This window comes from Salvia hispanica, chromosome 2, assembly GCF_023119035.1.
Source record: "Salvia hispanica cultivar TCC Black 2014 chromosome 2, UniMelb_Shisp_WGS_1.0, whole genome shotgun sequence".
Lineage (NCBI taxonomy): Eukaryota > Viridiplantae > Streptophyta > Magnoliopsida > Lamiales > Lamiaceae > Salvia > Salvia hispanica.
In genome coordinates, this window is record NC_062966.1 from 31,853,319 (window position 1) to 31,923,127 (window position 69,809).

Here is a 69,809-nt window from a genome sequence, read left to right on the forward strand (position 1 = left end):
GTGCGTTGAAGGGCAGTAGTGGAGCTGCTGGTGAGGCGGAGGAGGAGGAGCCGCCGGAGTTTCAACTTCAACTGACAGAAGAGAGAGAGCAGGATCACACGCATACTTATACCCATCATCTGTTTGATGAAATGCCGATGAGTTCATTCTCTCACTCTCACCACCACTATAGTAGTAGTTGTTGTGATTCTGCAAAATCTGACTGCTTGAATTACTATTATTGTAGAGCATGTTCTCCTGGTGATGATGATGATGGAGCCCAAGCCCAAGCCCCGCCCACGACGAATGAGGCGTGGTGAACGAAACAAGCGTCCCTCCTCCTTGTAGCAACGCGGATGAGTGATGATCCGGTGGCGGCTGAGGCTTCCTCCGCCTCCTGTTGTGCCCATCCAGCCGCTTCCTGCAGCTCCTTTTCCCCTCGTCGAACTCCACCAGCGAGTGGAACCTATCATAAGTTCAGTACATAGTTACAAAATCTGCACAACATCTTAACTCGGTTATATCAAGTCCAGCAAACCAAACGAGCCATACCTGCTGCATTGCTGGCAGAAGCGTTGCTCCCGGCCAGCAATGGTGACCTTAGGGGTTTTCGAGTGAGCCTCGCACACTTTGTGGCGGCGGTGATAGTCTCTACATAGCCTTAAATCAGCATCACAGCCATCTACTAAGCATTGAGCTGCTGCCACTGTCTGGGGGGCCTTTGCTCTTTTACATGATGATGCTGATGAGGATGAGGATTCCATTTCCATATTTCACTCAATTCATGCACCTGCACTTACACATTCTTCATCTCTTTATCTATCCATATACTATATCAAATTAACACCCATTCCTATCATATAGTACTAGCAAAACATGATAAAAACACCTATTTTAAACCATTAAATTTAGGTCAGATAACTCCAGGATAAGAGAGTAATAATCTACCCTAACAAACAGACCTTAAACAGCAAGATCTACATGAGCCACTAATTGTGAAGCATAAATATCAGAAAATTGGAGTGTTCATGGTCAAGTCAAGTCAACTATTACTTCAGCTAGCAACCACAAAAATTAAGATCCACTAAAAATTGCTTACCTACTACCAAAGAAAAAGGAAGCAGAAATAGGAAAAATGAGATTTTTATTCCATCACTACTAAAAATAGACACTCATTCTTAATTTATCCTCCTCAAGATACAAACAAGTCTTGAAAAGCAATTTAGCAGCAGTGTACAAAATTAGTAGAAGAGAGAGAGAGATGTACCTCAAAAAGAAGGAGAAGCCAAGTAGAAAGTGAAAATAGGAAGATGAATAATGCAGATAAATGGAGATCTTGAAAAAAATAATCAAAAGAGTTTCAAAGAAGCTTGGAAGTAGTAAACTGGGATTCACTTCTCAGCCATTCATTCTCTGACAACAACTCCATTATGGCTGGAACTGGCAACTGGCAAAAGCTTAGCTAGATTGAATACAACTTGTATGTGTGTGCAAATATGAGAGAGAGAGAGAGAGAGAGAGAGAGAGAGAGAGGAGTTGCAGCAGTGGCAATTGAGTGTAGGTAGGTGGATGGGTTGTAAATTGCAATAAAGGATTTGAATTATTGAAAGCAGCAGTTTCTTTGAATAAGCTTTGATAGTAATTTATATACCAATATCATACTCCAATTCCAATAAGGAAAGGTGGTATTTTTGGTTTTATATTGCTCAACAAAATTACCTTCCTTTTCAGGCTAATAAGCATTTAAAAAATGATTATAAAAACTGGGATATTCTTTGGGAAGAGGAGATGCCCTTATTTTAAATGAGTGGCATAGAAAGGGACAGAGTGTGTATAGCTTTCCGCCATGTTTATTTATTTTATTAATTTAGGAATCACAAAGTACATTAAAAGAGTTCAATACTTCTTGTGACTCACTTGTCACTTTCTTTGCCTATTATTCTGCTGCTACATCATTTTGTTCCTTGACCCCTCTCAAAAAAAAAATTTCCTCTCAACTTAACTATTTCCACTACTTCATTAGTGAGAAAGTAAATTATTTAAATGTAGTATAGTATTACTCAAGTTCCAAGTAAAAGCAAGAGTTGAGATTTAAAAAAAGAAGTGAGAAATGGCTTTTCAAGTTCCGAGCGCATAACCAAAGAGAGACAGAATTATAATTCATCTCACAAAATTAGACAGTGGATTCTTATTGGAACAACCAAAACATTGGGGTTTGTCCTTTTTTTAGTTGCTATTTTCACAAGTTCAAAAATAGCATAACAACAAATTAATTGTAGAATATTTCATTTTAAAACGTGTTGAACCTGCTGCAATACCACCAATCACGTGTGCCCTGCCCTGCTGCATCCCACATCTGTTAATTTATGTAAATAAATCAATTTTTATCCTTAAATATACTTACTTCCATCCTCGACGACCAGAATCAAATATCGATTGCTGAGAGATTGAGACTGTGGATACCAAATTTTAATAGTATTAAAAGTTATTTTGAGGGTAACACTTCCACAGATGATTATTTTAAAAATTACTTTCATGGCTTTGTAAAAGGTGTAAAATAGTAACTGCAAAATGCAAATAGATCTTGTCCCTGACTCCCTTCTGCCCCTCCTGTGTTTTCTTGCTATGTTTTTGCCATATTCCTTTTTTATTTATTTAATCTCTATTTAGGACTTTTCTTTCCAAACCGTCTCTTTGTGGACTCAATCGCTAAATACTACTCCTAGTAGTATTTCTGACATTATTATTTTGCAGTTTTGGAATATTTTAAAAATATTTAGTGTTTATTTTTTATAACCAAACTCCTATATTCTTGAAGAAATTGCATGCATGTGGACTCAGTTTAAGGTTACTGTCGGCACACCTTTGCAGACTGTTTAAAATGAAATGGCTACTAATTAGTAATTTATACTACTTGTTTTGCTTCCAATGTTTAAGGCCGCCAACGGTATACAAGGTTTGCAGTTTTGTTCTATATTGTAAATAATCACAATTTAGATTTGAAAGTGACAAGTGAAAAAATCTAAAACCATGGGAAATGCTACGCAATGGATGACATCAATACACTTAAGTCATAATTCAATTCAAATACTCCATATCACAATATGTTGAAAAGTCTCCACATTGAAAATTATTATAGGACCACTTCAGGGACCACCTTCGATATAGTCTAGGAATAAAAATTTGAACATTTAACATTATCCATCTTAATCTAAGATTAATTTTCCAATTATTAATTCATTCAAATATATAATTAGTAGGTCGGGACCGCTCTCTGAAGTTTATGAAATTCAAGCACCACAAAGCTGTTGTAATCTCTAACCGCCACCGTTAATTAATCTAGTTATTACTATAAATAGAAATCGGCTATGATATCAGATTCAGGATATGGAATCTTATCACAAATCATGTGTAGTGGAAGTGTTAACAACAAACAAACAAACAAAATAGATTTATTTTTGGTCTATGATTAAACAGACAGTTAATTAACTGGTGATCTATTCTCTTACAGCCCACGAACCAAGATTACAGTTTAGGCCCATGTTAAATAATTCGGCCCAGATTTCACTATTTTTTTAATGTAAAAATGAGAGATGAGAAGATAAATGAGAAACATAAAGCTGATAATCTTGGGCATTGCTAAAAAATGAAAGATGTTCAAATTCTGATTCGTCTCGCATTTTTCAAATTTTGAAAAATAAATCTTTCAATAAGTCATGACATATGAATATTTTACACTATCCCATCCTTTCATTTTCCGACAAATTAAACGCATATTTAGCACCCAATCTAAAATACATTAGACAAAACGTCATTTTAATTCAGATGTTGTCGTTTAATGTAGAAATGAAAAATGGGAAGATAAAGGAGAAACACAAAGCTAATTTGCACAAATCTCGGTTATTACAAATGATTAACATTAGTATATAACTTTGCTTATCATAAAAAAAAAATAAAAAACATATAGTCTATGTATAATAAATTAAAATAGTAGTGGAGAGTTAGAAGGAAGTGTAGATTTGCATCTGAGCTAGAATGTTGTCGAAATTGTCGGTGGATTTTTGAATGGGGTGAGAGTGCATCCCTTCATAGGTTGTGACAACCACCCCTTCATCTTTACACAGCCTCTGAATTTGCTTTTTTACATTGCAACCTTCATGCGTGCACCGGTAGTAACTTCTGCAACAATTTAATTTATTTTCTCTTAATTTACTTCACAAACACACAGTAATTAATCAATAATGAGCGCCCTATATATCATGTAACATTCAACTAGGATTAATTACTACTACGAAACAAGATATAAATAAGAGTATATACACACAAAGACACGTTAAAGTCATATCACCCTTAAATACAGAATGTAGAACCAAAAAATGGATCATTATAAAAAAACAGATAAGGTCATTTTTAGATCGTTCAGTTCATCAGTCTATCCAAAATTTCGATAATAAACTAAATGAAGTAAAAATGACCTTAAGAGTTCTCTTATAACAATTTACTAGGAGTAGTATTATTTTGGTTTGGCGTTCTGCGTTTAAAATTGGTTATGTATTGATTATTTAGCTGTATATATGTTATACATGTATGAATTGAGCAAGGTACCTTGGAAATGTGTTGTTCTTGACAGCCTTCTGACCATATTTCCTCCATCTATAACCATCATCTAGTATATCCACTTGACTTCTTGTCTGAAAAGCAAACCTAGGCTTCTTCGACTTCTTGTCTCCCTTATTGTTGTCCTTTTCCGGTACCAACCCCATCATCATGCCATCTTGATCTTCATGTTTCATCTTGCCTAAATCATGTGGAGGTGGAGCTAATAAGGGTGAAGACTCCAATACTACTCTTTGATACCTCCGAATCTGATCCAGCTCCATGTACAACAACCAGATTTAGATAGAAAATATGAGAGAGAGAGAGAGAGAGAGAGGAACAGAGAGAGATTTTGTAGTAGTAGAAGAAGAAGAATGTGTGATTGGTGTTTTTTGATAGAAATTAATTAAAGGGAGCCAAGATGAATTCAAGGCGAAAGGCGGCTATAATTTAATTCGTTCCCACAGTCGTAAACGACACGCAAAGTCTAAAAAAGAGATTAATTAATAAAAATGGTGGGTATTTTACCACTAATTTTTATCTAATCGGATTTTGTGTTTGGGCTACAATTGGATTATTTATATACCAACGGATATGTATGTATTTCATCATCAACTTTTCTTTTTCTCGTGTCATTTGTTAATTATTTTCCATACTCTAAATTGAAGATACTAGTAAGACTAAGACTAGTCGCCATGCATATTCTGTTAATAAGGTTATTCGATATCTTTTAGTCTTTGGACGACTGTGGCCTCTCTTTATTATTATTACTTGTTCCATCCGCTATTAAATTCAATACGGATTTTAAGAAATATAATAGAAAATTGATAGAAAATGATACTATCATTTTTATATAGTGTATTAATTTTATAATATAATATGAGTGATATATCATGAATTAGTGGAATATTATGGGATCTACTGATATACGAATCGAAATGAATTAGTGAATCGGAATTTCTAGTGATAGACGAACTGAAATGACAAATCTGGACTTCTAACTGCAAACGGAGAGAATATTACTAAATGTTAGAAATATTAACCCATGAAATTTACAAAAGTATAGAAGCATGCTTACATATATATTTTAGGGATATAAATACGTCCTTCTTTAAAAAAATCCAACTAATTAAAATGATATCGTTCATGATAACAGGTCTAGCCACATGTTTTGATATAAGTAGCTTGATGGTTGATTAACTGTAATTTTGATGACTTTCGATGATTTTTATTTTATCGCAATCTTTTGAAAGATTATGTTGTATTGCCTGTCGTAGTCATTTTGTTCTTTTACGAAAGGACATTTTTCCCTTTTAGAGTATCTCCAATGGCGGACGTCGCGCCGTAGTGGCGACGAAGGGCGGACACGCCCATCCCATATGCCCGTCGGATGGGCTCGGACGTCCGACCCACGGGCGGACGGACGTCCGCCACTGTGGCGACAGTCGCACGTCCCGCTCGGACGTCCGAGTTTTAAATTTTGTTAAAAAAAAAAACTCTATAAATAGGGCTCGTCGAATTTTTAATTCCGTAAATTTTAATTTCAATTGTGAATTTAATTTTATTGCGGGAAGTCCTAATGGGAAGTTCTAGTGATGTAGCGGTGGAATGGGAAGTTCTAGTGATGACGTGGCAGAAGGTTTTTATAAGAAATTCTAGTGGAAAGGGCGTCACCGGAGACGCTCTTACTTTTAATATATCGTCTATGAACTTAAACATATGTTAAGAAATTTCCATTGAACCTTCTTTCTTAGTACTATTATAAACGCACCACATATTCTTTTTGCTAAACATAATCTTCTTTAGATATTGGATGGTACTTTTACCTCTTATATATGCACACATGCATTGTTTGTGGAATAATATACTATAAGCTGGTCAAAGCACGTGTTTTAAAGGTTCAAATAAATTTAATTTATTGATCGTGGTTTGGTTGTTATAGAAATTAACAATGATAAAATGTGAATTTATAGAGCTTGGTTACGAATTTGTGATGATTGATTTGATGCATTGATATTTGATTTTTTGGTGGTGCAATTTGTTAAGATAATTGCAAAATTAAGATACCAACGTGAGTCACACGCCCCACGCACGTGTTCAGCGGCAAACATGATTTTCCTTTTATTTTTAATAGGATGAATTTCCCATTGATTTCTGCTTTGAAGTTTGAACCATGTTTCCTTTCAATTATTCCAAATATTGAATTTTTGATAAGTCAATTGCAAATTTGCAACTTATGTTGAATGTGGAATGGAAAATAGATAAGCGGTGTTAATTTGGCCGAGCTTATAAACAGTTTAATTGAGAGGTATTATACACTCTACAAAGTTGTTTTTGACTACACAATTTATAATTTTATGGTTTGCTGAAACATTTTATAAGCTTCAATATGTATGAAGAGATGAGCTAGCTATTATTATTTATACCATCCTATAAAAAGATGGGTGTGTAAATTTTAATTTTAAAATGGTCACAGATATATGGTAGAATAAGGCTCATCCTGAGTATATAAGTACGTATAGGTGGTGGACTGTGGACATACTACACTTAGGTCCATCCCCTGATTAATATTTAAATTCTACTATCACAGTAGTAGTATTAGTTGCTAGTTCGAAAATGATTTTTAATAATATTTCGCCCACAGTTTAGGCTGGCTTCGACTTAGCAATGAATACGACTATTATAACTCTATAATTAAGTTTAGTTATTGTGACCAGGTACTTAATTGATTGCATGCAATTGGATGGTCAAACGAAACCACCTGCTATAGTCTATCAAATACTACTAATATAATTATGGGATATTAACATCTAATATCATGAAATTTATAAAAAAAAAAATAGATTTTTCCACAAATTTTGAAAATGGCAAATAATACCATGAACTTTACCCTAAGTTTGTTATTTCCCATCAAAGAAAAAATTTCGGCAAATAATATCATGATACAGATTTTTTTTCGTAATTTCTCTGCAACAACTTCGCGAGCTTCAAGTTTTTCAATTTTTGAGTATAGTTTTTCTTGAATCACACCTTCCAAAATTGTTCTTCAATCTATTAATATAGCTGGAATTTTTTCATTGATGAGAAATAACAAACTCGGGTAAGAGCATCCACAATGGTAAATAGGTCAGTCATAGACTAGCCTATTTCTCCTCCTGCCACATCATCCAACACTAAAATTCCTCCTGCCACATCATCAGGACAAGCAACTGGACAAGCAATAGGCTAGCCACATCATCAAAACTATTAAAAAAAAACAACTAAATTTACGGAAGTAAACACAAAATGTGGAATTAAACATACGACACACATATGGGAAAATTCATTAATTTCATTAAAATAAAAAAAAATTTACATTAATAAAAAAAATACCATAATAAAAAAAATACATAAAACCAAAAAAAACTATCGCCGTGCAATCCTCCGAGCCCACAACTCTTCAATTAAATCCTTTTGGAGTTGTATATGTGCATCCACTTGGCGCATGTCGGCATGTGCCTGGAGGCGGTCGGCTTCATCGTGAGGTACCCCCCTTCGTACGTTGGGGGTGGCCACGCCGTGGCTTGGACCGGCTTCATCGTCATTGGCCCAATTAATCAGTTTTACACCTTCATCTTCGACTATCATGTTGTGCATGATAATACATGCGTACATTATAGAAGCAATGCAGCCGACATCCCACAAACGCGTTGGACCCTTAATTGCCGCCCATCGAGCCTGGAGCACACCAAATGCGCGCCCACGTCCTTGCGCGCCGACTCCTGTCGTTCCGCAAAGTAGGCCTTCCTGTCCTCATTTGCGCATCTGATCGTCTTCACAAAGACGGGCCACCTAGGGTATATCTTATCCGCCAAGTAGTAGCCCATATCATGCCGGTTGCCGTTGGCGACAAAGCTGATGGCCGGACCGACCCCTGGCACTGCTCGTTGAAAAGGGACGACGAGTTGAGGACGTTTAGGTCGTTGTTCGACCCGGCTACCACAAAATACGCATGCCAAATCCACAGCCGGTAATCAGCTACGGCCTCGAGGATCATCGTGGGATTCTTTCCCTTGTACCCGGTGGTGTAGAACCCCCCCCCCTTCCAGGCAGCGGGACAGTTCTTCCACTCCCAAAGCATACAATCTATGCTGCCTAACATCCCCGGGAACCCGTGCTTCTCCCCGTGCATCTGCAACAGATCCTGACAGTCTTAGGGGTTAGGGCTTCGAAGATACTCGTCCCCGAATATTTCAACGACGCCCTCACGGAAAGTCTTTAGACACTTCAAGGCACTCGTCTCACCTATGTGGAGGTACTCGTCCCACATGTCTGCCGCGCCTCCGTATGCCAACTGCCTGATTGCCGCAGTGCACTTTTGAATAGGGGTGTGGCCGGGTCTGCCAGCCGCATCGTGCCTGAAGTGAAAACACAGATATCGACGCTCCAAAGCGTCAACGATGCACATAAACAGCTCCCCGCGCATCCTAAAACGCCGCCCGAACATGTTGGCGTTAAACCGCGGCTGCTCTGCGAAGTAGTCGTCATATAGCCGCTGATGTGTAGCTACGTGATCCCGAGCAATCACTGCTCGGCGGTGGACGCCGACTGCATAGCCCTTTGTAGCAGCCGGTCTATCTTACCCTCCGTATAGGCCTCTAATGCTGCGTCCATTTGCCGTTCGTACTCCTCATCACTACTACCGCTACTACCACCCGCGTTACTCATTTCGCGTTGTTGCTCTTGTACAGAAATTAAGAGAGAGAGAAAACTCGTCAAAACAAGTGGTGCGAATGAAAATGACGTGAAAATCGCGTATATATAGTGTTTCGAAAATTTAATTAAAAAAATAAAAAAAATTGCGTTGGCCGATCGCCAGCCTACAATGGCGGCGAGCGCATCGGCCAGCGCCCGAGAATCGGCGAGCGCTCACCGAAATTCTCGCCGATTCCACGCTCGCCGGTTGCAATGGTTCGGCGAGCGGACCGGCTAGCCGGTCGCTCGCCTATTACTATGGATGCTCTAAAGTTTATGATATTATTTGTCAATTTCAAAGTTAGTGGAAAAAATCCAACATTTTGATAGTTCCGTGATATTAGGTGCCAATATATCCCTATAATTATATACCTATTGTATTGATTTAAATTGCTCTCACTAGAGAAACATTGATTTTTCATATTATTGATTTAAATTGTTCTATCTAGAAAAACACCAACGTGCATTAAACGATGCAATATTATATGCCAATCTGCAAATACTAAATATGTAGTGCAGAAATTCAATAGATGTGGATATATATAGTTGTTTTATAGTCCAGTTTAATTTCATGCATGGACTCCTTTCAATTTTTGATACCCATATAAAATCAAAACTAGTGTACTGAACTCATATTACTGTATTTGAAAAGTATTCATTATTTGAAATTTGGCGAGGAAAAAAAAAGAAACCACCTTGCATTTTATTGAATTAGAAAGATGTTTTCAAGAGTATGTTCTGACATTCTGTAAAATTATCTACCATAAGTTTTTGTTCAAACATGAGATTAAAACATGGTATATTCATGTTGTGTATGGGCCTCTGCTATTGGGCCAGTCTAATATTTTCTCATTTGTAAACAACTGTTGCACTGTCACACCGATGTAAAATTTTGTTGGGCTTTCAAACACCAAATTCTCAAAACATTTATCAAATTAAAAGACGAAATGTAATCTACATAAAAATTTGCCCCAGACCCTTCCTGTTGGGGAAATGAGGAGAAGTAAGAGTATCCATAATGACAATAGGCCAGTTATAGGCCAGTTATTCTCTCTCTCTCTGTCATGTCATCAGCACTAAAAATCCACCTGTCACATTATCATTTTAATCAAATAGGCCTGCCTAAGGCCAGCCACAAAGCCGCAATAAAAATAATTAAAAAACAACTACATTTACGGAACTAAATTTACGATAAATTACGGAATTAAATTTAAGAGACATATACGGGAAAATTCATTCATTTCATTTAAATAAAAAAAGGTACATAGATAAAAAAAAGTACATAATTTAAAAAAAAAACGGGGCTTCCACACACGAGCCCCGCCTCTCTCTACTCCTCATCACCGTCACCGCCGCCACCCGGGACCTCCACATCGGTGGCATCTGAGCCCCCCATTTGTGCCCTCGCGGCATCCAAATCGACCAGCATGCTCTCGAGCATCGAGTGAAGAAACCTCTTCTCCGTGGGGTCAGTGGCGGCCCTCCAATCTTGGAAGACCATGTACATTTGCTCCCGCGTTTTTTGACGCGAGAAGAAGGTGTACGCGGGTGGGGGGCGGGGGCTGCCGACTGGACCTCCTGGGGCGATAGGGGGGAGGATCCCCTAGCTGCCCGTTGCGCCCGCTTTTTGGCCAACCGGGCGAGTGCGGCGAGCAAACGATGGAGGGGATGGAAATTCCTCAGTATCCCGGGGGAGGTCGTGGGAACCGCCGCTGCTGCCGCTGTAATCGTCGGAATAGTCCAGCTTCTGCTTCTTCGGCCACCTAGCATCGACCCCCGCCCGGAACTTCTCGGAGTCCTTCAGGACCAGATAGCAGTTCCAAAAGGTGAACTCCCTATAAACCCCCGGCTTGGGGAACTGACTCTCTGCTATCATCCGACAGTCTTCCTCAGTCTGCCCACTACTCATCATGCGGAGGGCGTTGGCGTACAACCCCAAAAATCGGCCCACCGCGGCCCCGATGCGTTCCCATCCCTTCCGGCACTCCTCCCTGCTGTAGTCATTTCCGTGCAGGTAGTACCTCTTGTAGGCTGCTCTAATCTTAGCCCACATGTTGACGATCCGCTGGTTGTTCGCAACCATCGGATCGTCGCAAACCGACAACCATGCCTTGGACAAGGCGACGTACTCCTCTTCCGTCCACTTCCTCCGTGTCGGCGAGTCGTCAACAGCCGGCTGCGACGAGTCGCCGACCACCTTGCTCTTCCTCTTGCTCTTCTTCTTCGGTGCGGCCCGACGACCCCCCTCTACTCCCCCCGCTGGAACGGCAGTGTCCGCCTCCTCGATATCGATCCCCAGCTCATGTAATGAGAAACGATCATCCCCAGTGAACTGCGTCTCCACCGGGGTCGACGTGTGAGACGAAGCCGTCAAAAAATCAAGAGTGGGACGATAGACCGTGTCGCCCCCGGTGACCCCTGCATCACGGGCTGCATCCCTCCCTGCCATACCGATATCATCCCCATCATCTGTTGTAGCATTTGTTGCGGCATCCGGGGCATACCTCCCCACCCCGGCGTTGCCTGCCCCCCGCCTGACATCCCGCCATGCGCGCCCGCCATCAACCCCATCAAGGCCCAACCCGACCCAGGCCCATGTCTAGAACGGTCTGGGTCGGGCCTGGGTTTTGGTTTGCATAGATGAGCCCAGCCCAGCCCGAGCCCAGTTAATAAGTGGGCCGGGCCGGGCCGGGCCGGGGCCAACTTTCATATGTTAATTTGAATATTAGGTAGAGTTAAAAAGATGTGATTTATTGTCAAATCTACTCAAAATATATTGAAATAGTAGTAGTAGTATATATAGGCACATAAATACATTTCCCACAAATTTAGTATTCAACATAAGAACATACTACACGCATATATACACTCATAAAATATACTCCATATTAATGTCTTGATATGTATATTGATTTATATACAAGCAAAAATATCCACATAGTTTTATATAATCCCTCAAAATCTGGAATCAAAATCTACTAATCTAACACTTATAAAAATTTAACTATTTCATCACTATAATTATGGAATTATTTTTGATAGAAATAAATCAATTAACTACTAATATCTATGATTACGTAAATCACTACTTTTGACTTTAGAATCCACTATTTTGTAAAGAGAAATTAATTGACAATGAATCTCTATTGATATGGAAATAACGATTAATTTTATTCGAAGAATATGATCCACTATTATTATAGAGAAAAATTAGTTAACTAATCATTATGCTTATGGAAATAAATTGTGTTTATAATTTTGATTTAGGTTTTGTAATTGAATGCATCAATCTTGGATATTAAGATATACTAGTATTTAAACAATATATAATTTATATACGTATATATCTAAGGCATACGCTTAATATTCCATCACTATAATTATGGAAATATTTTTCATAAAGAAAAATTAAGTAACAATTAATCTCTACAATTATACAAATCAAATTTGTCATAACACAATTACACGATTAATTATAGGATATATTAGTGAACAAGTAATCCCTATAATTATGCAAATTATGATTTAATCTAAAAATAAGATCAATTAATCTTGAAAGTAAAAGAATAGTCAACTAATCATTATCCAAATCAATATATTAGTTCACATGATGTTAATTGAATTCATCAATTGTGCCAAATAACTCGGTGGTTTAAAAGTAACAATAAATTTATATTGTTTGATTGTATGCATTATTCTTTTAAAAGTTATTAAAAGTGAAACACTTGAAATATTGAAATGATATATGGAACAAATATTGAAATGATATATGGGCTGGGCCCGGGCCGGGCCTGGGTTGGGTCTGGGTCTGGGCCTGGGCCGGGCTTCAGGCGGTCCTGGGCCCGGGCCGGTCCTGGGTTTAGAAAACAACCCAATTGGGGCCTGATTAAACAACAAAGCCCAGCCCAGGCCCGCTCCATTTCACTAACGGGCCGGGCCTGGGTCGGCCCACACCGGGCTGGGCCGGGCTGGGCCGGGCCACTTGACATCTCTACCTGCAATGGCGGCCAGTGCTCGCAAATCGGCGTACGCTCGCCTATTTTCTCGCCGAAAAGGCACTGGCCGATTCCAATTGTTCGGCTAGCCGGTGCACTAGCCGTCTTGTGGATGCTCTAAATATTGGCCAGATTTGGGTAGGCATGGCCCACATAACCATGAGTTACGAGATTGAGTAAAAAACATTAAGTAATTATTTTGGATCGAATAAAGTAGAGAAATGACATACTATATCGAATAATTACGCTATTTTCTACTTAGATTAAGACAATAGATTCACTTAATTCAAAACATATTCCAGCACCATATGATAAAAAAGAGAAATAATACTGCAATTGACTTAAATCTAAATTCTGATGTTTGTATACCTTTCTGTATAAGTAATTAAAAAGAAAGAAAAATTAGTAATATCCGACAATAATTGTTATAGCATTAATTAATTAATTAAGTAATTAATTAATTATTAATCTGACAAGTAGGCAAAGTAGCCTTTGCTCATCGTCAAAGTGGCAAAACCCACCAAAAAAAAACTCAGCAGCCTTTCGGAGATCTCAAGGCCACCCTACAAACCTCTCGACAAATTCTATATTGCATCAAAAACCAGTCTTTCTCAATCTCCGTATCGAATTGAGAAGAATTTGGTTTGAGACTATGGCCGCAACACCCATCTCTCTGTCCACCCACTGCTGTTCTTCATCTTCCGCTTATTCCAATTCATCCTCTATTTGGTCTCACCAAAATCCCAATTTTCCGTTTCCTGCCGCTTCTCCTAAACCCAAATACGCTTCTCTGCAATTCAAGGGCAACGCTTTTCCTAATGTTGTTTTCATGCAAGATGGTATGTTTTCTAATTCACCAATTTCTCATCATTTTGTGAGCTGACGCCAATTTTTGAATTTTGTGTTTGTTTAATTTTTTTTTATTTTTTTTTCTATGGTTGATTAGCATAGTGCATTTCTGCTATCTCTTTCATGTTTTTGATGACTTTGTTGTTCGGATTTGGATCAATTTGCGGATTGTTTTTTAGACTCTTGTAAATTGAAGAAACCTAGAATTTATTTGTGAAGTTTGAGCATTTGGGATCTTTTTTTAAAGAAACCATAAACAGAAATCCATTTATCTGATTGAATAAATTGTATAGGTGCTTTGGCTGCAACAGTTGCTGGATTGGAAAATGAAGCTCCTTCGAAAAATTTGAAAGACGGGCTGACGTCGGTTGCAACGCCTAAGGAGAAGAATCAGATTGGTAATTTTGATGTTAATGATGATAAATCAACTGTCAGCATTACTGTTGTAGGCGCCTCTGGGGATCTTGCAAAGAAGAAGATATTTCCTGCTCTTTTTGCACTATACTATGAGGATTGCCTACCTGAGGTCTGTTTGGAATTTATCGTATTGGATTAACGTAGTACATTTGGGGGAAACATCTAATGAAACCTAAAACTTGAATAGCCTGCTAGAATTCCTCCTAATTGATGGTTATTTGTTGTTTTGTCTGTTGCAGCATTTCACTATCTTTGGTTATGCCCGTAGTAAGATGACAGATGCTGAATTAAGAGAGATGGTTAGCAGGACTCTTACTTGCAGAATTGACAAGAGGTAATTGTTGTTGTCTTCTAATAAGAGATTTTTGTTTTTGGCATTTGTTGCACTTAATTTTGATGGGGGAGTTAATTGAGTGTTGGTTTAAAAAGAATTTGATCTGTATTTAGGGAAAATTGTGGTGAAAAGATGGAGCAGTTCCTTCAAAGGTGTTTCTACCACTCTGGTCAATATGATTCTCAGGAGAATTTTGCTGAGCTTGATAAGATACTGAAGAAGCATGAGGTAAGCTTTTCATTTTTCTTATATTCTTATATGTACACTCGTTGGTGCTTATTAGTTGCAGACGACTTTAGATGTTTATACTTGGAAGTTGGAATAAATATTACTAGAGTTATTTGATTAGAGCTACTTGTCTGAGTCCATAGCTCTGCCTTCATTACCTCTCTTTAGTAATAGCGGTGCACAAGCACAGTTAACGCTGATGTCAAAACTGATGGCTAGGATGGATGGAAGTGCATTCATATGACTTAAACGCAAACAGTGCCTTGGGCATGCTTCTCATAGCCTGTTTGTTGAACATATATGGAATGCTATGCAGTGTCATCTACATATATGACTATCTTGTTGTTTGCAGTTGCATGTTTCCTGGCTATAAAACTCGTTGTATATACTGAAGATATGATGCTGATTGGCTTCTGTAGGCTGGTCGTGTATCAAATCGGCTATTTTACTTATCCATCCCACCAAACATTTTCGTAGATGCTGTGAAATGTGCTAGTCTCTCTGCCACTGCTTCTGCTGGCTGGACTAGGGTCATTGTTGAAAAACCATTTGGCCGGGATTCTGAATCCTCTGCTGCTTTGACTAAATCTTTAAAGCAATACCTGACCGAGGATCAGATTTTCAGGTACGTTAATTTTCCATCTCATGTAAATTGCATTTCCCTATTCACGATAGACTATGATGTATGGCTTCAGCTAAAATCTGATTGGCTATGTTTATTAATGATAATTCTCTCTTTACAGGATAGATCACTACCTAGGAAAGGAGCTTGTGGAGAATCTCTCTGTCCTTCGCTTTTCCAATCTTATTTTTGAACCCTTATGGTCGAGACAGTACATAAGGAATGTTCAATTGATATTTTCTGAAGACTTTGGCACTGAAGGAAGGGGAGGGTAAACTATCTGGTTAATTTGATACTAAACGAATTCTAATGAGTAAACTAGGATTTTTTTCTAATTAATCTCTTTGGTCTGCTCCAGCTACTTTGACCACTACGGAATCATGAGAGACATAATGCAAAACCATCTGCTCCAAATACTGGCCCTCTTTGCCATGGAAACACCTGTCAGTTTGGATGCCGAAGATATTAGAAACGAAAAGGTTTCTCTTTGTGTGTATTTTGTATTGGCATTTTTGGTTTCTGCTGAATAGAATGCTAATTCTTCACGGACTACAGGTTAAAGTTTTGCGTTCCATGAGGCCTATAAGAGCTGATGATGTTATCATAGGGCAGTATAAGTCTCACACGAAAGGAGGTGTCTCATACCCGGGATATACTGATGACAAAACTGTTCCCAAGGACAGTTTAACCCCAACTTTTGCTGCTGCTGCACTTTTCATAGATAATGCAAGATGGGATGGCGTGCCGTTTTTAATGAAAGCTGGAAAAGCTTTACATGATAAAAGGTATAACAAAGTCCAAATTCTATGATTTATACCTCACTAATCAGGGCTCTGACGCTTGAATGTATTTCTTTTCATAGGGCTGAAATAAGGGTGCAGTTCAGAAATGTTCCTGGTAATTTATACAACCGAAGCTCTGGGACTGATCTCGACCAAGCAACGAATGAGCTTGTGATCCGGGTTCAGCCTGACGAAGCTATTTATTTAAAGATTAATAACAAAGTCCCTGGACTAGGAATGAGATTAGACCAAAGCAATCTCAATCTTCTTTATAAAGCAAGGTATTAATGAGAATTCTCCAATTTCAACTTTTAGTTATAAATTTTCTTGTCTTTTGCACACTATGATCTACACAAATCCCTGAAAGTGATATAGTGTTTAGGGGCTGAAATGTTGGTTGTTATCTCGTGTTGTGTAGGTACTCAAAGGAGATACCTGATGCGTATGAGAGACTTCTACTGGATGCTGTTGAAGGCGAGAGGAGGCTCTTCATCAGGAGTGACGAATTAGATGCTGCGTGGGCTCTCTTCACCCCTGTGTTGAAGGATCTCGAAGAAAACAGAAAAGTCCCCGAGTATTATCCTTATGGAAGTCGAGGACCTGTAGGGGCCCATTACCTTGCAGCCAGATACAACGTTAAGTGGGGCGATCTTGGGGTTGATGAATAGCATCTTAGTCTATGACTGTAATATGTACTTCACTAGTCACAGCTTCACGCAGCTCTCATTTGCGCGATTTGTTTTTTCGCTACTTTACAAGATTCGATTTTTGATTTGGTTGAGGAGAAAGAAATGTAGATTGTATCTTGTTATCGACATGTATACCATTGGAAGGAATAAACTTGAATAAGCTAGGAATTCCAGAAAACCAGATGGTTAATGAAAAGTTTTCAGATTATCCATGTTATAGTCTATTTTAATCATGGATATTGTTCTTGCTAAATCACAATATTTGAATGGGAATGTTTCCCAGAACGAAGGCAGACTACAATACCTTAATCTCTCTCCCAATTCATCAATTTGAACTTTTCTCCAGAAAAATGCCACAACTGTCTGTTTCAATAATCTTGTTACAGAAGGAATATTAAATATTCATGATTAATTAGTACTAGAAGATTAAACAATAGGTATATTTATTACAACAACGTAGTTTCTCATCACAACAAGGTTCTATGGTGTAGTGGTTAGCACTCTGGACTTTGAATCCAGCGACCTGGGTTCGACTCCCGGTAGGACCTTTCCGTTTAATTTTTGTATTTCTATTTTAAAAATTTCTTAGTATAGTATTATAGTTATACAGGGTAAATGGTCGATTTTGTGTCACTGTTTAGGATATTTACCCGATAATTGAGAATTGAGAAGAGTGATTATTAGAAGAAGGTAATTGTTGTAGTGGGGGCATGGCATTGAGGCACAAGATATGAATTGTTGTTACACCTTTTCGTCGCCCCATTTCTCTTTTTTTGCATTGAATCGAAATACATTGCTCTTCTCCGAAATGAAACTAACTACCCACAAAAGACAACAAAATAAAGGAAAACAATTAGCACAAATAACCTTTTTCTGTTTTCTGTAATGCATATAGAAGCTACAATTTGAGAGATGGTTGCACTTTCAATAATTTGCACGCAACATAAGTAACTAGTTTAATTTCAGTTGAAAGAATATTAATTAATTCGTTTTGAAATTTGAACCTTCCGTTCAATGTATAGTGACAATTAGCATACACAAGTTGATGTGTACATACCATCCATTTGTGATGTGTGTATACATGACTCTTGAAGCCATACTTTAGAGATATAGCACAATTTAATACAAAATTAATAAAGTAAACAAGAGATAGAAGAAAAAGTGTTTGAATTGTCAGTAGATAACGTAATCCATCTTAAAGTGGAGAAAAATTAGATAAAAGTGATAAGAGTAAATGTCAATTTTAGTCCAAAATATTCACTTTTTGATAAACAGGTCCATAACAAATGAAATCCTTGTCAGAGTGGTCCTTTTTTTACGGTCCCGTCAAAAAACTAACGGTCGTGTCACTGTGCAATTAGCGTTGTCTGTTAGTTATTTGACGGAACCTTAGAAAAATGACTACTTTGGCAACATTTTCATTTATTATGGACCTACTTTTTAAAAAGTGAATATTTTTAGGCCAAATTCATATTTCGATCATATGTTTAGGACCTAAATTAACCCTTTTAAAAGTGGATGGCAGCCAAAATTGAGCTAGTGACATGGATGATGGATGTGAGTTGTCGTGGTTTATAAGATTATATGCAAAATAAAAATATATAATAATGTTAAAAGTGACATGCAACATAAATCGATTGAGTTCCCCTTCCAATTAGAATTGAAAAAATTGCGTAACTAAGCCTCTGTACGTAATCTACCAACTCCCACTCTGCTCCCTAATTTAATTTATTCTTTCCTTAGTTGTATATTTTTAAATTGCGTAATTATTTTAGCCACACAAAAAACATCTACTAATTTGATGCAAGAGCAATACTAATTTGGTGTTTATGAAAGAATATGTGTGGAATTGAAACAAGTAAATTTGGAAGTGAAATGCGATGGCGCCAAATGTAGGGAGAATTGAAGATATAAATTTTATTGGAACCAAATGATTGATATGATTTTACTCATAATCATGTATGTACATCACAACAATTATTTGCTAGACATTGACACACACATTAATCACTTGACCACTAATATAGTATTAATCATATACATAAGTAACGTGTGCCGTGAGATTTAGCCCAACACACCACATTTTCTATTCACTATGCGACCATGATTATTAAAATTATATATATAATCCAAGCATCAAGGCCTTCATTTTAATTATCACTTTTCACCCACAATCAACAACAAATACAACAAAATGGCATCCTTGATTCCAAAAAAATGTTGATAAGAGTTTTACTACAAAAATTTGTTGATAGGAGTTTTACTAAAAAAAAGGTTGATAGGAGTATTATTTAATATACAATTCTTATTTTGGGTAACTATATACATATATTATACAAAAAGTATACCAATAACATATTTGGTGCATGTTAAAATTAGAATTAGAATTAATTTAACTTAACAATTGGGTTTATGTAAGACCATTTTTTTTTACTTTGTTCTTGTACTTGTCATTCCTCATTTTGATATTCAAACTAATCTTTTGTAGCAATTTTTTTTTTCTAATTTCATCCTCTACCAGTCCTCCAATCTTTGACAATTAGTAGTGTTTATTTATATCTATTTAGTAAGGGCTAAATATAATATCCACAAAAATAACAATAGAAATAACACTACAATAAAAACAATTGTTAAGGTTAATTTTTAATGCAATTAAATATGCTAATTTGTGTTTCTAAATATACCACCAACACTTCAAATGAAAGCATTCTTAAAAAGTAAAAGATTAAATTAATTTATTTTTAATTTAAGAACGCTTTCTTCGTCGTGTTAAAATTATTATTATTATAAAAAACAACGCAAGTTGCTTCTATATCTTTGTAATGTAATAAGTAAAAAATTAGTGAGCATGTGGTATTGGGACTATGGGCCTAAGCCTTTTCAGGTTGTGTTCGACTATTATAATAATAATAATAATAATAATAATAATAATAATAATAATAATAATAATAATAATAATAATAATAATAATAATAATAATAATAAATATAAAATTAAGAGTGACGAGTTATATTGACGTGTCCATGCAAAATATGTGGGTCCACCTCGTATTCACATAACATAGGCATATTTCAATTCTTAATACGTAACCTCTTTAAAAGGGTTGAAATTTAAGGATATTATTCAATGGAGTGAGTAATTATATAAAGCCATTAATTACTTCTTCTGAATATCTACCAGATACACATAAATATGTTGTATTCATTGGTGGATATTTAAGTTATCTTGCTTGCATAAAGCAATTAAATTACTTATTTAACTCATATTAAACGAAATACCATTTTTTAACAGTAAGTTCCTTATAAATTATAATGCGTTTTGGATTTGGTATATTGTAGTGTAAGATTTATATTTTATTAGCTAGCCTTAATAAATTCAGTTTAATAAATTTTGCGTGCATTAATATTTTATACTTTTAATAAACACCATTGTTAATACTATTAAAGACCAAAGACGTTACAAATTACACCTACATCAAATTTGACATCTATTATATGCATATTTGTGATGATTAATTGTAACAATTTTTAAAACAAACTTATCCTTAAAAAAGAGAGATTGACATAGAGTTGGAATAAATATGTCGTTCACGTTCATTGCTTACTTCAATACGTCTTCAAAATTATGAACTTTAGTTTTTTTCTTTCATACAAGATTGTATCTAAAAGTAAAAAAGTAGACCCACTATTAGTAAATCCGTAAAAATAATGTAAAAATATCATATATATGAATATTTTCAGAATGATTTCTTATTATCATGTCAAGATTTTTAAAATGATATTACTATCAAAGGTTATTTACGATTTTTAGAATAATATCTTATTATCATGTCAAGATTTTTAGAATGATATATATTATCTAAGATATGGTTAATAGTCATTTAAATTATGAAGTTTTGTCAAATTATGGTCAATAAATTATGAAGTTTCAATTTTTCTCAATTGTCACATCCATCCACAAAATATCGTCTTTTAACAATGTTCAAAATGACAGTATTTCACTGAAACAAAAACTTGACAAAAAATAAAAAAAAATTTAAAATTCATATATTTGATAATATATGTTGTGTATGAAACAAATAATGGGATGATGATGATTTAAGGGGTGCTTAAATTAGTAGTGTCACGTGAATCTGTCATCATCTTTTCCTCAATTATTTATGCTAATAATATGCGACCACCAATTTGGGCATTTTGCGTGACAAATAACGCCAATCCTCCCTTCTCTACCTCATACTTATCACACCTTAACACCACTTTACCATTCCTAATCCTATCTCACACACTGTTTTCGTGTGATATTAATTAGTGATGATTAATTAAGGAGGTGGAGACACGTCGGATTGAGGTGTGGCATGCACGATATTGCAAAGGCACGTGAGGATGCAAGGTGAATGATATTCTCGTACGCCACCTACTATATTGTTTTCCACATGTCATGCAACAAAGATGACTCAAATCTCTACTCCTCTCTTCATGTGCCGGATTTAGAGGATTATTAGTAGGAAGTAGAAAAAAATATTGTAACGTGCGGTTTATTTTTATATAATAGCTTTATGAAATTAGAAATATTTAAAATGATATGGATTTTAATTTAAAAATAGTAAAATAAGTAGAAGGAAAAGTGTGTTATGGAAAAATGGGTCACACCTCATTAGAAATAAAGAAAATTTTTAAAAAGAAAAGTTTTTATTTTTAGAGGACAAGCCAAAATTTCTATTTTCAAGGGATTGAGGAAATAATAAAATGTGAGTGAAATGAAATTAGTGAAATATGGAACTTATTACTACTCTCTCCATTAAATATGGAACTTGTTTTATTTTCTGTACTTATGTTGAAAAAATAATACTCTCTTCTTCCCATAATAAAAGTCATATTTAGTATGAGCATGAGTGTTAAGACATGTAAAGAATAATGAGTTGGAAAAGTTAATGGAATATGAAGCGCACTCTTTTATACTCCCTTCGTTCAACATTAGTGAAGACATTTCTTTTCAACATGCACTTTAAGTAAAAATTGTGTTAAGTGAGTTAAGTAAAGAAAGAATAGGAAATGAAAAAGGTAGAGAGATGAAGAGAAAATAAAACAAGAGAGAGTAAAATAAGTGAGAAGAAATGTGTTGACTTTCACTAAAAAAAGAAATGATTACTATGAAACGTACCAAAATGACAAAATGACTCTAATACTATGGAACAAAGAGAGTATTGATTTTATAATAAAATATGAATAAAGTGAGTTAGTGTAATGAGACCTACTAACTATTTATGGTAAAAGTGAAATATGATTCTTATTGTTGGACGGATTAAAATGACAAAATATGATTTTTTTGTGAAATAGAAGGAGTAATAAATAATTAAAGTGTAAAAGAATAAATTAAAAGAGATAATAATACAAATAAGATTGAACTGCGACTCATATTAAGAACGAACTGAAAAAAAATAAAATGGGAATACTAATTGGCTACAGACGAAGAGTGCACTACATTTATTTCATTCCAGGAAAAGTGAATTTTTAGTTATTTTTTCATTTAATTAATACATTTTAATCTCATCCCATGCCTATTAAAGTGAACTTCTGTTTATTAATTCATTGTATTACAATTTATTTTGGGCTTAACAATATTTTTATTTTATTAATTTGTATTGTTACATCTTACCTCGTTATTTACTTTTCTTGCTTTTATCAATCCATATCACATATTTTTTCAAGCCTAGCAAATTTTTATTAAATCTTATTTCATGGTTACTGAAATCGATCATAAAAATACTATATGAGATTTTAAACTTGATTTTTAGAATTAAAATTTTATAGTAGGTCTAGTCACTTATAAAATATTTTTTAGTAGGTCTAGTCACTTATAAAATATAGTTTTGATAATAAATCATACAAATTTTAATGTAAAATTAATAAAATAAGAGAGAATTAATAAAAAAAAAATAGAGTATTGTTATGCCTTCCAAAATTTGAATCCGGCACTGCTGTCTCTCCCACACCTCTCTCCCTATATAAAAGCAAACGCAATCATCCCATTTTCTGCATGAACTAGCTAACTCTTGCATCAATAATTAGTGAGAGAAAAAGCAAGAGAAGCCGGTTTTTAATTGTGATTTAATTTTAAACACCTTTCAACCTCTAATTTACCTCTCATGGCTCTCTTCGACATTGATCATCCATTGGCCTTCACATTCGGCATCTCAGGTATAAATTACTCCCATCTCATATGTACATACATATATATGGAATCATAGATGTATATAGATATAGGTAGGTAGGGTGTTGGCCAATTTCAAACGCATGAAACTATTATATAAATCATGGAAAGGTTGTGATCTCTTCAACTATTGGTATGAATGAAATCCATTATTGCTATTTGTGATTGAATTAATGTTTTGTAATTTGTTTGTGCAGGGAATGTTGTTTCAATTTTGCTTTTCCTGGCTCCAGTGTAAGTTTATTCTAGAATTAATACTAAGAGTATATACTATGAAAGAAAAAAAATAGTACTAATGGAAAAAAAATGGTTGAATTGGCAGGCCAACATTCAGGAAAATTTACGAGGCGAAATCAACGATGGGATTCGATCCACTACCTTATGCAACGGCCCTGATGTCGTCGATGTTGTGGCTGTATTATGCAATGCTAACACCAGACGCTGTGCTTATCATCACCATCAATCTCTTTGGATCCATTCTTGAGACTGCCTACCTCATAGTCTTCAACATCTATGCTAACAAGAAAGCTAGGGTATGCATATAACATACTACTACTTCTCTTTCATTAATTAATCATTTTGGAATTGCATTTACACATATACATGATCATAAAATCAAATGATTTCAGGCTCAGGCCGCCAAGATTCTGGGGGCGATGATGGGGCTCCTTTTCTTGATATTTGCGGTCACATTCTTCGTGTTCGAGGGCCATACTCGAGCTAAGGTGGTTGGATGGGTTTGTGTCGCCCTTTCCATCTGTGTTTTTGCATCTCCCTTGATAATCATTGTAAGTAGTTTAATTACTACTCCAGTAGTACTACTATTTTTAGTTTTTGTTTTTATTATAGAATAACAATTGAGTGTTTAATTATGCAGGCTAAAGTTGTCAAGACGCGAAGCGTGGAGTACATGCCTTTTCTCTTGTCATTTTTCTTGACATTGAATGCAGTTATGTGGTTCGGATACGGTTTGTGCAAAAAGGATTATTATGTGGCGGTGAGTAATGATTAATTAACTAATAATTTGAAATAATTAATTAATTAAGTGATTAATGTTAATTATAATATTAAATGGTGCAGCTTCCGAATGTGGGGGGATTTTGCTTGAGTATGATACAAATGTTGGTGTATCTGATTTACCGGAACAAGACGCCTCTGAAAAAAGATATAGAAAAGAACATCAATGTAGTGAATATTAAGGTTGTCGGAACACCTGATGTCCAAGGCACCGCTGCTCCTGCCCAAATAACTGTCCAAGCGCCTCTCAATGCTGTTGTTTGACCAGCTTCTTAATTTTGTTCTTCTATCAACCAGTACTTCAATAATTCTTGTTTACAACATTTGCTGCAATTTATTCATTCTACAGGGAGTAATCTTTTACTAGTTTGCGCAAATTTAATTAATAATTGTATTAGTATATGATTGATGATGTGAGGTTTTGGTTGCTAAATTTAGAGACCCACAATCATTGTAGTGTTTTGTTAGAGGCGGCGCCGTCACCGCCGCAAAAGGCCAGCTAGAGGTCATAGTAACTAATAAGGTCTCAAATGAATAAATAGCCAGTTTGTTTTGGTTCGTTTATAAAATAAAATATAGTTATGTTGAATTTTTGATAAATTTTTTGGTTCTAATATTAATTTTTACTAAAAATATTTGAATTAAGTTTTTTTTTATCTCTTTTTCACTTTATTAATTTACACTAGTGAAACTATTGATATTAAATAAAAGTAGTACTCTCTTCGCCTATAATCAGTAGTTATATATGATGTTTTTCGTTTTGTTCTGTCGAATTAAAAAGAATCATACATTCATACTACATTTTAGTAACATGGTCCACAACTTTTTTGTCTTATCCCTATAGTATACATATTTTTTTTTTGTTTCGATTTCCAATTATTCAATTATTTATTTTTATTTTCTCTTTTATAAGTTTAGTTTTAGAACTCTTATCTGTGTATTAGTAGTGGATGAATATTAGTTGTGGAAGAATGAACTTGTAAGTATTTATTCATAGTATTAATTTCTTTCCTTTTAAATCTCCGAATGAAAGATGTTTTACTGGGCCTGAAGTGGTGAACAAATGGGCCGAGAAGAAGGCCCAAATAGCTGCATCTCTTATCTGGATATCTACCTGAAGAGATTAGATTCAATAATTTGGTTGCGAAAATGGAAGATTCTATATAAATAGTTTGGTGTGAAGATGCTCCAAAATTAGGGAAAAATCATTTTTTTTAATAAAAAAGGAAAGAGAGGAGGATATATCTTATCCAGGATTGGTTTGTTTCATAATTAATTAATTACTACTTGAATTTTCACAATTAAATGAGCTCTAATACTAGATCGATAATCTAGTATGTGTTTTAGTTTAGAAATGTGAATAGCTAAGTTTCGTATAGAATCTTTTAAATCCTTTATAAATCTCCGAATGAAAGATGTTTTACTGGGCCTGAAGTGGTGAAAGAATGGGCCGAGAAGTAGGCCCAAATAGCAGGCATCTGTTATCTGCATAACTACCTGAAGAGATTAGATTCAATAATTTGGTTGCGAAAATGGAAGATTCTAATTACAAAACCCTCCAAATCAAGCGGAAATCCCCAAATTCAAGAGTGTTTAATCTGGTAATCAATCGCCCCTCCCGCGGCAACGCCCTCTCCGCCGACTTCTTCACCGAGTTCCCCGCCGCCCTCTCCTCCCTCGACCGCAACCCCGACGTCGCCGTCGTCGTTCTCTCCGGCGCCGGGAAGCACTTCTGCACGGGGATCGACCTCCACCTCCTCAATTCCATCACTCATGACGCCGCGGAGGAGGGGCGCACTCGTGAGAAGCTCCGTCGCGAGATCAAGTCGATGCAGCAGGCCGTGACGGCGGTGGAGGAGTGCAGGAAGCCGGTGATCGCGGCCGTCCACGGCGCGTGCATCGGCGGAGGCGTGGACATAATCACGGCGTGCGATCTGAGGTACTGCACGGAGCAGGCGGAGTTCTCGGTGAAGGAGGTGGATCTGGCGATCACGGCGGATCTCGGGACGCTGCAGAGGCTCCCCGGCATCGTCGGGTTCGGGAACGCGATGGAGCTGGCGCTCACGGCGCGGCACTTGTCTGGATCGGAGGCGATGCGGCTAGGGCTGGTGTCGCGAGTCTTCGGAGATAGAGAAGCGATGGAGGAAGGGGTGGCTGAAGTGGCCGAGGGTAAGATTGTCATTTCCGCGGCTTAGATATTTTGATTGGAAATTGAATTTGTGGTGGATTATTAGGGATTGCTGGGAGATCGCCGCTTGCTATAATCGGGACGAAGCGGGTGTTGATTGAGGGCAGGGACATGGCGTTGCAGCAAGGTTTGGATTATGTTGCCACGTGGAACTCTGCGGTGCTTCTCTCTGATGATTTGAGGGAAGCACTTTCTGCTCACCTCCAGAAGAGGAAACCGTTGTTTGCTAAGCTCTGACTTGTTTTATTCTTGTCAATCTATTTTTACTGTATTTCGTTATCTATCTCAGTATTGTGATGCAATCTCACTTTAACAAAGCTAAACATTGCACTCCATGTAAGAATTACTGATTGAAGAAACTACACTCACTCAGGAACAATGAGATACATTCAACCAAGAGTTGCCCGATGACCACAGCTATCATATTTTACAAATTTTCGAATGATAACAACCTCTTCTTTTATGATCTTAACTCATTTAAATCTCTTAAGAAAGCAAAAAATGAATCCCGGTGGTCCCCCAACAGTTCCTTCCCTCGCAATTCCCCAATGTTCCCCGGTACTCCCTCCCCCTAACGGTTCCTTCCCTAGCAATTCCCCAATGTTCCCACCATTCCCCATCTAAAAGGACCCTTGGCTCCTTGTCATTCGATAACACTACCACACAATTGTGATTCAATTGATCTGCTTTATTTCTTTATTATACTAGTTTTTTTTAAATTTTCTATGTATTTTTCTTTTTTTCTTTATTATACTAGTTTTTTTTTTTAATTTTCTATGTATTTTTATCGTTGGTAACTTCTTTTATAAAAAAATTACATACGTTTTGCTGCAGGGTTTATTTTATAATACAAAAAATAACCTGAAAAAAGGATGAAAATGGTAAAATAAATTGGAGCGAAATTTGGGTGTACAATTTACATATTGTTGGTGATGAGGCTGAAAAATGGTAAATGGAGAACTTTAAGGGTTGCTGGTGTCATTAAATGTTGTTGTCATTTCTTATCCCCAATTTTCTCTTGGTCCATGTTTGTGGATAAACCTTATCGGGAACAGTCTAAAGTTTGTCAGAAAATCACATAAATGTAAAATGTAGTATGAAATGTGAATACAGATTTTTTCTGCAGTTCCAATTCTAGATATCATTTTATAGGAAAGATTCTAGAAAAACATAGCTTGAAAAAGAAGAAAGAAGAGAAAATTTGAAGGGAGAAAAGCTGATGGGCCACTGACGAGCACAAAATTTGTTTTTCACCCTAGATTTTGTGATGTAAGAGATGGCAAGTTAAGGTCTACAAAGTAGGGCCATAAATATGATGATGGTGTGTCGCCGATTGATTGGACTGGATTAAGGTTACAAAAAGCTGAAAGAAAAGTACAGAAGCTCCAAAACGAAAAACAACCTTATCCACAAATAGAAACATACAGTGCCCAGAAAATCATTTTGATTTTCCCAGGCTTCACACAATCGTATTCCACATTTTGTTGAGTTATCCATCCAAATTAGTTATCCCATCTATTTTACGTATAAGGGGGGCCTTTCAATTGTGAAAATTTAGTTAGGTTCGAATCGGATCGGATCATGGCATTTACATTCACCCCCGCACTCCAGCAGCAAGGGTGAAAGAATGGTTATGATTAAAATTTGTAGTCGATATTTTAGTTTTTATTATTGTTTAATAGCAAAATCGTGCTCGTTCGCTCTTCGATACAGCAACGTTGATGCTTCGACCCTGCGAGTGCAGCATAGTTAGTTCGGTTGTGGGTATAATAAAAGAAGCTAATATCAGTTGGCATCATTGGCATCGTAGATCATACCATCCAGGGTGGACTACAAATATTCCTCTAGACAGTGCCCAGTTCACCTGTAGAGTAATAAATTCAACATTTTTGCCTAAACATAGCATAGCATAGCATAACGTGGAATTTGATGGATTAATTTGAGAAAAACAAATTAAAATACCTTGTCCGTCCCAAGTGAATTTGCAACGACATGTGTAACCTGCTCATCTAAGTGAGTAGTGCACTCAGCACCGAATTGCTCGGCCGACTTCCACAGCGGATGCATTTGAGGATGGGCTTCACCAACCGGGAACACTCGGCTGAAGACAATGCGGCAACCCGCTAGAATCTTCCGTTGTTCACTAGCTAAGATTTGCCTAACATCGGCTTCATCTAATGAATCATGTCCGAAAAATATTTGATGTATTTTCTCAATAACCTGTTTGAAAACACCGAAATCAAACACCCGTCACCGGCAAGGCTCATTCAACAGGTTAAATAGAAGCTCACCGCCAAAGAAGAGGCCAGAGTCCCATCTTCTGGTCTCTCATCGTGATCAATCTCGAGCAGGGAAGGGCCTGGTAGTCCAAATTGCCTTCTACTACACGGGAAATATATATACCTGAGGAGAACGTGTGAGACTTCGGTTTAAAGTACACAGTGAACAGTCTAAAAATATCAAGCCAATCCATTACCGTTCCACAACAATCAAGTTTGGTTTGTTATGTGGCCACACACGTACAGAATCATCAATGATTACGACCGATGACTCCATGCCCAAAACACCCTCCAAATCCTTGCTCTTGGGGACTCTATCATCACTATCAAATGGTTCACCATCATCACCCCTCGAGATAACTCTTCCAGAAAACAGTTCCCCTTTTGGATCAAGCAATTTTGCCATCTCAGTAGCATAATATTTGTTTCCCATCGTGTAGAGATGCAACTCATAGAGTTTGCTTGCCTAAATTGGAAAACACATGGAAAATGATATAAGCTTTTAGAGGTAATGTAATTATTAAATGACATTTTTTCTATTGAGCAGATCTATTACCTTCTCCAAGAAATTCCATATTCCAGGACGCAACTTGGTCCACATTCCCATATAGGGAAACCGGAATAGATGCCTTTGGGACTTTTCACGATCCTGTTCCTCCTTCTTTCTCAGCATCTCATCATGCAGAGGATCAACCTCGACAAACTGAAAATACAACAAAATGTTGGTGAAAAGTCCCCAATATTATCAGGCCAGAATGAACTTGAGAAAAAGAAAAACATTTTCATGCCTTGGCTGAATTTAGGAGAGTATGATCAAGATCCAAGACAAGACAAAGCTTTCTAGCAGAAAACATTTTATTCTGTTCTTCGAGTCTCCTAGCCCTTTCTCTTTGGATAGCAGCTTTTTGCTGGTTATCAAAGCCATCAAATAAATGCTCAACATCACTCCAAGCATTTGCATTAAGTGGTCGAGGGGGGATAGATGTAGCTGTATCGGATGTAGAGTTACTTCCAGATCTGAAGTTGACAGCCTCGGTAGCTACTATCTTACTCTCCAGTGCAGCTTGATGACTTTGTAATGGCTGTGACGATACACTCAGAGGAAGAACTGGTGAAGGTGTACTTGCTTGCGATACAGACATGATATCAGCAATATTCCTCAGATTATTAGTAAATTGCATGGTAATATCAGGTGGTTTCACACTACCAGAAGGCACTGCCTTCTCCATTTGACCTTCTTGCCCTTGGGTGCTCAAGTTGCTCATCATTACTGAAGAAGATGAAGGATACTTTTTTGGGGGATCAGAAACTGCAGTCACAATCTTCTGAGGTGCATTATTATGTAGAATACGGCGTGGGTCACGAGGCTTCATTCGAACTTTTCCAGGTTCCTCCTGCAAATTACATATGCAATTTATGCGTGCAGCAAGAAGAGAAGTAAGAAACTCGTAACAAACATGCTAGATTTCTATATATATATATTCTAAATTACAAACAGTTTTTATCAGAAAAAACAAATTAAAATATCAGTTATTTCATCAAGATATCTACTTTTCAATTTCTGAGAACATTGTATCAGGAATAGGATGCTGAGTTTCACATTTAGGTTTAATTTAACATCAATCAACATAATAGTGTGCAGGAATATGGATTATAAGAAAAACAGAAGTCCATATTCCATAATGAAAAAGAAAAAATAGGCTGGAGCCACAAAAATGACATCTAGCATAAATTGATATTAATGATATGAAGGTTAAACAAATTAAGAGAAACAAGAAAAACATACTATAAGTTCCTACCACAGTGACCGGCTGGCAAGGAACTATTCCCGCTGGTTTTTGGCCAAGCATTGAGGAGAAAGGCAGGGCACCAGATGTTGATGGAGCTGCTCCCAAAATGGAATTTGGGTTTGGTATTTGACTTGCACTATTGTTATCACCAGAAGACTTATGTTCCATTTTGAGTATACTCATCCACATAGCTGGATTGCCAACTATATCCCTTAATAAAGAATGAAGAGGAGAAGACGCACTGGAACTTTTCGCTGGAAAAATTTCAGTTTGACTTGTTAATGGTGATTTCGTGTGACTGTTAACGGGTAGACTCGGGGATGGTGTTGGCATCTGAGAGGTTGAGATTGTCGTCGCAAATGGAAGGGTTGTGTCCGGACCCAAGGACTCATTTTTTTGGCGCTTCGGTGTAGGACTATCCAAAGGTAGCTCCTCAACTACCTTATGCTTCCTCAAACTCATTACACCAACAAACGTTGATTTGGATTCATCACTTCCAATCGAGGGTAGACTCTGACTGACATTCCTGGGACCTGCATCAGAATTGGTCATTCGGAGCCTAGGGTCCCTACTTCTCACAGAGGAGGGTTTTGACACAGGAGTTCGGAAACTATTTACAGTATTAACAATCTGAACATTGCTAATTTCTGGACCAGCTATAGCATCCCTAGAGGCAGTAGAAGAAAATGTTGGCTGCCCTAACATCAACGAATTCACAGCAGGGTTAAAATTGTGGCTAACAGAACTGCTGACCTCCTCACAGGCTTCACCATCTCCATTATTATCTCCCTCCCCTGAAGGAGTTGGACTTGGAAGCCTATCATCCACAAAAAAGGAACCATGTCCAAACTTTTGCTGATAACTGGAAACAGCTTTGACAGCATCAGTTTCATATGGATGCAGAACTGGATTTGCTTGAGGAAGAGTTTGTCTAGGAACAGGCCACTCAGGTTTCAGCAGGCCTTGCTCTAAAATTAATCCCTTATCAAAAGGGGAAGTTGCAGAATGTTCTCGTGTCGGAGAAGGAAGACTGTCTGCATCATGATCTTTGTGAAGATCTAGCAGAGGAGGAGGCATTCCTTTAAGCCTCAGATTAACTATCCCTGGTTTTGAATAGTGTATGGGAAAGCTCTGCCCACTTTGATCCACTGAGCCAGCAGACCCAGGTTCTTTTCCATGTTTCCATAGGTAATCTGACTTGTTATCAGCATTCTCTAACAACACATGCAAATCAGTTGTATTAAACCCCTCCCTTCCTTGTGTCTTCGCAGTAGCACCGTTGCTCAAGGAAATGTCTGAAGACTCAAGAGACAACCTAATCGCCTCCACCTGCGACACCATAACGCAAAATAAGATACTACTATAACTACTGCATTTCCTTAGAAATGATAAATTGTGTGTGGAAGGGACATTCACCTCTTTCAACTGCAAAGAAGAAAAAAGAGGCTTCAAGCTTGTTACTTGAGCTAGCAACCTAAAGGTATATTATCAAGGATAATATGGTCAGTATTAAAGAAATGCCACACAAACAGAGTCAGAGTAAAAGACACAAAATACTCATAGTGCTACATACCTCAACAAAATTGCTTCCTTCTGTTGCTTGAGACTAGGAGTCATTGAAGAAAACACCTACATATACGAAAAAAACTGAGAATTGTATTAAAGCTTACATAGAGATGAATAATAGTACTATAAAAAAGTTAACCTGGTCCGCGAAACAAAATGCAATTGAGTTTTTCGATTGATTATCATACCGAATGAAGAGTCTGAATTGCAGCTAGTAACAGTTGAAGAAGAGTGTCTTTCTCAGCAAATGGTCCCTCCAGCACAATCTTGTGCAACTTAATTGTTGTGGCCTCCAAGCGTGAACAGAATGCATCAAAAGAGCTACACAAACACAAAAGCATTAACTACTATAGTCAAAGATTACTCTTTTAAGCAATGAAAACATCAGTGCAGCAGCCAAAGATTCCGCTATGCCTTACTTTTGTGCATCAGTCGCGTTAAGACTGACAAGCTCTTCCATTATTAGATCAACACCTTTGCTCTTATCTTCCTTGATAATCTCAACAACATCCAAATCTTTATCTTGGACAATCACCTCAGAATCCAAATCAATCTCTCCTTCTTCCAGCTCACCTTCTTCCTTCTCATCATCATCCTCCACATCAATCACAACCCTATTACTGTCAGAGTTGCTATTATCAGTACTACCATCCTCCATCATCACAAAAACGTCACCCAATGGCTTATTGTTCACAGCCTGCGCCCACGCCAGATTATACAAACCCGAATACGAAGTCTTGGGAGAAATCTGGTACTTGTACATATCTCTCACCGTCAAAACCCTAGCACCACTCCCGCCGCTAGTGTTGTTACTAACATTGCTAGGGTTAACAGCGAATTTGGGGGGCGGCTGCGGCGAGGGTTGCTTAATATTGAAATCCTCTTCAGAAATTTCCTCGACGGAGGCGGAATCCGAGATCTCACCTTCCTCTACATCGTGCAACTGCTGCTCCGCCTCCAATTTTATTGCTTGCGGATCGGTTTCCATATTTAGGAACAAGGCAGGGGTGCTTTCCTTAATTAGGGGATTTAAATTCAAATCACCGACAAGCATATGTTGAATTGAATTAGAGCAATAACAGCGTATCGAGCTAGTTAGCAAACCGAATCAATAAGTTAAAGAAATTGGAAGGGGCTGAGGGGTTTCGGAAATGGAAAATAAGTGAAAACTAGGAAATTGAGGAAAAATGAAAGATTGGATTGGATTAGATTTGGAGGGGTTAAGGATTAAGGAATGGAATTAAGATTGGGATCGAGGTGAATTTGGGGGATATACTAAATTGATCCTAGATTAAAAATGAGAAGGCGTAAATTAATTTGCTTCTTGGCTTCTCTCAGGTCAGTGAAGAACAGAATCCATGGATGATTTGGAAGGGATTTAGGGGAAAGAGAGAGGTGGAATCGAAGATTAGATCTGGGCCGTTAACATCATATTCTATTCAATTTCGACGGCCTCGTTGCTCAAGGCCCAAATACATTTCTTTCCATCCATTTATTTCCGTAAAATATATACGGCTCTGACCCTCTGACCCCCTCATATGTACAGTAGATACTAAGAAACTCACCGCATTAGGGTGTCTCCGGTGGCGCCCCTCTCACTAGGATCTTCACTAGTCCTTCTTATAAAAATTGTCTGTCACGTCAGCACTAGTCCTTCCCATTTCACTAGGACTTCCCACAATAAAATTAATAAATTCATAATTAATATTAAAATTTACGGAATTAAAATTTCGACACGAGCTGTATTTATAGAATTTTTTTTTTAAAAACAAAAAATTTAATTAATTAATTTTCGGTGGGACGTCCTACCCACGCCACAGTGGCGGACGTCAGGTAGGACGTCGATGCGAGGGGCGAGCCCATCCGACGGGCACTCGGGACGGGAGTGGGCGCCCTTCCCACTCCCTAGGCGGACGTCCGGTCGCCCGTCGGCGACGGGCGAACGGGAAGGGCGACGGTGGAGACACCCTTAGCATGGCGTCTTGTTTGTCTACGCGTGTTTGACTATTTCTGATTTCGTATCCCAAATTAATTGAAATTATATGTCGAGTTGATTGTCTATGTATAACAGATTGTCTGCCTATGTATTCATAGTGCTCTGATTTTGTATCTCATATTGCTTGGTATCATATGCCGAGTTGTTTGCCTAGGTGTCATAGATTGCCTGTCTACTTTGTCATTTTAACTACGTTGCCATTCTAACACATCGCATAAATATCATGAACTATGCTCAAATTTTGAACTTCTATATTAACTTAAAAATATGATCATAATGATCGAATTATATGTGATTGTTATTGATTACTCCCTCCGTTCCTTGTTTATAGAAGCATTTCTTTTCATCACATAGTTTAAAAATAGTGTGTTAAATGGATAGTGAAAAAAAGTAAGAGAGAATAAAATAAGATAGATGGTAAAAAAGAGAATTACTTTTTGCCAAAAATAGAAATAAATCAATTAATTTGGAACTTCCTAAAATAGAACGACTCAATTAACTTGGTACTTTCTAAAATAGAAAAATGACTCGATTAACATGGAAAAGAGAGAATATAACTTATTTTAAGTTACTACATATGTGAATATTAATTTACATAGAAAAAAACTAAAAAAACACAAAAATAAAGTACCAATAAAAAGATCAAAAGAATACAGAAAAAAAAAAGAAGTGAAAAGTTTCTCACTTGTTCGTTTATTCAATGAAAACATAGAGAAATTGAGTGAGAATAAGTAGACAAATACTCTTTCCGTCCTACAATAGTAGTCATATTTGGTTTGGGCATGAATTTTAAGAAATGTAAAGAAAAATGAATTGAGAATGAGTTAGTGGAATAAGTTGGTGGAATGTGAGACTTATTTACCATTTATGGTAAAAATAAAATAAGACTCTTATTGTGGAATAGATGAAAATGACAAAAGAGGACTATTATTGTGGGATGAAGGGAGTAGTTGGGATTCTTGAAGAGCCATGTATGAATCGATTTTGTCGAAATCTCCAATCGTGCAAAATACGAAACACTGTTAAGGTTCATGAGTTTTACAACCAAATTTTAAGGTTGTGGAAAAACCTGAAACTTTTTTTTAGCACCGTTCATGATTTTAGTGATAATCTATTTTCTTTTATAATAAAATAATAGACATAATATAATTTTTCATTTTTAACACATATACTTTATAATGATTTGTAAATATATGAGTCGAAAAAATAAGGTGGTTGTTGGAATGAGACTGAGATAGTTTAAATTATAATGAGAACTTGTATCATATCAAAGCACATTGTAATCGTATCAAATTGACCAACCAACCAAGCAACATAAATTTGACTCACGATATACTATATTATGAACAAAGTAACCTGAAATTTGTGGTAATAAGACACAACAATGAAGTAATCTTGTGCTCAAAAGAAACATCTAAAATAACATATGACAGATAGTAATGATTAGTTGAGTCGGGATTCTTTCGAAAGATAGCTTTTCTTTTAATGAAAGCAATCATCTTTTGAATGCAAAGTACTTCTCATAAATGTTTATCTACTCTTTTTCGGTTTCTTCAACAAAATTACATAGAAATTAGCCTAGAACATTATCAACTCCAACATATGTTCCTTATCTTCAACATCTCTTGATCATCCAAGCAGCGGCGGATCCAGGAGGGGGCGGTCGCCGCTTCCCCTTATCCCACCCCTTATCCCACCGGAAAACCTTCATGGTCGCCCCCTCCCTTGGCTGCTGACACTGCCCCGAAGAAGAAGGCCAAGACCAATTTTTTTTCTACGCTACTAATTATTGATGTACGGACTAATTCTTTTGATTATTTGAGGTTGTAAGAAAAATTGTGTGGTATGAATGTCGGGGAGGAGTTTTCTCTCTACTTCTCTTTCTCTGGTTTTGAACGATAAAAACTTAAAAAGGGAATAAGGAGGAGATGACTTTTCTATTTCATTTTTGACTTGATCAAAATAATAACTTAACAGTACACTGATAGAGTAAAAACGGTATTACTCCTACAATCCTTTATTTTTGTTCTCTTTTATATGTGGCAAGCCATGGGTTAAAATTAGACAATTAAACCATGAATCATCTTAATTAGTTTAGTAGTAATAGTAGAATGTTTTATGATTTATTTTTATTCACGGTAGATAACTCAATATTTTTAATTTGTAAGACAATATTAATCCAAAATTAAACTTGGTACTAAAGTCACTTCGTTATAAATATCTATTCAATTATTTGCAAGCCATATTTATAGTATTTGAAATTAATGTGATAATCCAAATTAATGTGATAATCCATAATTCCCATTTATTCTATTATGTTTCTTTTCTTTTTTTTTGAAAGAAGAACATTGAATTTTTTTTCTATTTTTTCTAATAACTAATCATGTTATTTATGTCAAATTTCATATTCATATTATTTTTTACTTAATATTTCTACGTCTAAAAATAGTCTCATATTTTGTTTTACCCGCCAATCACTCTATATAGCCGCATACTGAAAGAATTTTCAAAATAAAACAATAATAATTATGTAAGCCTCATGCTTAAATAAAAAAAATATAGTAGTATATCAAATAATAACACATTATTTTTGGTGTATTTTGAGTATGTTTTTGTGAAACCGAAGGATAAAGGTTTAATGGTAATTCCGCCCCCTCCATTTTTGATTTCTGGATCGGCCACTGCATCCAAGACATTCTCTTGATCAAGTTTCCAGTCTATCAAAGCCAAACCTTTCAGGTGCTGCGAAACTCGAATGTAGTGAACGAAACCGTACTCCCTTCAGTGTGAAAACTTGAAGAATGGTTATGGAATACAATTATATGACAACACTTGCACTATACGGTGGAATGAACAACAACAACAATCCGGGTCTAACGAGATGAGATATTCACACGTAAGTGTAACAAAGAGACTTATCTAGTTTGGCTGCAGCTATAGGTTCGACTTCATCAGCCTTTCCAGCATCGTATGTATCAACTTTTGATGAGTGTTTTTGCTTTCGAAGAGGAAGGAGACGAGTGTAAGAAGGTAGCAGCAGCAGCACGAGCATACTCAAGGGCGCTAATAGCAGCGTTGATATCAGCCATAAGTGCCTCTGGAGCTGCAGATATATTCTTCACATCTTCAAACACACTCCATTTAGGCGTTTCTACGCTAGAACTCATCTCTATACACAGATATTGTACTGTCAATAAACCATGACACTACCATTCTTGGAGCTGATTGTAAGCATTTCATCAACCACTTTTGTCAATCCTGCAAAAATTTGATTAATTACACAACACTATATTAATAGAGATGATCCAAAATGCTTATCTTATAGGAATCAAAATTCTGCCCTTCAAATTATAACAAGAACAAACAATTAATACCAATCATGGTGCAAGAATTAATTTAGATAAACAACAATCCTCCAATATGCAACCTAAATATCTTCATCTTCATACATATAAATCACAAACCAAATATTGCCCTCTTCAATAAAAAAAAAACTCTAGGAACCAAACACCCTTCAAAAAGGTGTTTCATGTTTTTCACCTTTAAGAAGGTGAAAGTTCTTTCTACAAGAATCACATAATATGAATAAGCTGGAGCATAAATGAGGGAATCCAACACCAATTTCACATCAAAATCTCACAATCAACAAAATTTATCCTCTTCGGATACATCATCTGTAAACCCACCATCATGTGATTGAATTACATAGAACTTATCTCCAGAAAAAACGAAAGAGTAAATTAGAGTGCAAGAAAATGGTGGAAACTAACCTTGCTTTAACAAAGAGATGATCATTCACAACTAACTGGACACTAGATGTTTGTTCCACCTACTCTGAACAGAGAAAAGAAAGCATCTCCCAATATAATGTGATGTTAGTGTAAATTTATACAGATGACATTTCTATAGTATTTTGTTCCTTCGTGATTCTAATTGATTATGCTTTTCTGTGCTGAATTATGAAATTAGTTAAATATAAATATATGGCCTTGGTTTGCCCTTCCATTAGTTGGTATTGAATAATTATGTGGACCATTATGTTATAAGTGGACCATAATTATATGCACTTATTCTATTGGAATTATTGTCAACAACAAATATTCTATTGGTATTCTCCTAGTTCATCCACTGATATGACATAAACCATAACCAATTATTTCACCTAAAGCACCGTCAAATAAATATACTCCACAACACTTGTACTCTAGTAGGAGTACTATATACCAAATCCAACTTATCATTTTTTTGTCACTTCCAACTAGTTAATGTACATATACTGTGATTATTTTTAGATTAAAGTACTATTTTTGTCCTAAATATATGGCTGAAATACGAAGTTGGTCTAGAACATTTACTTTTTGAAAATCGAGTCCTATACAAATGAAATCGTTGTCCGATCGATCCTTTTTTTACTGTTCTGTCAAAAACTAACGGTCAATGGACGATTACTGAAATTTTGACTAAACTAGAGTATTATTCTGTGATTAATTAAATAAAATAAAACAGAGACGGGAAGTGAGAGAGAAAAAGAGGGATAAAGTAAATTTCTTTTTTTTTCTATTTTTATTTTATTTTAATTAATTATGGATTAATATTCTAATTTAGTCAAACTGTCACTAATCGTCCGTTGACCGTTAGTTTTTGAGGAAATCTACAAAAAGGACCAATCGGACGACAATTTCATTTGGTTTAAATGCATTAGTACTTTTTAATTTATTTAAGATACAGATATAATAACTATACTCCTTAATTCTGATAGAATTAAGAGGGGAGTGTTATACTGCTAACTCAATACTTAATTGCTAACTACAACTAAATAATAGTCATTAGATGTTCAAATTAAAGGCCTAGATCATCAACCCCGAAATGACAATACGATCAACAAAAAACGTCAATAAGGCCATAGGATTAATTCCAAAAAATATGAATAGGGGTATTAATGTCAATTAACTACAAAATTAGTTATAACTAACTTTTAAAAGAAATCCCAAAACTTTAAATTCATATAACATATATCAAATTAAAGATAATTTTATAAGGATCCTACATACATATGTTCCGACGTCAAAATTGGAAAAAAAATTCAAAATTTTTTAATTTTTTCGTACAGCAGAAATGTCAACATACTATTTAAAATATGTTAATATAATACATGTAGAATGTCAATATAAGCAATGAGTTAACATTCTTAAAGCATTGTGTTGATATTTTGGAAACACTATATTGACATTTTCATCCAAAATCCTATTGGAGTTTTTTTTTTATCTTTTTCAATTTAATTAATAAAAACAAAAATTAGACGTGGCAAATTGTAGACCATACGTTTTCTAAAATCCTATAGCCTTAAATTAATTGTAGTTAGTAATTAAATGATAAGTTAGTAATTATCACTCCCTGAATTAACAATAGTTTAAATTGGATATAAATCCTGAATCATGATAGAATTAATTAATAATAGTACATATTTTATACATATTTGTTATTTAGATCCAATACTTTTCAGTGCATATAAGACCAAAGGCATAGTGATATTGATTCCTAAGTTCAACTCCAACCAAAGTACACACTAATGGTTGAGTCCAAATTCAGATTTCAGACAATTTTGGCACGAACGAATAATGATGTAATAAATCAACAGTATCATCGGAATGAAGTGTCCATATACATGTATATTAGTTTAAGCTACTTGTGACAATTATTGTGAGAAAATTTTCAAGTACATTGACAAGAGCAAACCAACAGAATCAAGCTAACTTCTAAAAGAACTGAACCAAATTCCACTGCCTTTGCAGACAAATTGACACAGCTCCCTCCAACTCTGCAGGTATAGATACTTGATGCTTGCAAAACAACTCACATGGCGACGACACCGGATGCCCACGGCACAACAACTGGAGCATTCGGGTGTGCATCTCGGTACGATTCTGGATACTTGTCTTTAAAGTTCAGCCTTGGTGTTTCCGACTGCAAAACAACAATGAAAGCAGGGATGATATTCAGTTTCCTCGACTATTTCCCTTTTTTTCAAGCAGAGGTATATCGTTTTCGTTGAATGTATAAAAGGGTGGTTGCAAACTCACATATTTTAGCCAGCACTCCCCATTTTTATGTTCGTAAATATCTGGAGAGTAGCATCCTGTCTCCGATGGACAATAGACCCATATATTGCATTTTTTGTCACCGGGTTTGGCACGTCTGGCTTGATCCAAACACGACATACAACACTCGTAAGCAGAATCTTTATGGTGAGTAAGTCCCCATCTGACAGCAGCACCATCATAATCACTATGTAGCTCAGCATTGCATTCAGGAGGTAGTTTTCGGCCAGGTAGGACTTCTTCATCTGGAATCGGAATTACAAATATCAGCCAACAAGTCAGTTTCACATTTTCCTTCGCCAATTTTACAAGAACTTTATATTGAGCCAGAAGAAGATGAGAGAGCTTCATGAATCAACAAATCATAATATGCGACCAAGTAATTACCGGACTCTTGTTCACCCTCAGGTTTGTCGTCGTGTTCCTTGTTAATAATTGGTACTGGTATCCATACACCAATCTCTTCTGACATTTCAGACCAACCAGAACCTAAAGCTCTTGAAACAGCGCCTGTAAATGCAATTTGTAAATCAAATACAGAACCTGAGAAGCCTAAAGAAGGCCAAAGGAATACATATCATACCGGCTTCCTCAGGTAAAATTGTTGTGTTTAACATTTTCCCACGAATAAGTTTTTTAGCTTCTTTTAATTTTTGTTTGCGCCAGGATTCTATTGCATCTGCACAATAAAAAGATAAAGAGTGTTATAGCATAAACTATACAGGGAACATAAACATGTGACATAAGCAAACATCTTCCATTTTTAAAGGTAATTACTGCAACATAGTAAAATTAAAATATTGCACTACAGACATCTGAGACATTTTCCCTCAGGCCTTAACAACACACACACACAATATGTCTTCCTTTTGTTAAAGCTAGATGTTTATCAGCAAAACTGTTAAATATAATGTTCCAATGAATTTAATTTTGCTGGTGTCGCAATCCCACCACCTCTATCTAGACAAAGAGAGTATTGTTACTAACAAGTCCAATTTGTGTTGTTCTTTTTTATTCAATTACCGTAGATAAATTTTACTGTTGCACAAGTATATAATTGTGTTCAGTTTTAGTGGGCATAAATCCTACATTTGCGGTATGGCACATTGAGAGACATTCAACAAAACTAATGGAAAGTGCAGATTCCAAAAGTGAGAAGGGTTCCAATTGCTATGAACAAGTGAGAGTCCCTCCGTCAAGTACCGTAAGTGGAGTGGCTGTGAGCAAATAAGGAAAAAAATCTGGATAAGGGCAATCCAAAGTAGAAGGGCAAAAGGATGGGACACAGAGAGGATGAGTTTGAGTAAGAGACGGATGAGCAAGGAATGTTAGAGTCATATTGGGAGAAGGAAACCAGAATAATTTGTTCCAATATTTCCTTGGTGATAATGTTGAATAAACGACAATCGCACTTCCAGATCTGCCTGGTTGCATAGATAGGTAATTCAAATTAGTTAATTAATGATCAAATAAAAACAGAAAGCAGTCTAACCACCAAAGAATCCTCCATTGTTTTGAAGCTCATGTCAACGGTCTATCTAAAGAGAAATATCAAAATCTATCTTTGCAGTTTCAAGAACTCAGTTACAAACACGTCAATTCTTATCTTGTTGTTTCGAATTTCAGTCCCACTCGTGAAGCCTTGGGTGACTTCTTCGATTCTATTTCACATGATTTCTAGCACGGTTTTAAAGGAAACTAATTAAGAATCTGTTGGCAATGAGTGGGAATTTGTAAGCATAAACTTATGGACTAAGATGAGGTAATTGTGTTACTTGTGCTACTATGGCATATCAAATCAAATGATCCAGCAATCAAGAAACTGATATGAAAAAGAACTAACATATAAGAGAGCTAAAATAAACATATTGAAAAAAAAAAAAAAATCAGGTGAACAGCAAGCTCAATTTTGATAAATAGAAACTAGCACGGTCAGGGTTTTGGAATTCTAGACTCCCATACAGTGTCGTCAATTCTTTTTTGACATGCTTAAGGACTAATATCTCAGCAAGTGGACCAAGTCATGGTAATTCTAAAAGGGAGTATATCCTTATTGATATTAGACACACTTAAACTTTCCCCGCTAAGCCAAGAAACTATATGGGTGACATAGCGCATAGACAATCAAGTTGAGGGGTTATACTCGAAAAAATATTTTCTTGAGAAGAAAGAGAAAATTCTGCAATGGTTTGGTTTAATTTACAGTTCCAACTTCTATTTTTCAGTATCTCCAATACAATTTACAAAGTTGGAGTATTTGTTTTCAAAAAAGTGTATCGTATTTGTGTGAAACTTTAAATATGTTTGGAATTATTAAAATTCTTGGAATTAATATGCCAAACTCTACATTAAAGTTGTGGTGTAAATATCAACAAAATATTAAAAGTGGTCAATCCCATCATTGTGGTTGATACAACAGATATGCTTCAAGTGTCTAACATAATAGAAAATCAAAATCAGCATCTGAGGCTTTAGCTACTGAAAGTGCTATCATCATAGAAAACCTCATCGAACAAATTCCAATCAAGGAAGATTTAGTTTCACAGATACTGAATTTATCTATTACCCCGTCTTTCCCTGTATCTTCCTCCAAACCAAATATATAAGGATTTCCAAATCCCATGTCCAATCCACCCCTCCAACAACCAGTCCAATCCTGACCTAATTCTACCTACTGATAAATCTTCTTGATCATTTTATTCCAACAAGACTTAGACCTAACAATCTAACATCCAAAAAACAAATAGTATTGTATTTCTACTTCTAATGTAGTGTTAAAGTATCAAAGAATTCAACCATTTAAAATTTATATATACAAATTTAGAACGCTGTACAGAGTTTGCACAAAAAGAAACATAGTAGCATGCTGATTAAACTAAGCATCAACAATTAAGGATATACTGACCTCGTTGCTCCGTCCCATTGGCAGCAGCATCTAAGCTTCTGAACCTATCTAGGATCTCATGTATCAGCTTTTTTTTCAAACTGTGGGGCAATTCTTCAACTCTTTCTTCACTTGCAAATTTTTCCTTTAGCTGTGAGATCATTAACCACAAAGAATACATCCATTATGTAGCAGTAACACTAGTGATAACAAAACCAACATCAAGACACATACACAATATAACCTAGAGATTTGCACAGCCAGATATTCACAACTACTTCCTCAAGCTAAACGGGATCTCACCAATCGAATAAGTTCTGTGGGTTCTGCTGCTTTTCGTATTCGATTCGACTCTTCCATTCTGCTAATCTGATTTGCATTGTATTTAAATACTGGATAAGCAGTAAGCACAACAAAGGTTAGCTAGAAGACTATTTTCAGCCAGGCAAACACCCATATATTTGACTAATTGAGTAAACAAAGTAGTGCAACACAATCAAACAATAACTCTGGATATCAAAAAGATAATTGAAACTTAAAGATAAAGGCTCTAGCTGCAAGAACCAAATTTTAATCAAATCCAATTGGGGTTTCAAGAGAATGAAAGACAAAAAGGGTGAAACTTATTCAGAAGCTCTTACTGGTGCGAGTGTCAGCGAAGGAGTAGTTGTAAACAGAAGCGTAGAGAGAGTGGAGCACATAGAGAGCAACAACAATGTTCACAGAACAAACAACCAAAGTCGTTCTCTTGTAAGAACACTCTCCTCTCGCCATCTCCCCTTCAGCTTCTCATCCATACCATCATCCTCACTCTCTCTATATGTATAATGTAATAATGTGTATGATTATGAACAGATTTCTCAAGATTTATACGTTTTCCCAGCACAAAGAGGAAGAAGCTTGGGAATTTAGAGCGGATTTAGAACTGGATGGATCGAATCAATGGAACCTTATTCGATTGCTTTTTTCTCTCACTCTATCTTTTTACAGTGAGTCGATGTTTTATTACTGAAATTGAACCCCTTTTTCGAAGTGAGAAAGCATTCGCAATTAAACGTTGCTTAAAATGTCGGTTTACTTTTAGTTTAGGTCATATGTATGCAGGTTACATCTTGAGCTTTATTTGATTGTCAATAGCTTTCTTAATTTTCATGGAGTACTTATTTGTTTTTAAAGATTTCGTCTCATTCAACTATTTTTGAAAATTTCAAAAATTTTATGAATTACATAAAAGTTAAATTTAATTGGTTCTTTAGTTTATTATTTGAAATAATAAATAAATTATTAAATTTAGCCTTTTTATGTAATTTTTTTAATTAATGACTTCAACAATAATTTATGAGGTATCAGATTAAAATTAAATGTACGTGTTACACACTTTCTATTTTAGTTTGTGTCACACTTTCCTTTGTTAGAAAAAAAAAATTCTTTCACATTATATGTATAAAAATATATTTTCTCCTTTTAATTAAGGTATAAAAAAGAAAGAATGAATGACTATCACGATCACATCCATTCTAAGGTAGATGTCACATTTCATTCTTTCTTTTTAAAATTTTTTGGCATGTGATGCCAACGGGGTAAGTACTCATACTAAAACATCAAGAAAATCCCTACAATAGTCATATAATGAATCCCTATTCTGCTTGCTGGAAAATTACATTAAGTCCTGCTGTTCTCACCAACAATAATATTCATATGCTATGAATTTTCAGAATTAAATTCTTGTCGAGGTTCCCCTTCATCCTACCTTAAGAACAATCTTCATGAACTCGTAAACAAAGAAGCTTATTGAAGCCGAAGGTAGTACCTGACATACAATACAACCAACAAGGTATCAGATCAACATATCATCTATGCAGAATTTAAACTCCCATTTACAGCACAGAGTTGGAATGGTCTCACAATCAATGAAAAATTGCAGTCGATTATTTCACCTCTCCCGTTGGAGGTGCAAAAGAGTAGTATTAAGCATCTTACTTAATGAAGCATGTGTTTCAATTGCATAACAAGTAAAATTTCATCTCATTCAGATGCAAAACAAGAAGGATTAAATAGAGCCATGCCCAAAAATTCATATGTGGAGATGTTTGTTGTCAACATTTCAAAGAAGGGAGAAATAATGTAAATACTGAAAGTATACCTGCAATAAACTGGGAATAAGACCTGCATAAAGAGCAGGGACACCACCTTGCTCAACTATCTTGACACAAGTTGCTAACGTACCCAACCTAGTTGCACGGCCTTGCAGCTGGAGCTGCCTTCTCACTACCTCAAATGGGTAGGTAGCAGCTTCAGCACAAGCACCTGCAATAGCACCATGCAATAGAGTTCTCACCGGTCCCAATTCCAGCTGCTCAAAAGCATTCAATTCTTGATGCTGTTGTTTCAAATTCTCAATTCTTTTTTTTCCCTCAGGTGAATGCAGATAAGCTGATTTCAATATGTCATATACTCCATAAAACACTGCGCCTGATGGTGCCATGCTAAGAATTGAGGGCAATAATCCCTTGTAAAGAGAAAGAACCCCTTCATTATGAATAATATGTCGAAAAGCGCCAATAACTCCACCCAGTACTTCCCCTCCAGGCGCCACAAGCCTGGTCCGTATCTGAAGCAAGTATAGTTTTAGTGTAACCTCTTGACCAGACTCACCAGATACAAAATTTGGTTTCTATATCACATCAAGAATTCTCTCAATAAAAAATAACATGCATAGTAGCAAATAAATTATCAGAGCAATTATAGCAAAGAATAACGATTTCATCCCACCTTCCATTCTCTGAAGGGAGTAGTGGCATTTACCTTTTTGTACTTTGCATTACTATAGGAACACTATGTTATTCACTCATTGACAGATGCAGAGTATTTATCAGAGAATAGATAGTGAGAGAGCAAGTAGGAAAAACATGATACTCTCTCCTTTTACAGCAAATTTCAGAAACCATTTGTCCTTCAAATCCATTTTGCACCAATATATATGACTATGAAGTTTGGATTATTTGCACAAATATGAGCAAAAAACTAAACTCATTTGTGAAATCATTTTGCTTCAAGGACATTAAAATTTCTCCTGTAGAAACAAAGTGGATCAGCAAAGAGGAGTATTTCAAATTGTGACAACTGACAAGAATTGACGGCCCAAATATAAAAAGTGGACGAACTAGAGCACTTTATGGATTGCCACTCACTGTATCCAAGGGCAAGCATAGGACAGTAGCCGTCATACCAGCTGCAGCGCCCGCAATAAATCTCTCAGAATTCGTGGTTTCCTCATTTCCAGATAGTTTGAGAAGCTGCTTTCTGTATGTATCATAAGCACAGAAATTAATCGCCTTGAAAGGTGCCGTGCGCAGTATGTTAACAAAATTTCCCTTCCAAAAGCCTCTCAAGCCTTGCGTAGTTGCTATTCTGTTGATAAGCATGTACAAGTCCCCCTTCTCGCCACGAACTATATACTCCAACTTCAGCCTCTCCAGCGGAGCAAGGCAAGTTCTGTTTCAACAACATTTCATCAGCACAATGCTGCTCTAGCAACAATTACAAACACAAATTGTAGGTTTGACATCCCAATATTTTCTTCTCCTTGTTGAATTACAGATAATCGTTGGAAACAAGTGTTGTCCAATCATAATGCAAACCTATCAATATGGTTCTAAATCTTAGTGATCTAAAAAAACACATAACAGTAGCACAAATTTGCAGAAGTAGAGCAGTTGACATACAATAACATTACAAAAACAAAATTAATTAAAAACTATTAAAACACAAAGAGAGGCAGACCTTGAAACCATCGCAGCCACAGCACCAGCGCACAAATGCTTGGTGGTGTTCATCGCCGCCCCCCGCCCCCTCAACCGCCTATTAACCCCCTTTTCCGGCTTCGTCGCGGCACTGCCAACCGCCTCATTACACTCACTAGATTCTGCAGAGTTGATAACTGCTCCATCTTTCCCCTTAAAAGACAAACTCAAACACAAAAATTCGCCCCGTTTTCGCCGAGATTGCACCGGGCGACTGTTACAAGAAACTTCGCCGACGATTCTATTGACAATTGACGAAGGAATTGCGCTGGAATCGAGGAACAATCCACCGGAAGAGAAAAATGAGGTATGAGTATAATCGTTAAGGCGAAGATTGGATTCTGACATTTCGTGCGTGGAATTCGGATAAAATTGGGGAATGATGTCAGGTATTTGGGATATTGATGGTTGGAAATCGAAATGCTAGTGAATATTCATGGAATGATACGATTACGAAGCAGCACCTATTTAGCGCGGGCTCCATCACCATGGATAGCAGAGCTCTCACCCTGCATCAGTAGCACAATTTTCTTCTGGCAAAGCTACTGTTGTTGATGGATGCTTACCACTTGTTTTTGCCGAGCTTTGTATTTTTGTGGGGCACTCTTCTTCCTAACTAATTATAGGTTAATGCAAATTCTTGTTCATAACTAATTATATTTATGCTGCCACTGAAATATACCGACCCTACAAAATAAATAAATGGTTAAACATATTTTAGTCTGAAAATTTTTAATTTACATTTTACTCTATTTTTTATTTTAAATTTTACTGTTTAGCTTGAACTTTCACATTTTTTTTCAATTTAAAGTTACATTATTAAAAAAAATCGACATCAAAAGTTTTGTTGGGACTATCCACAAAACTAGAAGATTCATCCAAACATACAAGTAAAATACTTAGACTAAGAGCATCTATATAGCATATAAGCAACGATTCAATTAAATGATTTATAAAAGTATGAGGATTGTTCTGCGGATATCAAATGAAGTCAAACTTATACTACTAATAAATTAGGTTAATGACTCGATTGCTAAATTAAAAGTAGTGGTCCTCTTAAGCAGGGACGGAGCCAGAAAATTATAGTAGAGGGGGCAAAAGTATAAACATTCAAAATTTTCTTTAGAGAAGCTTTAATTTTTGTTCATCTACAGCTATAAACTCTTTGGTTTTTTCTGCATGTTCTATATTCTATAAGGAAAAGAAAAATATTTTATCCATCTTTTCTATTATCTTGGATTCTAGCTGCATTTTATGTTATTAGATGGGGCAATTATACTTTTTTATTATAATACATGGAGGGGCAATTTAGTGCTTAGTTAATAAATTAATATAATTTGCTATATAAATCTACATGTATGTGGAAAATTGTGGAAGGGATCACCTCATACATAGCATAATACATTTTATAATACACCATTAATTAGTTGACAAGTGGATCCTATTTTATAGTTAAAAAGATTATTTCTAAACTTTATTTCCTTCACTTTCTTACTACCATATTCAATCAAGATAAATTTGTCAACTCTTGTTAAAATAGATATCATAGGTCAAATTTTACTTTTTTAAAAGATTATATGAAAAGTGTAACTTTTTTACGTATTCAAAAAAATATATAAATGTAAAAAATTTCCCATTTCATTTCTTTTTTTATTTTATTATGATGATTTACTTTTTAATAACACTCAAAGAACGTCGCCCTTATATAAAATTATAATAACCTAAAGCTTGACCAAATTTTATGTTTTATATAGCTATTATCTCAAGATAAAATGATATAAATTTATTATATATATTCTATAAAAATAATTTTAAAATTTATTAAGTTAAAAGAGTTGACATAATTAGTAGAATATTTTTTTTAAATTCTAATAGAATCAACTAATTACGTCAAACTTTTTTTTAATTAATTAAAATTTTGCAACTATTTTATAGAGTACTGTTTTTTCTATTTCGATAATAGTTATATAAAATATGAAATTTGGTCAAATTCAAGTTAATTACTTACTATACATTTTTATATGATCGAGATCTTTTACAGATATAAAAAATCAAACAATCTTAATAAAATTAGAAAAGAAATTTTTAAATTTTTTGGAATACATAAAAATTTATTATTTTTATATAAATATTTTGGAGTAAATAAAATTTGACTTATTAAATATTTTTAACAACAGTTGCGTAACTTGGTTGATTAATAAAATAAAAAAAAGAAATAAAATAGGAAATTTTTGATATTTATATATTTTTTAGAATACGTAAACACTTTTTATATAATCTTTTTAAAAAAGTCAAATTTGACCTATGATATTTTTTTAACAAGAGTTAACAAAATTATCTTGATTGAATATGGTAGTAAGAAAGTGAAGGAAATAAATTTTAAAAATAACCTTTTTAACCATAAAATAGGATTTACTTGTCAACTTATTAATGGTGTATTATAAAATGTATTATACTATGTATGAGGTGATTCCTTCCGGGAAAATTGAGGTGGGGCATTTGCCCCTTCTCATTATGAATTGGATCCGTCCCTGCTCTTAAGTGTAACATATAAATATACGTCAATAGAGTCTAGTTAAGAATCGAGAAAAGAAAAACAAATTCTCTTAAAAACTATAGCTCTTGGAAGACGATTTTCTCACTTCAAAGTTCATCTAACAACGTTGTGAATTTAAGAAGCACGCTTCTGCTTTCCGTTTATCAATCAAATTCAACACGTATGGCTTTATGTGAATGTGATTCCAAAACACATCAAACTTGTCATTAGATTAAGCAAATCAAGATAATACAAAAGTCAAAAGTAGTTGTGAATAAGACTTTGCATGAGCTCACATGTTGGCTCATGCATGTTGCTACTTATAGCCAAGACAGTGAATAGGTGTCATAAATTCTGATTCTTAGCCATTCTTAGTTAATTGACTATAGATTTCGCACGCTAACATGTCTATTCTTTCATACTATCATTTCTACTCCTCAACAAAAAAAGGACAGAAACTATTCAATGCTTTTGTCTCAAAAAAAAAAAATTGCAGTTATGAGATACTTCATGTGAAGCTTACAACTTGGCCTAACTAAACAAACTTAATGTAGCATGTTCTAACACAAACTCCTATAGGAAATTAACCATAAACATAATTCAAAGTTGAATGAAATAACACCAAACAAACTAGTGATCATCTCAACCTCCTCACTGCGGTTGTCCTTCTTCAGCTTTGGGGGCTTCCTTAATCTCATCAGCTCCTTCCTCCTGCAAAAAGGCATCATCTTAAAAATCACAATTACCGAGAATTCGATTAATTTGATCTTGTAATTTTTGCTAACCTGAACGTCGGAGGTCCATAAAGTGAGGTTGTCGCGAAGAAGCTGCATGATCAAGGTGCTGTCTTTGTAGGACTCCTCGCCTAACGTATCCAACTCCGCAATCGCTTCATCAAAGGCCTGGTAAACACCTCAATTCATGTTTACATTATACAAAAATATTAACCGCTTTTTGTCATTTATTCTATATGCACGTACTTGTTTTGCTAGACTACAAGCGCGGTCGGGGGAGTTGAGAATCTCGTAGTAGAAAACGGAGAAGTTGAGAGCCAATCCAAGCCTGATTGGATGCGTTGGGGCCAGCTCCGTGTTAGCAATGTCCTGCACATTCATTTTCAATTTCAATATGGTCTCAAACAATATGTTTTTAAAGTCCAAAATTGATCTCCACATTTCTGATTAATAAAGCAATTTTATAAAATGACAACAATAACTTTAAATTGCGTATGAACGTTACAATTTAAACAACATCATTTAATACACATAGTATAGATGAATACCTGAGCAGACACATCGTTTAATACACATAGTCAGTTAATGAGTCAAGTCCAAAATTGATCTCGCACATATGCACAAAACACTTATATGTTTTTAAACGTTTCAATTTAAACAACATCATTTAATACAAGTAATACCTGAGCAGACTTGTAGGCGGAGAGAGTGGACTCAGCGGCCTCTTTCCGCTCCGCGCCAGTCTTAAACTCAGCCAAGTACCGATGATAATCGCCCTTCATCTTAAGGTAAAAGACCTTAGAGTCGCCGGAGGAGGCGGAGGGGACGAGGCGGTCATCGAGCATCTTGAGGATGCCGTCGCAGATGGTGCAGAGCTCCTTCTCGATCTTGGAGCGGTAGGTCTTGATGGTGGCGACGTGGTCCCCGTTCCCTTTCGACTCCTCCTTCTGCTCGATGGAGGAGATGATCCGCCACGAGGCGCGCCTCGCCCCGATGACGTTCTTGTAGGCCACGGAGAGCAGGTTGCGCTCCTCCACGCTCAGCTCCTCCTTCTCCCCCAGCGCGCCCGACACCTTCTCCATGAACTCCACCATCTCCTCGTACCGCTCCGCCTGCTCCGCCAGCTTCGCCATGTACACGTTCTCCTCTCGCGATGCCTCCGCCATGATCAATACTCAGAGGATTTGGGAATAATTAAGGTGTGAGTCAAGATCCTAAAAGCTAAGGGGCTAGTTAAATTATATGGAGAGAGGGAATTGAGGAGATTCTTGTGTTTGCCGTTGCAATTTGAGAGGATGCGCTTAATATACGCTTCCTAGTGGGGATGTCCATTCACCCACCATCCATTTCTATTTTATTTTACCATATAATAGTAGTATCAAATAAAAGAGCTACAAATATTAGTATTGCTCCTATAAGAAAAATTACTATTGCTCCTATAAGTAGGATATGTCATAGCTAGTATATAACTAGTATCAATGTAAATGAGTTATAACCACTCTTTTTTAATTTAACAACACCTAATACAATAACAACTCCCAATTAAAAGTCTTATTTTTTGAGTGAATTACGTATTTAGGCCTTATACTTATCAAGACGCACGTTTGCGATTCCTATACTTGCAAAATATCATTTGCGATCCATATATTTGTACTTATGCACATTTTAAGGTTTTTTAAAAACTTTTTAGCACTTTTTTTCGGACAAAAACACCCCCAAAGAATAGAGGGCAAATTACAAATTTGTATAGGAAATTATCCGCGTGGGTTTTAGAAAATTATTTGACTTTGTAAATAAAAATGATAGAAAAAAATAGTAAAATATGAGTCATACTTTTATATACTAGTATTAATCTATACAATATATAAAAGGGGAGGTTTGGGGGTATTTAGGGAAATGTCCTTTTAAAATATTCCCTCCGTCCCAGATAATTCGTCACAGTTCATTTTTCACACTCATTTTGCAAAAATAATAATAAATAGGTAAAGTTGAGAGAAAGTAAAATAAGAGAAACAATAATGTAGATAAGACTATTCTCTACATTATTCTCTCTTTTACTTTACTTTCTCTCCACTTTAACTATTTATTATTATTTTTGCAAAATGAGTGTAAAAAAGGAACTGGGACGAATTATCTGGGACGGAGGGAGTAGATATTACTATTATTTAAATATAAACATGAATGTTGAAGACAACGTGTTTTGGTTTAAAGTTAGTTATTTAGTTTCATAATTAGTGGATAAGAGTTGGTTATTTAGTTTTAGTTAGTGGATTAGTGGTATAGTTAGTGGCATAATGTTGCACGTTTCTCATTAATTAGTTATTGCATATTGTTCTCTATAAATATTTGTAATCCTTTGGCATTAAGCAAAGAAGAATAGAAAAGTATATTTCCATTTCCATTAGTTTATCAAGTTCCTTTTCTTTAGTTTATCAAGTTTTCTAAATTTCCATAATTTAGTTATTTTGTTGGAGTTAAAACCCACTCGAAGGATTCAAGTTCGTAACAGATGGCCTTTTGTTATTCATGATTTACCACTGCGCTTCTGTTACGGATGTTTGCTTCCATCCCTTCGAGAGCATCATTTCCAGGATCCACTTGTGTTAAATGTTGACAAGAAAAAATAACATAACTTGACCATGTTAGAGGAAGTTCAATAAGGGAAGAATCAATTTCTAGGAGGACGCAAAATTCTGGAAGAAAACGTTGTGGTATGGAGACGCGATTTTATACATTAGGTTTAATTTATTAAAGCTTCGTTTAGTTATATATTTCAATACATGAGTTTCATCAACCGATTACTAAAGTTGTTAATGGAATATATTATTATTTACACAAGTATATTATTGCTCTTGGTTTATATATTTATTAATTAGTTACGTTATGGGATTTCTTAATTTTTTTATAGTATTTAAGTAATACGACGTATTAATTTAAATTAATTAATGTCTTGAATAAGTAAGTGTTTTTTGAAAATTTATCAATTTAAATAAATAAATTTTGATGTATAATAGTATAAACAAATTAAATGAGAAATGAAAAAGAAAAAAATTTGATATTCTTTTAATTAAAAAAATTAAAGTAATAAAGTAATAGGAACTTTCGTATTGATTAGAACATTGCATAACCCAAAGTATAAGTTGACGAGGTGTATATATAGTAATTTATATAAATATATATGTATTTAAATCCTTTTCATATCTTTCGTCTTTTTTCCTTCTTAATTCTAGTCCCACGATTTTGTCATCTGACGGTTAGATTAATGTCACGTGTCATTTAATAATGCACATTTTCATTCTAATAATGCACAGCGGCTAATAATGCAATATTATAGACTAATAATGCACATTTTCATTCTAATAATGCACAAAACGGCTAATAATGCAACATTATAGACTAATAATGCATTGATCATAACCATCCAATTCAAGGATCCAAGGGCTAAGATTAAGAAGGAAATAGGACACTTAGGGTGCAAAGGAGCCTAACGCACCCCTATATGCAAAACTGAAAAAATAAAGAAAGTAGGTGAATATGCATTTTGGTTTAAAAATTTGGTGTAAATCATTCGTACAAAATGATCAGTTCATAAATTTCTTCACCAATAATTCATTGTATTATGGAGTACACATTAATTATTTATAATTTTTTATAATGATATTATTCCTAAATTTATTTAATTGATTTTGATTAAAAATATTTTAATCTGTGCATCGCACATGAGTAATACTAGTTCTATAATAAAATGTGAGTGAAATCTATACGATATATAAAAGGCGAGTTTTGGGAATATTCACAAGATTGCCATTATGAAAAATTTGTAATATTAATGAAAAAAAATATGGCTATGTCATGGCCTCTCCACCTCTTTTGTAATTTTTTAATATTAATGAAAAAAAATATGGCTCGGTCATGGCCTCTCCACCTCTTTTGTAACTCCCATTCCATTACCATAATTTTGGGAATAACCGCCATGGCCTCTCCACCTCTTTTGTAATTTTGTAATATTAATGAAAAAAAAATATGGCTCGGTCATGGCCTCTCCACCTCTTTTGTAACTCTCATTCCATTACCATAATTTTGGGAATATTTGAAAAAAAAAAATATAGCTCGGTCATGGCCTCTCCACCTCTTTTGTAACTCTCATTCCATTACCATAATTTTGGGAATATTCAATAACCTAATTAATTATAGTATTAATATTAGGTAAGTTATTGCACGTTGTTTTAGTTAAACTTAACATTTGTGATATTTTAATAAAAACTAGTATTACTCACGTGCGATGCACGACCCATTTTCTTTTATTTAAACTTATTTTATATTGTAAAATAATTTTATAAATTCATAAAAATATCATTTTATGAAATCTGAAATCATAAATATATAAAATAAAAAACAATTATTAAAAAATATAAAATCAAACAAAGAAAAAAATACACATATACCGAATGAGAAACAATATTATTATTTCAAGTTCTAAAATCTCAAAATTATAAAATAGCAATTTATTGTACCAATAAAAACTCATATAACCAAATAAGTTTATAAACCAAAAATTGCACACAAATCACATATCATTTAAATCACGTTTAGATCTATACTACAAAAGATCAATCACAAACACATGTCAATAAAAATAATGTATATAAATATATTAAAAGATAGCCAAATCGATCAAAATCATCAACAAAAATATAGCAAAATAGCATGGAATATACAATTGATATCAACATGCATGCATTTAGCCGAAAAAAAAATTGGTTGCATACACTAGAGGTGCCCACGGTTCAGGAACCGACGGTTACGGTTCGGAACCGCTAGTTCCGGTTTTGAAAATTGTTGAACCGGAACCGAATCGCGAGAGTGTTTCGCGGTTATGGTTCCGGTTCCAAAACCGCCGGTTTCGGTTTCGATTCCGAACCGACGGTTTTTCCAGCGGTTTTTCACGGTTCCAAACTGCCGGTTTTTTGCGGTTCTGGCTTGGTTTCACGATTTTCCGGCGTTTTTTCACAGTTCCGGTTTGGAACCGGCGGTTTCGGCACGGTTTCGGTTCAAAAAAATTTGAACCTTATCTGAACCACGGTCAAAAATCGACGGTTTTTGTTCGGATAAATTCTCATGGTTTCGGTTCAGAACCATAACCGCTGGTTACGGTTTCGATTTTAACCGTCGGTTCGGTAAACCTTGGGCAGGTCTAGCATACACTAATAGTATACCCCGCATCGCCTACTTTCCGTGTAGCTGTTACCACCCATACCACGTCTAGGAAAGACAAATGAATAAGAGTGCCACCAACCTAATATTCATACAAAGCACTACATGAAAAAATTATACATTTAACACTTCACAATATTCAAAAAATAAAAAACTAAATGCACCAGATGGAAGTATCATCGTTCAACATTTCTTACAGGACATTCACCAAATAGATGCTATCTTACAACATATTTATCACAAGACTATATTGTTACATTAAAGAAATGTGTAATAGAAAAATTAAACCAGAGTAGGTGACAAAGACTGAAAGTAAACAACAGCTAACGAAGTTGAGTTCAGAAGGTGTACTACTCTTTGATGATCAACCATTAAATTAAAAGAAAAATCTCTTTATAAATCCCAAAGTTAAAAGGTTAGTGGGTAAGTGGCAATGAATGTCAATAGTGGGTAGTTAATCTTTATTATAGTAATTATATTAGAAAAATCTTTTTTATATTATTAATGGCATTTATGTAATTATTCTCAAAACTCTCCTTTTATATATTTATAGATTATAGATTGGGAAGTGAAAAGATTTTTAACAGAAATAATAATCCTATTACTATTTTTGTCATTCTCGTTTTCTGAGAAATATGTGTGTGGTTCTCTATTTTTGTATGCTGATTTTTTTCATTTCGACTCGAATTTGAAGTATTTGTTGTGATTATCAGGGAGTAGAACTGCTAGAAGGAATGTTGGGTTTGGGAGGACTTATGTTGTTAAGCCTAAAGGGAAACACCAGGCTACTATAGTCTGACTGCATGGCCAGCTTGGTGACAATGGCTCAAGGTTTAATCTCTTTTTACTCTTTAGATTAGTGAAAAAATTCAATCATTTTGCTGCTCAAACTTTATAAGGATCGGGATGTCACACTACTCCACACCTCATGGTTCCTAATATTGGAAGAGCACTGTGAGGTTCGTTTCCTTTTATTTTATTTGGCTTTAGTATTTATCTCTTTCCAGTGTCCTTTTGCTTTTAGGTTATGTAAATTGAAATGGAAAATGATCTACAACAATAATGTTGGTTCCTTTTTTTATGAGTTATATCTATGTTGTTCAAGTAAATTTGTGCTCAGAAATATGCTTACTTTTTCATTTTTTAATGGAGTGTTTAATGTTATGATTCAATTGTTATATTTTACTCCTATTATATAGAGGAGATCAAAAGTTTATTCCTTATAATTTATAAGTTGTATTGGTTTAAATGTAGCTTATAACCCAGTGAATGACTATAATCAGGTTGAGCAGATTTTGAATGATACTCTTCGTGTAATAAATCTCTCAAAAAAAAGATTGGACAATTAGATTTCATATCATGAATAAGGTCCGAGAAGTTAGTCGATCCATAGAAAGTTTGAAGGTATATAATGTTTTACAATAGTTTATAATATTATTTTTATAACATCATATAATAAATATATTCTTATTTCTAATTTTAATGTTTTACCTTTTTGCTTTCCATTTTTTTAATCATTATTAGGTTGATGGTTGTTTGATAGTGGTTTAATTTTATGATTCTTCATAAATGGATATCATAATTCCAATAATTTATCTATTATCTCTCATTTATATAATTGTATTACTCTACCATCTTAGCATTGAGTTTACATTCGTTTTATACATTTTTCTCATTTCATTTATTTTGTTGTCATTTGTAATTAATCTTTACGAAAAGGTATGTTTTTTAAAATAATAAGTTAGTATTTTCTATGTTTAAACATGTTAACTTGTTGAAGAATTGAGCTCCATATCTAATATCCCATCATGAAAAGAAACTCATAGATTGAAGACAACGCGTGGCAAAGGAAGTCAAGCGGGCGCCATAGTATTTTAGGTGGCGGTGATAGTATGTTTTTTTTTTTTTGTTTGAGAAGAGAAATGGAAGAAATGAATGTAGTTGGTAGGTAAATAAGTTTTTTTTTTTGTTAACTTATTTTTCTTATAATAAAATGTATGTATAGAATGATAACTGATAGTTTACATTTAATTTACATTTATTAGCGAACGATCATGTTGATGGTAATAATTAATTAATAGTAGTATTATTTTTACATAAAGAATTAAATTAATCTATTTATACATATATAAAATTAGAATTTCGGAGCAATAACAAAAATGTTATTATCAATATTTTTGAGTGTAGATATTAGATTATAAATCGAATACTCATTTCATAAAGTTGAGATATGAAAAGTTTTTAGATCTTTTAATTTATTGGAGAAAGTGAATAAACTTTAAATGTAATACCTATAGAACTTATAATTCTAATTTTTTTTGAATCGCATATGTGATTATATATTAAAATCATGGGTTTTGATCTATGAAAACTCCATTTAAATACAGAAACGCAGAACACAGTCATACGTAGGGCATTTTTAGGTCATAGTTAGTTTATTTTAAGGTCATGCTAACAAAGCATGACCTAAAATGATCTTAACATGACATAAACTCTAATTTTATAATATGACCTAAAATTGCTTTATTATGACCCTCCGTATTTTTGGTAAATTATTGACCATTAGATCACTTAATCTTAGGGCCAAGATTTGGGCTGCATTTCTGGATTTAAATGCATACTTATTTTGATCATCTCCCTTAAAATCATAATCGATCAGTTTCTTTTTTTTTTTACATGCCTATGTGTATTTATTTGCATGAGATTTTTGTATAAAATGTATTATGTTGAGATGTTTTTAGTTTTAATTGATTGATTCTAATATATTTTTTAATTATTATGTATTAATGGTTAATTGGATTTGTATTTTATAGAAGACGTGAGTGGATCTATTTCATCGATATTTGATTAATTTATACTTAATTGTTTTGAAAATATCTTAGTTCATGCATAGCACGGGAGTTATACTAGTGAGATTCAGTAGGATGAGACTTCTAATGAACCAATTATGTTTAACACGGTTAATGATTCGCAAAATTATTAAAATATAGCAATATTGAATTTCGAAGACACGTTTCAATAAAATTTTCGGTTGTCTAAATTATGGAATCCGTTTGTATTGATTGACATCGATATGAACGATAAATCGATTTAATTATTTTATTTATACAAAAGTGTTTCACAAATTGGGGGAAGATATCACCTCGGCTCTGAATAGTGTCCATTTAGAATGAGAGACTTCAATAACTTTTTGAAATGATGACTTTTCATAATAAATAGTAGGGATATTTATGTTATTTAACTTCGAAAAGTATTACCCTTTTCCTCTCGTAAAATTAGTTCATTTTTATCATCTCTTAAAATTATGCAATTTATGTTAAAAAAAAAAAAACTTATCAACTAAAAATACTTCAATCAGTCTTTATATGTGGTTTTTGTTTACTAAAGCATAATCACTTTTCATATTTTTAAATTTTTAAAAAGCGGATGAAGTAATTTTTAAAAGTGAATTATGTCTATGTCAATCAATATCTACAACTTTAGTTATTATACATAATTTTTGCTGGTAAAGTTTTTTTTAATTAGTCGTGATTCTATATCATCTAGAACTTTAGTTTCTAGTATTAGTACATAGTTTTTCTAGTGAGATTTTAGAGAACGTGACCCTAAGTTATTGATTAGACCGATTTTTACGCAAAGAAAATAATATAAATATAGCAAATTCTTTTATGAAAATTTGGAATTTTAACTCCCTGAAATCAACAAGATATAGGGATTTTTGTAATGAGGTTCAAAAATAATTAATAATGGATGATGCTAAATAACCACATTATAGTTAACTACACAAGGTTAAATTGATAATTTATAGTATTAATTAATAAATTAAATATAAGAGTGGTGCTAAATAATTACATTATGGTTAACCACATAAAGTTAAATTGGTAAATTATAGTATTAATTAATAGATTAAATATAACTCATAGTTAGCGGAGGAATTAAAATTACATATGTGTACTTTGTCATATTTTTGTTTTTAACTTCCCTCCATTTCATTTTTCTCGAAAGAAAGCAAATCATCATGTTCAAATTTTGAATTGATCAAGTACTATATAGTAAACCCAAACTAAAGAAAATTGATCAATTATAAGCTATGCAAAATCTAATACTAATATTACTTAAATACTTCCTTATTTAAAGTTAATTATTTTGAAAAGATAATTAGTTGAATTTATTTTGATATGACCAATTTAATGTTATTTAATTATTAGGTGAGTACTTTTATATAAAATAAAACAAATAACACTAAACGCGCGTCGAACGAAAGCAGTGTTCACATATGTAGCATGTAATTTCCCTAGGGAAATGCATATATAAAGTATTCGATTTTATAATTTACAAATTTAAAATTTATTTAATACAGGAATTCAATAGTTGGAGTGAATAATTATATATCCACAATTTAGTTTTTAATACCTTATGTCTAACTTAATTATGTATCGTGATTTTTCAGTCAACTTGTTGAATATACAAAGAGATCACTTAATGAAAATCAAATACTAGTTGGTAAATTTACTAATAACTTAAATATAAATATTATTATGGTCAATTTTATAATTTACTTAAGAGCTATTAAATCTAAAATGATTGGATGTGAATGACTATTCACAATATATATAGTTAACTAGTACTACTCTCCATGTCCCAAGAAATTTGAGTCACTTTTTTTGGTACTCATTTTGAAAAAATTGTAAAGTAAAAGCGAGAATAATGTAGAGAAGATCCGTATCTAAATTATTCTCATTTTAATTTACTATTTAACTATTTTAACTATTTAATGATTTTTTAAAAAAAACGAGTGCAAAAAAGAAGTGACTCAATTTTCTTGCGACATATGGAGTACTGTATCTAAGCTAAGAGGAATGATAAACTACATATCTAATGTGAGTACGACTCTCGTTTGGCGCACGTTTAGCGTTGTTCGTTTCGATTTATATATTTAGTTTGATTATAATACATTAAAAAAAATTATTGAAATTTTAAATTTCACAATATTCATAAAAATTAAAGCTTTATTTATTAGTTTATTAATTTATTTGAAATCATAGAGTAAACGAGCAAATCGAGATTTGATTTTTATGAAATTAAAAATTTCAATAATATTTTTAAATAGAGTGAACTACAAAAATGGTCCCTGGACTATGGGTTTATCTCGCCCATAGTCCCTGGACTTTAAAAATATCGCCAGTAGTCCCTGGACTAAGGGTTTATCTCAAAATTGGTCCTTTTGGCTTTTTTTGGTACGAAAATACCCTTTGATATTATTTTGGGGGTTTGAGCAATTTGGTCTTTTTACACTTTTAACATTTTAAATCTGATATTATTTTAGTTATGTACTAACTTTGATATTATTTCAAAATTATCATTCTTCTTCCATTTTGTTATCCTTCACTGAATTTGTTTTTTTTTTTATTTCAATATTAGATTTAATTTTATAAAATTTTAAATTTTAATTTTTAAATATCAATAAATTTTTTTAATTATAAAAATTATTAAATAGCAAAAATTAATAGTTATAATCAATATTTGATAGTGTATAGTACTCCCTCCGTCCCGCTTAAGATGACACGTTTTCCTTTTTAGTTTGTCCTAACTAAGATGACACATTTCCTTTTTTGGAAACTTTCTCTCTCAAATTAATACACTTAACCACTTTTTCTCACTCTCATTAAAATATTCATCTTTCTTTATCTCTCTACTTTAATACTTACACCCATCTTTTCTCTCTCCAATTAAACACTTTAACCAATAACTCCTAAAACCCCGTGCCGGCTAAGCAATGTGTCATCTTAGCCGGGACGGAGGGAGTACTATGTAATCAATAAGGTATGACAACGCCTTAGTTTTAATCAATATTTAAATAGCTTTAATCATAAATAGATTATATAACACAATTTATTTCTGAAATAAATATGCATCTAATGTAAGACTAATATAATTTTTGTTTATTAATTTGAAAACAATCAAAATTTACTAGAAAATTTCAACAAAAATACTCCTATATAAAATTTTAAGTAGGATCAAATTTTTAGTCAACTTCATAATATTTAATCACAAGCAATTATAACAACCGAACGGAGGCTAAATAGAATTACTCTTATTTTTCCATCATGATTAATATTATTTTTCTGTACTTCTTCAATTCAATTGAATATTATATTAAATAACAAAAATTAATAGTTTTAATCAATATTTATAGTGTCCATGAATTAATAGTTTTCATTAAAAAAGTTTATTGATATTTAAAAATCTAAATATTAAATTTAATTTTATAAAATTAAATCTAGTATTGAAATAAAAAAAACAAATTCAGTGAAGGATAACAAAATGGAAGAAGAATGATAATCTATCAATATATAAAGTGAGAGTTTTTGGGAAACTTTTTAAATACCAATTTTGCCCTTTTTGGCGGGAAAACTATTCACTACAACTGTTGTTGGTTGTATTAAAATATGTATTTTAATTGTAAATCTAATTGTAGAATTTTCGGCCATTTATGGAAAATTGTGTAATGGCAGACCTATATATGTTAAACTGTAGACCTACATTTTATGTTTAAGATGCATGACTATTTTTGTTAAGAAAAATATTACGGTTTTTGAAAGTGGAAGCATCGAATACTATTCTATTACAAAAAAAATCAATTCTTCCATTTTACTAAAAGCTGGCAATGATCCATTCTCTCCTCTTTCCAAAAGATCTTAACCTGAAAAAAAAAAAAGGAGTAGATTATACGTTTAAAATATCAAAACAAATAGTACTATTATATTAGTATAAAAAATCAATTCTTACATAAACCTGAAAATAAAACCTACTATGTCTAAACTTTTATACATAAATTTAAAACATAAAAAAAATTCATGAAAAAAGTTAGCTATATTCAAAGCATGACATTAAAATTGAATGGATTCTCTAACAAAGGATAATGTTCTATGTGAAAGAAAAGATTAGTAACTCTAATATATTTAAACTGATTTGAATACCCTATTAATTAGAAATAAGATTCCTTGCAAATTACAAATGGAAGATTAGCAGCACTAATTTAAATTAGATTGGATTTGGGATCTGTAAAATAATTAAATAATTAAATCTGACTCAAAAGAGTAGTAACTCTAATTTAAACTTGACGTGAATAAAATGATTCAAGACCTACCTAATCTATATTATGTCTAAAATAACTATAACTAAAATTTAAACTTAACTTGAACGCTAAAACATTCTTTGAATTTTGAGTGAACGATTTATACAATTATACCTATTTTATATTCTTCTTCTTTCTTCCTATACTTCTTACTCCATGCTAAGTGTAGACTTACAGAGACTATCATGTGTTGTTGTAGTCTGTGCTCCTTTTGTAATGATTTTATAGACTCCAACCTCCCAAATTTTCAGGCTTTCTTCACCCTTTTCCAGATTTCATATTCTCACCTTTTAAAGATTTACTCTTTTTCACTATATTTGTTTTATTTCATCGAGAGAGGCGCCTTTCTTCTTTTAGGTTTTGCTTTTAAGTAATCAAGTTATATAGTCGTGTAACTAAACAATCAAGTTAAAGAAATGAAATGGGCTTTATAATCAAGTTATTTTTTAGTAGTAGTTTTTAGGTACTTGACTGGTTCTTTGAAATTAACGTTCACAAATTTATAGTATTACTCTAATTCAGATTTATATATGAATTTATTTTTGAAACATTTACTCAACAATTTTTTAAAATTTTAATTGATATTGAATTCAGATTTTTGTATCAAATTAGATATAGATTTCTACTCCTATTTTTTTTAAAATTTTGATTATTCTAATTAAGGTTTTTACTGAAATATTTTCTCAATTATTTTTTATAGTTTTTTTTTAATATTATTATCTGATAAATCTTTTATTTGGTATATGGAAGGTCTTTTGCATTATTGTGTTTTTTTGGGGAACATGTACAGTTTTTTTAAAGAGCAGGCTCACCTCTTTTTCTCCTATAAATACCCCATTATGCTCTCCTACAAATACCCTATTATTCTCTTCCAAAATCACTCATCAGCTGTTCTAGCAACTTAAAGTTTAGATAGTTCGGTTTTATACCTCATCGATTCTCTTTCCAAATTTCTTCATTCTATTCTCCTTCAATGAAATTCTCCGTTGCATGTGTTCTTCTTTTCTCATCTCAAACCTTCAACATTGAATTAGTAAATTTTTTTACTAGACTTTCAGTTGCTAAATTCATTAAAGGGGAATGGAGAAATTGAAAATTTAGCAACTGAATTTATAAAAGGAGAGAATGGAAAGTTTAGGTGCTTCATTTTTTCATACTACCTCATAGATTCTTGCTTTTGATTCTTTCCCCTTCAACGAGTCTTCTCTCTTCCCGTTGCATGGGTTCTTTTTTCATCTCAAACCTGAAAAAAATTAGATGGTATAGTTTTTTCTCCACTCATCAACTAGCAACCGAAGTTTAGGTACTTCAGTTTTTTTATACCTGAAGAAGATTTGTAACCATTTATTTTCCTTACTTTGCGGCCATCTTTATTGTTTACACAATATTTGTTTCTTTAATTTCAGATTGGTGACTCCAAGTTCACACTTAATTTTTCCACTTTAACAAAATCAGGGTGATGCTATATGTGTTGCTCAGTTAAAAGGAAAAATGAATGATGAGTTCTCAGTTTGTGGTGAGATTAACAAGAAGAAGAAATTGGTGATTATGATATGAACCATGAGAAATTTGTTATTTCTACGATGAGGTGAATGCTCTAAACAAGAAGAAATTGGTTATTTCAACCGAAGTGACAGAATAGTGGTTTACGTGAGAATATATGTTAATTTGCGCGCCTTTTTTTAATTATCTGATTGTTCATCTCAATCTTTGTTGGAAGCCATTTTTGTTTTCTGTCTTGGATTTTGACATCAACTAATAGTAATCAAGCTGTTGTGGTGAGCAACTTTATTATGTTTTTGTATTGGCACTGCAATAATCTAATTTGAAGTTCTTTACACTGCTGTAGAAGTTAATGATGTATTATCCTTTATGATCCACCACTATCTATACAGTTGGCAATTGTTAGACCATGTGTTAGGTCATCTTCTAATTTGAATACTTAAATGAAGAGCAATTTCTATTTCAAGTATAAACTTGGCATAATGGTCAATTTTTTGGTGTTTTACACCTATAGTGGTCTAACTTAAGTCCGCTGTACAAATTGAAAGAGTATGGCCAAGACATTAATGCAGTGTTAAGTTTGCAACAAATTTTTTCAGCAACCAAGGTAGTACATTGCTAATTTTATTTTTTTTCACTATTTTAAATGTTAGGCTGATTCAGCTATGCTTTTGTGTATAGTGATTGTGTTAAGCAATCAAGAATGAAAGAATTTGGCTTTTTGCAACATATTAATTTTGTGTGTCAACGCATCACACATTTGAATTTATTTGAGATAGAAGTGTACCTTGGATTTTGATGTTTGTAGTAATCATGCGTTTTGTTATTTGTAGAAGATTCAAGAAACTCCCCTATCACCACTTCATTTAACAAATTCTGTCAAAATTTGTGCAATAGTAAATAAAACCATGTAAGTTTAATTTCATACTACAATGATGTTTAAGCTAGAGCATTTTTTTCATGTTTAGTTTTTTTGCAATTTATGGCTATAAAATATGGTTACCTTAAATAATACTCCCCTTTTGGCCAATATCTAATCCAATTTTATGTTTTGCATAGCCTCTCAAATTTTGTAGCACAAGCCTCCTTTCTTCCACCATTTTGTAGTGCATGTTGATGTTAGGACCTTTTCGGCCGCCTTTCTCAATTTTATTGTACACCTCAAGAGAAAATATTATATTTATAGTAATGTGAGAGAGACTTTTTTTTATAAAGGACGTGTGACATTTTTTGTGAGACAAACTAAAAAGAAAAATGTAACATCTATTATAGGACGGATGAAGTATTATAATTGGATATTCGGGTGACAGAAAATATCAACACGGGTATGCAACGTTTTATTTACACATTTTTATAATTGGGTGATGACAAAAAACTACATGGCTATGTTACGTTTTATTATCTTTTGATTTTTATTATTGTTATAGTAATATGTTAAAAAGTGCGAATTGTTATCCTTTGTACTCCAGTATATATGTAAATGCATTTAGGAATGACACTTTTTCATGAGACTTTTTATCTTCGACACATTTTTATACTAGGTTGAAATATAAGTTTTGTTAACTAAATTCTTAATTATATAATTCTGTTTATGTTATTAAAAATGCATACAAGTATTTTTTTAACGGATGTGGATAAATCCGTTGAAAGTCATATTCTTATAAGTGATGTTGTTCGTGGTAAACAAAATTCATAATATTGTGAATAAGTCAATGAGAGTAATTTCGTTTCGTCAACTTTAAATTGAGACAAAGGTAATTTTTTTTCACTCTTTGTTTTGAATATCATTAACTTTGTAAATGCTTATTCAAATGTCATTTTTTAATGAAAGACTTGCCTTAATCTTTTTTTATGCATTGGAATATAAGTTGATTAACTAAATATTTTATCATTTCTTTTATGTGATTGGGTATGCAAGTGTGCAAATACTATAATTCTTTTTTACCATACAAGTGTCACAAATTTTTGTGATATAAAAATTACTACACGTATATATGGATAACTATGATCATTACTGGATTGGCTTGAAATGTAATTTTATTTTTTCTTTTTTATTTTATTTTTATTTTATACTCCCTCCGTCCCCCATTAGGAGTCACACTTCCGTTTCTGCACTCGTTTTATAAAAATGATAATAAATAGTTAAAGTGGAGAAATGGTAAAGTAAGAGAGAGAATAATATAGATAAAACTTTTCTCTTCATTATTCTTTCTCTTACTTTACCATTTCTCAACTTTAACTATTTATTATCATTTTTATAAAACGGGTGCAGAAACGGAAGTGTGACTCCTAATGGGGGACGGAGGGAGTAATTGTTAATACCATTTGATCCAAGGTTGCCTTACAAATTCCAACGACGACAATTTCCTTTCGACCATGTCGTATGCAATGACGATTAACAAAAGTCAAGGTCAATGTGTCTCTCATGTTGGATTATTTTTAAAAAAGTCAGTCTTCGATCCATAGTCGCACATCTCCTCTTTGTCATTTGTTTTATTTTATTTTACTCAACTCATATCAGATAGTATTAAAATTGTATAAAAACGTTTGCTGAATACGATGTTTCATTTAAAATGGGTTGAGAAAAGTACATTTCTCTTTTGTTATTATTTATAATATTTTTAATTATTTATAGTGTTATAAATAATTATTGTAATTAAAACATATCCTTAATTATGAACATCATTAATATTCTCTTTATCCTCTTTTTAAATCGTGCTTTTACCTTAGAATTTATCTTTATTATTTGAAAATTTTATGTCCCGTGCATAGCACGGGTGATAACACTAGTTTTGAAATAATATCAAAGTTAGTACATAACTAAAATAATATCAGATTTAAAATGTTAAAAGCGTAAAAAAACTTTGTCCAAACCCCCCAAAATAATATCAAAGGGTATTTTCGTACCAAAAAAAGTCAAAAGGACCAATTTCGAGATAAACCCTTAGTCCAGGGACTACTGGCAATATTTTTAAAGTCCAGGGACTATGGGCAAGATAAACCCATAGTCCAGGGACCATTTTTGTAGTTCACTCTTTTAAATATATTAGAATCAAACTAAATATATAAATCGAAACAAACATCACTAAACGTGTAATGAATAATATGCTATATAACTTAAGTGAGCTCCTTATATGAGCATCAATCTTTTGTTGGATGCATCACTCTGGTTTAAAGAGCCGTAAGTCCGTAACTATTTGTGTGGATTGTGGAGAAAGGAAATGGAAAAGAGGGATAAAATGAAAAAACAATGAAATGGGGGAGAGAGAATAAATATCGATAGTTGAGTTGTGAATATAGAAATAATAATGGGTAGTTGCAATTTTGGGTAGAAGGATATGGGAGAAAAGTCAACTGAATAAACAAGGAAATGAGAGGGAGGGAAAAACTAAAAATTAGGCTCCACCGGGAAAGAAGGGGCGGCATTTTCACTACAAAGGATAAAAAAGTAGCTTAAATCTATATCTATATCTTATACAAAAGGAGAGTTTTGGAAGTGTTTAGGGAAATAAGAGATTTTTTAGGGGTATTTAGAGAAATGATCATTTAAAAATAATATTAAATGAATTCAAAATATATAAAACATGTGATTAGTGTTAGTTGGTTATTTAATTAGTGGATTAGTGGTATAGTTAGTGGTAATGTTATACAACAAATTCTATTTATTTAGTCATTGATAGCTACGGACAATATTTAATTTGATTATTTTAGGGATATTTTTGGGTGTTCATAGAGTGATGAAACCCTAGGGATTTAGGATTTCGATATTGGATTTGATGGTGGGGGTTTGATATTATTATGCTATTCCTTGGGGTTCTGTTTGAGGAATTGCTCTGTTTCATCGAGTGGAGTGGTTTTGATTGGATTATGTTGCTTATGCGTTGTTCTTCTTGAACATTTAGGCTTTGAGAAGCTCGGGATATCGACAGTGAATTGCTTAGTGAAATTCGGAATTTTGGATTGTGTGAGTGGAGGTGCTTGGTAATTTCGTACTTTGTAGTAGACAGAGTGACCCTCTTTGCTGCGGCCGTGCATGTACACGACATTTTCAAATTCTTCTTCGTGTTGTTTATGTTGTTCTCTTTGCAGATCTTTATGGTGGAAGTGATTTATTTTTTGAAGTGTCGAGCTTAATTATGTGATTTTTTTCCTTTTCATCATGTATTATTGTGAAGTGTCGAATGTATAATTTTTTCATGTAGTGCTCTATATGAATATTAGGTTGGTGCCAGCTCTTATTCATTTGTCTTTCCTGGAGGTGGTATGGGTGGTAGCAGCTACACGGGAAGTAGGCGATGCGGGAATACTATTAGGGTATGCAACCAGTTTTTTTTTCCGGCTAAATGCATGCATATCGGTTGTATATTCCATGCTATTTTGTTGTATTTTTGTTGATGATTTTGATCGATTTGGCTATCTTCTAATATATATTTATACATTAATTTTATTGACATGTGTTCGTGATTGATCTTTTGTAGTATAGATCTAAAAGTGATTTAAATGATATGTGATTTGTGTGCAATTTTTAGTTTATAAACTTATTTGATTACGTGAGTTTAGAACTTTTTTAGTTTCTCATTCAGTATATCTGTTATTATTTTTTCTTTGTTTGATTTTATATTTTTTAATAATTTTTTTTATTTTATATATTTATGATTTCAGATTTCATATAACGATATTTTTATGAATATATAAAATCATTTCACAGTATAAAATAAGTTTAAATGAAAGAGAATGGGTCGTGCATTGCACGTGGATGATACTAGTTGTACTTAAACCGGAAGTAATCAATAAATCTATTTTTTTTACTATTAAACCAGATTATGGTTATACATAATGTAGTCACCTAGTTTTTTCCATTAATAATATAGTACTAGTACTCTTTGAAGTTAAATGGAGAGATTCACAATTTTAATGGTTATTTGTGTTCGCATTCCTGTGAATATTGTGAGTTGTAAAATTCAATAGTTGATATTATTGTGCATTAACTCTATCATTATATCTGAAAATTTTATATTGGAGTACCTTAAGATATCAATTTGACACCACTATTACACATACCAAAAATGCTAAAACTGAGCAGCATATTTGTGTAAATAATACTATAATTACTAGCGTACTAACGGAATGAAATTTTACAATGAGGGCAATTATGTAAGGGATTGAGTTGTTATAAAGCAATATACTCCATACTAAAAGCTTTTAGTATCATTTTTCACCACATTAAAAATTAATACTAATAAAGACTTTGAAATGATCTATAATTATCTAATTAGTATTCCTGCATCCCATTAAAAAAAAAATCATTTTCGTCCGCCCATATATACTCCCCTCCATCCAATATTATGAGCCTCATTTATTGGCGACATGTGTTTTGAGAAATGTTAAGAAACGTGATATAAAAAAGTTAGTGGAATATGACTCCCACTCGTATATGCATGTCAGTTTTAAATGAAATGTGGGTGAAAAGAGTTAGTGAAATATGAGATCCTATATCAATTTATTTATATAATTTATATCACTATGATCCATCATTAAACACTAATAATAATAATGTGGATTACACTATTAACTTACTTATATGAAAAAAATTAATGTATGGAGTACTACTTAATCACTATCTAGATT

The 69,809-nt window shown here is 34.0% G+C and overlaps 9 protein-coding genes, 1 long non-coding RNA gene and 1 other non-coding gene across 15 annotated transcripts in view; 4 read left to right on the forward strand and 7 right to left on the reverse strand.

Annotated features, from left to right (window-relative positions):
- LOC125204459 (squamosa promoter-binding-like protein 16) overlaps positions 1–1,608 on the reverse strand; it is a 1,790-nt gene extending 182 nt beyond the window's left edge. Inside the window, exons 1-3 of one of the 2 annotated variants that reach the window (XM_048103123.1) lie at positions 1,247–1,608; positions 532–769; positions 1–445 (exon numbers count right to left, since the gene is read on the reverse strand). The exon at positions 1–445 is cut by the window's left edge and continues 182 nt beyond it. In XM_048103123.1, the coding sequence (XP_047959080.1) occupies positions 1–445; positions 532–749 (663 nt within the window). In that variant the 5' untranslated portion in view covers positions 750–769; positions 1,247–1,608. The other variant, XM_048103124.1, reaches the window with a different exon arrangement.
- A 2,233-nt stretch (positions 1,609–3,841) lies between these two features.
- LOC125205639 (probable WRKY transcription factor 75) lies at positions 3,842–4,966 on the reverse strand. The gene is made up of 2 exons (XM_048104697.1): positions 4,585–4,966; positions 3,842–4,158 (listed from the first exon to the last, which is right to left on the reverse strand). The coding sequence occupies exons 1-2, from the start codon at positions 4,857–4,859 to the stop codon at positions 3,981–3,983; spliced, it is 453 nt and encodes a 150-aa protein (XP_047960654.1). The 5' UTR covers positions 4,860–4,966; the 3' UTR covers positions 3,842–3,980.
- An 8,857-nt stretch (positions 4,967–13,823) lies between these two features.
- Positions 13,824–17,437, forward strand: LOC125205638 (glucose-6-phosphate 1-dehydrogenase, chloroplastic-like). Its single transcript, XM_048104696.1, has 10 exons — positions 13,824–14,143; positions 14,447–14,679; positions 14,810–14,904; positions 15,018–15,132; positions 15,552–15,757; positions 15,876–16,025; positions 16,113–16,233; positions 16,310–16,539; positions 16,617–16,817; positions 16,955–17,437. The coding sequence occupies exons 1-10, from the start codon at positions 13,957–13,959 to the stop codon at positions 17,202–17,204; spliced, it is 1,788 nt and encodes a 595-aa protein (XP_047960653.1). The 5' UTR covers positions 13,824–13,956; the 3' UTR covers positions 17,205–17,437.
- A 264-nt stretch (positions 17,438–17,701) lies between these two features.
- Positions 17,702–17,773, forward strand: TRNAQ-UUG. Its single transcript has one exon. It is a non-coding gene; the product is annotated as a tRNA-Gln (tRNA).
- Positions 17,774–23,275: 5,502 nt separating this feature from the next.
- On the forward strand, positions 23,276–25,010 carry LOC125208592 (bidirectional sugar transporter N3-like). Of its 2 annotated transcripts, none has more exons than XM_048108239.1 (6): positions 23,276–23,422; positions 23,633–23,669; positions 23,758–23,968; positions 24,065–24,223; positions 24,313–24,432; positions 24,516–25,010. In XM_048108239.1, the coding sequence occupies exons 1-6, from the start codon at positions 23,371–23,373 to the stop codon at positions 24,714–24,716; spliced, it is 780 nt and encodes a 259-aa protein (XP_047964196.1). In that variant the 5' UTR covers positions 23,276–23,370; the 3' UTR covers positions 24,717–25,010. The 2 variants fall into 2 exon arrangements, with proteins under 2 accessions (XP_047964196.1, XP_047964197.1); XM_048108240.1 differs by lacking the exon at positions 23,276–23,422 and adding an exon at positions 23,481–23,546.
- A 974-nt stretch (positions 25,011–25,984) lies between these two features.
- LOC125203834 (delta(3,5)-Delta(2,4)-dienoyl-CoA isomerase, peroxisomal) lies at positions 25,985–26,975 on the forward strand. The gene is made up of 2 exons (XM_048102310.1): positions 25,985–26,621; positions 26,687–26,975. The coding sequence occupies exons 1-2, from the start codon at positions 25,985–25,987 to the stop codon at positions 26,875–26,877; spliced, it is 828 nt and encodes a 275-aa protein (XP_047958267.1). The 3' UTR covers positions 26,878–26,975.
- A 1,044-nt stretch (positions 26,976–28,019) lies between these two features.
- On the reverse strand, positions 28,020–33,735 carry LOC125203833 (RNA polymerase II C-terminal domain phosphatase-like 3). The gene is made up of 12 exons (XM_048102309.1): positions 32,695–33,735; positions 32,464–32,596; positions 32,283–32,338; positions 32,126–32,183; positions 30,719–32,038; positions 29,708–30,313; positions 29,476–29,622; positions 29,117–29,385; positions 28,932–29,043; positions 28,603–28,860; positions 28,458–28,504; positions 28,020–28,372 (listed from the first exon to the last, which is right to left on the reverse strand). The coding sequence occupies exons 1-12, from the start codon at positions 33,327–33,329 to the stop codon at positions 28,309–28,311; spliced, it is 3,705 nt and encodes a 1,234-aa protein (XP_047958266.1). The 5' UTR covers positions 33,330–33,735; the 3' UTR covers positions 28,020–28,308.
- Positions 33,736–36,814: 3,079 nt separating this feature from the next.
- LOC125203370 lies at positions 36,815–38,223 on the reverse strand. The gene is made up of 2 exons (XR_007173349.1): positions 38,042–38,223; positions 36,815–37,529 (listed from the first exon to the last, which is right to left on the reverse strand). It is a non-coding gene; the product is annotated as an uncharacterized LOC125203370 (long non-coding RNA).
- Positions 38,224–39,895: 1,672 nt separating this feature from the next.
- On the reverse strand, positions 39,896–44,270 carry LOC125203367. 2 transcript variants are annotated; one of them, XM_048101699.1, is made up of 7 exons: positions 43,895–44,270; positions 43,557–43,622; positions 43,275–43,404; positions 40,953–41,048; positions 40,757–40,879; positions 40,352–40,614; positions 39,896–40,235 (listed from the first exon to the last, which is right to left on the reverse strand). In XM_048101699.1, the coding sequence occupies exons 1-7, from the start codon at positions 43,952–43,954 to the stop codon at positions 40,125–40,127; spliced, it is 849 nt and encodes a 282-aa protein (XP_047957656.1). In that variant the 5' UTR covers positions 43,955–44,270; the 3' UTR covers positions 39,896–40,124. The 2 variants fall into 2 exon arrangements, with proteins under 2 accessions (XP_047957656.1, XP_047957655.1); XM_048101698.1 differs by having other exon boundaries at positions 43,557–43,645.
- Positions 44,271–44,847: 577 nt separating this feature from the next.
- On the reverse strand, positions 44,848–47,662 carry LOC125203366 (probable mitochondrial adenine nucleotide transporter BTL3). Of its 2 annotated transcripts, XM_048101697.1 has the most exons (5): positions 47,521–47,662; positions 47,037–47,324; positions 46,445–46,748; positions 45,397–45,864; positions 44,848–45,063 (listed from the first exon to the last, which is right to left on the reverse strand). In XM_048101697.1, the coding sequence occupies exons 1-5, from the start codon at positions 47,544–47,546 to the stop codon at positions 44,995–44,997; spliced, it is 1,155 nt and encodes a 384-aa protein (XP_047957654.1). In that variant the 5' UTR covers positions 47,547–47,662; the 3' UTR covers positions 44,848–44,994. The 2 variants fall into 2 exon arrangements, with proteins under 2 accessions (XP_047957654.1, XP_047957653.1); XM_048101696.1 differs by having other exon boundaries at positions 47,037–47,656.
- A 2,217-nt stretch (positions 47,663–49,879) lies between these two features.
- LOC125203369 (14-3-3 protein 2-like) lies at positions 49,880–51,499 on the reverse strand. Its single transcript, XM_048101700.1, has 4 exons — positions 51,010–51,499; positions 50,573–50,695; positions 50,378–50,494; positions 49,880–50,303 (listed from the first exon to the last, which is right to left on the reverse strand). Exons 1-4 carry the CDS (start codon positions 51,490–51,492, stop codon positions 50,244–50,246), a joined length of 783 nt encoding a protein of 260 aa, XP_047957657.1. The 5' UTR covers positions 51,493–51,499; the 3' UTR covers positions 49,880–50,243.
- Positions 51,500–69,809: the final 18,310 nt, after the last annotated feature.

Coding starts and splice junctions, on each gene's coding strand:
- LOC125205638 (XM_048104696.1), top strand. CDS start 13,957: ATGGCCGCAACACCCATCTCTCTGTCCACCCACTGCTGTTCTTCATCT. Junction 14,905..15,017: donor ACTTGCAGAATTGACAAGAG/GTAATTGTTGTT, acceptor ATCTGTATTTAG/GGAAAATTGTGGTGAAAAGA. Junction 16,234..16,309: donor AAGATATTAGAAACGAAAAG/GTTTCTCTTTGT, acceptor CACGGACTACAG/GTTAAAGTTTTGCGTTCCAT.
- LOC125203366 (XM_048101696.1), bottom strand. CDS start 47,404: ATGTCAGAATCCAATCTTCGCCTTAACGATTATACTCATACCTCATTT. Junction 46,749..47,036: donor GTGGCTGCGATGGTTTCAAG/GTCTGCCTCTCT, acceptor TTGTTGAAACAG/AACTTGCCTTGCTCCGCTGG. Junction 45,064..45,396: donor TTATTCCCAGTTTATTGCAG/GTATACTTTCAG, acceptor ATTGTATGTCAG/GTACTACCTTCGGCTTCAAT.
- LOC125208592 (XM_048108239.1), top strand. CDS start 23,371: ATGGCTCTCTTCGACATTGATCATCCATTGGCCTTCACATTCGGCATC. Junction 23,423..23,632: donor CTTCACATTCGGCATCTCAG/GTATAAATTACT, acceptor TTGTTTGTGCAG/GGAATGTTGTTTCAATTTTG. Junction 23,969..24,064: donor ATGCTAACAAGAAAGCTAGG/GTATGCATATAA, acceptor AAATGATTTCAG/GCTCAGGCCGCCAAGATTCT.
- LOC125203833 (XM_048102309.1), bottom strand. CDS start 33,329: ATGCTTGTCGGTGATTTGAATTTAAATCCCCTAATTAAGGAAAGCACC. Junction 29,386..29,475: donor TATGGAATTTCTTGGAGAAG/GTAATAGATCTG, acceptor TTTCCAATTTAG/GCAAGCAAACTCTATGAGTT. Junction 28,373..28,457: donor TTTGTAGTCCACCCTGGATG/GTATGATCTACG, acceptor CTGCACTCGCAG/GGTCGAAGCATCAACGTTGC.
- LOC125203834 (XM_048102310.1), top strand. CDS start 25,985: ATGGAAGATTCTAATTACAAAACCCTCCAAATCAAGCGGAAATCCCCA. Junction 26,622..26,686: donor GGTGGCTGAAGTGGCCGAGG/GTAAGATTGTCA, acceptor GTGGATTATTAG/GGATTGCTGGGAGATCGCCG.
- LOC125205639 (XM_048104697.1), bottom strand. CDS start 4,859: ATGGAGCTGGATCAGATTCGGAGGTATCAAAGAGTAGTATTGGAGTCT. Junction 4,159..4,584: donor AAGAACAACACATTTCCAAG/GTACCTTGCTCA, acceptor AAATTGTTGCAG/AAGTTACTACCGGTGCACGC.
- LOC125203369 (XM_048101700.1), bottom strand. CDS start 51,492: ATGGCGGAGGCATCGCGAGAGGAGAACGTGTACATGGCGAAGCTGGCG. Junction 50,495..50,572: donor CTTGTAGTCTAGCAAAACAA/GTACGTGCATAT, acceptor GGTGTTTACCAG/GCCTTTGATGAAGCGATTGC. Junction 50,304..50,377: donor TATGGACCTCCGACGTTCAG/GTTAGCAAAAAT, acceptor GCCTTTTTGCAG/GAGGAAGGAGCTGATGAGAT.
- LOC125203367 (XM_048101698.1), bottom strand. CDS start 44,027: ATGGCGAGAGGAGAGTGTTCTTACAAGAGAACGACTTTGGTTGTTTGT. Junction 41,049..43,274: donor CAATGGGACGGAGCAACGAG/GTCAGTATATCC, acceptor TTTATTGTGCAG/ATGCAATAGAATCCTGGCGC. Junction 40,615..40,756: donor TGAGGGTGAACAAGAGTCCG/GTAATTACTTGG, acceptor TTCCGATTCCAG/ATGAAGAAGTCCTACCTGGC.